The 72,089-nt window shown below is 43.0% G+C and overlaps 1 protein-coding gene across 3 annotated transcripts; it reads left to right on the top strand.

Annotated features, from left to right (window-relative positions):
• The first annotated feature begins 11,996 nt into the window (after positions 1-11,996).
• DCTD (dCMP deaminase) lies at positions 11,997-48,689 on the top strand. 3 transcript variants are annotated; one of them, XM_045017324.1, is made up of 6 exons: positions 11,997-12,138; positions 18,434-18,545; positions 24,593-24,728; positions 40,118-40,234; positions 43,992-44,088; positions 46,662-48,682. In XM_045017324.1, exons 1-6 carry the CDS (start codon positions 12,098-12,100, stop codon positions 46,738-46,740), a joined length of 582 nt encoding a protein of 193 aa, XP_044873259.1. In that variant the 5' UTR covers positions 11,997-12,097; the 3' UTR covers positions 46,741-48,682. The 3 variants fall into 3 exon arrangements, with proteins under 3 accessions (XP_044873259.1, XP_044873260.1, XP_044873258.1); XM_045017325.1 differs by lacking the exon at positions 11,997-12,138 and adding an exon at positions 17,270-17,402 and having other exon boundaries at positions 24,593-24,701; positions 46,662-48,689; XM_045017323.1 differs by lacking the exon at positions 11,997-12,138 and adding an exon at positions 17,277-17,402 and having other exon boundaries at positions 46,662-48,684.
• The last annotated feature ends 23,400 nt before the right edge of the window (positions 48,690-72,089 follow it).

Genomic DNA, 72,089 nt, shown 5'->3' with positions numbered 1-72,089 from the left:
GTGAATGTTTTAAACACCTCGCGCACTCCCGTGCAGTCCATGCTGGGGCTCTTTTACGATTCTCAGGAGACTGCATTGTTAACTGTGCTGATGAGCTGTGCGTGGTCACCTGTGCTGATGAGATCTCCACGCTGGGGAAGCAGGAAATGAATTTCAAAACTTCGCGGGGCTTTTCCTGTCTACCTGGCCAGTGCATCCGAGTTCAGAATGCTGTCCAGAGCGGTCACTGGTGCACTGTGGGATACCGCCCGGAGGCCAATACCGTCGATCAGCGGCCACACTAACCCTAATCCGATATGGTAATACCGATACTAGCGTTACTCCTCTCGTTAGGGAGGAGTACAGAAACCGGTTTAAAGAGCCATTAAAATCGATATAAGGTGCCTCCTAGTGTGGACGGTTGTGGCGTTAAATCGGTTTTACGCTCCTAAAACCGATTTAAACGCCTAGTGTAGACCAGGCTTGAGACACAGAGGCTTGAACATCTGGACAAGAGCTCTACGCAGACTGCATGTTTGGACCTTTGCAGGGATTGAATTTGAAGAATTGTCTGTCAGCTCCTGGAGAGATGGACCAGGATCAAAAAAGGGGTTAGAGAGCTAGAATGTGGCAGGAGGGGAAGCACTGCTAGGCTCTTATGAGATTAGGCTGTCCCTATAGGAGTAAGAAGTATGAAGGTCACTGAATGGTGTTGTTTTGTTTTATGTTCCGCTTACTTGGGTTAAATAAAAGTGTAGTGTTTTCTCAAATCCAGGAGTTTAGAGGCGTCGTCAGTTGGTGGGTTTTGAAGAGATCTGCAGAGGTTTTGAAACAGAGTTTGGAAAAGTAGCCAGGCTCGCTTGATAATTACAGGCAGGTGGTCCTGAGCACGAGATTAGAAGGGTCAAAAGGCTGTTCTAGTGACCCAGAAACACCAGGGTTGAATAAGGTGTGCGTCCAGGAAAGGGCAGGTCATGACAGCTGGCCACACTGTGGAAGCATACTGGGAAGAACTGGGAAGGAGGACTGTGGTCAGTTCTACCTGCAGGTATAAATAGTGATTGAGAGAGAATGGAGTACATTTTAAAAAGATTTAATTAATGTTTGATCGTCCTCCTTCTACCACCCCTCCACAGATGCATTTTGTACCAAAAATGATGACAAAAATATTTGCTTGTGGAAAATGGGATTCCTGTTTAATAGAATTAACACTACTATTTCATTAATCCCAGGGCACTTTTCTCTTAAATTTAATACAATCAATAAAACTAGCATTCCAAGGATGGAATAAAAAGTACCTATTCCAAGAGGTAATGTAAAGATAAAAATAACTGGTTGAATTTTTAAATATAGGCCTACAAAACATTATTGTATTTGAACATGATTGTGAACAAATGAGTTAGATGACATGATGCTCACCATGATTTAGTGGTCATTCTACACCAGGACAAATCATGTCAGTTATTTACAATGGATGTTAATACATGAATGGTAGATTACAAAGTAATGCTGATTAATATTATATTTTTAAAAACTGAAAACATTTAACAAAAAACTTTAAGTCGATAAAGTTTGCATCCTGCAACTACAGTTAGTATATGATTGTAATCATAAACAGTCAGCTACCCCTGAGCAAAATTCTCCCCTCACTTACAGAAGATTAAATAATGTAAAGCTACATTGAAGTTAGGTTACAGAGTTCTTCACAGAACTGAAGAACTTTTTACTGATGATTTTTGCAATGGCTCTTCAAGGAACTTAATGTATAGTCATTCCAGAATGACTTCTAGTCCAGCACCTGTCTCCAAGAATATCCAGTTCTGACTGTTTCAGAAGATGGAGTAAAACCTCTGTAGTGGACCTAAGACATCTATGGGAGAAGTTTCTCCCTAAGCCCTAGCCATTTAGGCCCAGATCCACAAAGTGTTGCAGTGCTCAGCATCACACCATTAGGTGCCTAGAAAATCACTGTGATCCACAAAGCCTGAGCTGGGTATCTAGGCTCCCTATACAACAAATGGAGAGTGAGAGAGAGACGTGTCTTAGGCTCTCCTGTTGAAGCTCTTCTAATGTGGCTAAATAATGAAACAGTGACTGGAGCAGGGACCTTGGACCCTGGGTCTCATATCTACCTGGTGGACAGCCTTACCACCACTCTTGCTAACCAGATCAGGCTCTGCATGCAAGATAAGCGAGCAAACACCTATCTTCCCCAGCTTGTGGATGTGAGATTGGTATCCAGACAGCCAGTTATTATTTTACATACCTCTATTATGGCATTACTTATTTATCTTCTCTCTAAAGTAAATAGTCCTTATCTTTTAAAATCTCCCCTTATCTGGAAGCTTCTATCACCGTTGTTGTCCTTTTTGGGGCTTTTTCCAATTCTACTGTGTACTTTTTGAGCTGGGGTGGCCAAGAAAGGAATGCAGTATTTATGAGGATAACGTTCCATCAGTACTATCAGGATGTCTTGACGTCTCTACGTAAAAGAATAAATGGACACAAATCAGACGTCAAGAATTATAACATTCAAAGACCAGTTGGAGAACACTTCAATCTCCCTGGTCACTCGATTACAGACCTAAAAGTCGCAATATTACAACAAAAAAACTTCAAAAACAGACTCCAACGAGAGACTGCTGAATTGGAATTAATTTGCAAATTGGACACCATTGAATTAGGCTTGAATAAAGACTGGGAGCGGATGGGTCATTACACAAAGTAAAACTATTTCCCCATGTTTATTTCCCTCCCCCCCCCCACTACAGTTTCTCACGCCTTCTTGTCAACTGCTGGAAATGGGCCATTGTGATTACCACTACAAAAAGGTTTTTTTTCTCTCCTGCTGGTAATAGTTCACCTTAACTGATCACTCTCCTTATAGTGTGTATGGTAACACCCATTGTTTCATGTTCTCTGTGTATATATACATATATCTTCCTACTGTATTTTCCACTGCATGCATCCGATGAAGTGGGTTTTAGCCCATGAAAGCTTATGCTCAAATAAATTTGTTAGTTTCTAAGGTGCCACAAGTACTCCTGTTCTTTTTGCGGAAACAGACTAACATGGCTGCTACTCTGAAACAAATGAGTTACAATCTTAAGTTCCAAAAGATGATAGTAGCTACTCTATGTGCAAGCTCTGTATGTCCTTAAGGGCTAACCCAAATTAAGCAGCTTGGGGATCTCTTACTTATGCTCAGAAATATTGCATTCTCTGAATTCTAAGCAGCATAGTGATGATAATTTCTCCTTAATGGGGATTTTTATTCCTTCCCCCCAGCACTCAAGCTGTGATGGGACAAGGGCTTGTGCAGGTGCCCTCTTCACCGATGTGGGGCAAGCAATTAACAGTCTTTTGCCCACGGATGTTGCATAATGGTTTGTCTAGTGTCTATACACCACCTCTTGTGGTAAACTAGTAATTCACACTTGGTAATGCTTCTCTCCTAAGTGTGGGATTTTATAGGTTGAGCAACACTTTTATAGTTACAGAGCAAATACTTAAATATTACCTTATAACATGGGGACAGATATTATAAGAAAGAGTAATACATGCAGCATCCTACAAGCATTTCATAAAGTCTAAACACTAAACACATTCTTATTACTCTAATCTGTTTTAACAATATTAACACACAGGCGAGCCAGACTGGTTTCCAACTATGCATTTATCAGAGTTCAGTGAGGCTCAGGGGCCTTAGCATAACCTGACACCTGGTCTGCCAGCATCACAAATACCTCTTATGGGGTTTCAAAGTAGGAAATACAGAACACCACCCCCTCTATTCTTAAGTGTATCTTAATGCATCTCATTCTTTAGATTCTCCTCAGAAAAAATTGTCATAGGATTGGATGTATGTGCAATTGCCCACTAGAGAGCAGGCTGAGACCAACAAACCCTTTTTACTTGTGTCTTAGCCAATTTTGAACCCAGGTGTTTCAATGTAAATTGTTAGTACATTAAAGCACTGCACCATCTAGCCTCCCTTGTTAGTTTATAAATTGCTATCAAAGTTGATGGATATAACTTGTGAAGCTTAGTGACCCAAGGTGGTAATAATAAAGTATTCCGGAACCTGGATAACATTTTATTCTGTCACTCTGGTTTTCTTGCTCTGGTGACATCAACTAATTTGTACGGGTTTACAGGGAATTTCTATATCCAGCTCTTTAGCCAGAGTCTTGGTTTCCTTACATTGCTCTTACTCTTTTCTGTCAGACTGAATTTCTTTCAGAAAAAAAATATTGCTTGATATTGATTCCAGTGCACTAGATAATTTCAGGTTCTCTCACTGTAGTTCATCTGAAGCACTGCTCAATGTTTTCCAAAGGCTGAAAGCCTTTGTACAAAAGAGCAGTTCTTAAATCCCTTTGAAAGATTCTTAAAATGCATTAAAAAAGACGCTATGCATTGAAACACTTTCCATTGTTATTAAAATTGAACCATATCATAGGGAGTTGTATCAGCAAAACCAGCAAGTTTTCAAAAAAGCCATAAAGCTTTTATGTTTTCTAGACTATTTCTTACTGTGCTTGTATAAAATGTTTAGCTTGTGTGGAGAAAAATATGTATCTGAAAAGACAAATGTACAGTGAAGACCTTTGGAGATTTCCTTGTTAGCTGCCTCTACAGATTCTTCAGGACTGTTGTTGCAACTATAGGGAATTTCTTGGTGGACTTGCTTGTAAATGACTAATGTCACATTTCAACTTCCCTCTGCTTCATCAGTTTTGAAAAATAAATTAATATGTTATGTTATTTTGATTGCTTTATTTTCCCCTGCAGCTCTAAACCAAGGGTAGCCTCAAAGCAAAGATAACTTCTATTAACTTCAACCCTTACAACCCTAATATTCCTCTGTAGTATTGGAGGGATAAGAGCGGAGAATAACCAGCTCAGGCCTCTCCTTCAACACTGCCCATAGACCTACCTCACCTAAGTACTTTTCAAAAGTACCTAAAGTTCCAGCCTGAGGGAAGGCAGCATCCTGCTTACTGCTTTCATGACCCCACCAGCTCCTTAGCACAGAGCTGCTCAGGGCTCCATGCAAGGATTCTCCACCTCTCATTTGCTGCCTCCTGTCTAAAAATGGCCCATCCCTGCTGAATGAATGCTGCTTTCATTTATAAAGATTTTAGAACTGTAATATCATTAACTCAATATCAACACAAACTGGAAAATAAAGAATAACATAATTACAGAGGAAGATACACAACATGGAAAATTTCAGCCCAGATGATTAAAGATTGGCAGTTAGAAGCAACTGAAAATAGGGTCTTACAATACAAAAGTGTGAGGCAATCTTAAGTATGATACCAGCTCCATCTATGATATAAATTAAGCCTACCAGCAGCTACATTTTCTTCTTACATATATAGGGTGAGCAGACGGTTCCTGTTCCCTTGAAGCTAGGGTGTTAAATATATTGCCCATGGACCCAGTCCAGTCCACTGTGCACCTTTGACACATCAGAGCAAATTTCAGCTGTTCCTCTATAGCTAGTTCAAAGAAGCTGAGAGAGACAGAGCACGAGTGGGAGAAACAGAGAAAAGAGCTCAAACCTGATAGGGCACAGGTATTTGAGCTCCCTTACCCTTCTCTTACTGCTAAGCAGACACTGCTCCAAGCATCACAGCCAGAGCTCAAAATGGGGGCTCCTTTCCAGCCTCTTCTGCTATGTCTCTGTCACTACTGCCATCAAGCTTGTAGCGCTGGGCTCAGGGGAGCACTTACCCTGGTGGACCCCTACCACAGTAGGCTCAGGTGAGCACTTACTTCCCACCCCTCTTGCTCCCCCAGTTCCTGCCATCCCAAGAAAACAGCATCCAGGATAAAAATGCCCCAGGTGTGAGAGGACTAGAGACTCAGAGTGGTGGGAAGGGAAGGAGAAGACAAGAGGGTGAAAAGAATCCCAAAGGGGATGGGAAGAATCTCAACGGGAGTAGAGGGGAAGAGATAAAGAACAGAGGAAATCCCAAAGTGTAAGTGGGTGGGTGGGGAGAAAGAAAAATGCCCACATTATTATGGGGGAAGGAAAACATCCGAGGTGGGGCTGGGAAGATGGAAAAGGTGGAAAATTCACAAAGTGTTGGAAGGCAGGAGGAGGGATACTGGTCAAAGGAGGAGTGCATGGAGGGGTAACTTAATGAACAGAGGAAGGGACATTGTATGAGTGTATTTCCTTAAAAAAAAAGAAGAAAGAAAGAAAAGAAATCAATGTTTAACTTTGCTAACTGAAGAGGAGTATTCTGAAGTCATAGAAGACTGCAAAATATGCCTCCTGCCAGTGGTTTTTACTTGGGCCCACAGACTGTAGCTGAAAGGGTAATTCAGCCCTCACCACAGAAATATTTTTGATACCCCTACTTTAAGCCTTCTAGCTCTAAGGCTCACATACAGATATAACACAACTATTTTGTATAGCTTCTTTTATATAGAGAGTTGAGTATCATCAGCGTGATAACTAAGATTAAAGGTAGAGTTAAGATGACTGAAAGGGAGAGGTAGATAGAAAATAGCAGGAGACTAAGAATTAAGCCTTGTGGGACTCCATATAGGAGAAATTTTAGGCTTAGCACAGATGAGGAGCCATCACTGCAAACAGAGGGGTTTGATAGGTATACTAAGAATGAAACTGGCAGGAGAATTGTTTGCAATAGCAATGGAAGCTGTCCCACAGGATGGAATGCTTTTCTGAGGTCAAGGAGAATAAGTAGATAGAAGGAAGTTACATCTGCAGAAAAAGGTCAATAACTATAAAAGGAAAACAGTTCCCCTGATATGTCCAAAGTAAACCCCAAGTTGCTAATGCTCAAGGCTATTGATATGTGCTGGAAGAGATGAGAAAAGGCTATTAAGAATTTTGCCGAGAAAGGCAAGGTTAAAGTTGAAGTGGTGGTAAGAGAGAATGTCATGGTCAGACCTGAAGAAGAGATCTGTGTAAGTTCAAAATCTTATCTCTTTCCCCAACAGAAGCTGGTCCAATAAAAGATATTATCTCACCCACCTTGTCTCTCTAATATCCTGAGCTCAACATGGCGACAACACTGCATGGTTAAGGAAGGGTTTTTAAGAAGTTTATGGACAGTAGCAGATTTTAAAGCATTGGGAACAGGTACCAGACAATGGAAGTAATGTAGGAAAGCAAGGAAAAGAGACAGGAATTAATGATAAAAGAAAAAGAGTCAAGAGAGTAGGTAATTTTCATAAAGGGCTAGATGATGTCAAATGTCCACAAAGAACATGGAAGGGTGTGGAAAGGGAAAAGAAAGCTAAGAAAAGTGTGAGCAGGTATTGCAGGTGGTGGAGATACTGTCATGAAACAGGCAACTGTATTCTGAAAGCAGAAAACAAATCCCTGGAAAATAATTGGGATTAGAGTGTGGTGTGAGTGGATGGAGAAGATAATGTTCTGAAACAGAGGGGGCAAAGATTGCCCGAACCATTGGAAATAAGAATAGAAGATTTACTTTGCAAACCAGTGGTGTAACAGGGTTGGCACCCACCTCTCATGAGTGCCCCCTTCTAGTAACCCCTTTCGGTGGTTTTCAGGCAGGTTTGTCAGTGACACAGCGCTCTGGCCACAGCATGTTAACACTGTCTGCATGTTAACCAGCACAAACCCCTTTAAGGGTATACGGTCCACCGGGACCTATCTCAGTACCCTTCTGGTGGTGTCTCCTTCTAGCCCTCCCTGGGCTGTGGTCTTTAAGCAATCGAGCCCTGGTATGGGGCTGTATCCCCAGAGCTTCCTTCCTGGAGACCCTATCTTCCTGAAGCCCTCCCCAGGCTCAGTCCCTACACAGTTCTAGCAACCAGCCAGGGGCTCCCTCAATGGTTCCTGAGGCCCTGCTGCTCTTCCAGGCAGCCAGGCCTACAGTCCTTTCTTCTCCTGTTCTAAGCAGCAACTGACTGCTGTACTGCGCTGCAGCTCCTTTTATACGGCTGATTGGCTGCTTCCCCTGCAGCCACTCTATCCTGCTTGGAGGACCTCTCCATTGCTCCTTCCCCAGAATGGGTGTGGCAGAACCCTGAGGCCTCTAGCAGGGGCCTTTGGGCCTAGTCCACTCCATCACAAATGAGCATCCTAGTTAAGTGTCTGATGAGAACTTCCAGTTCCTGTGGTGGGCCTGGAGATAGAACCTGTGCTGTTGTCTTTTGAGATACTGGTCTGTGTAACAAGGGAACTTGATGTGCAAGGAATAGTGTGGGTTTTGATGGAGACAAGTTGATTAAAAGCAGAAACTGGTCAGGGCTGTAAATATTTGCTTGCTGATCCAGAGGAAGGATCAGCAAGCAAAGGTTTGAATGAGCAAATTCAGTTGAAGAATCTACTGGTATCAAAGCAATGAGTAGTGAGACAGGGTAATTTTCTGAGGAGCAAGGCAATGGAGAGAGTGTCTAACTGTAACCAGAGTGGTCAGTGTTGATGGGAATGGGCGGCAAGGGATGGATGACTTGATGATTACCAGTTCTGTTCATTCCCTCTGAAGCATCTGGTATTGGTCACTGTTGAAAGACAGGATACTGGGCTACATGAACCTTTGGTCTGACCCAGTATGGCCCATTGGCTCTTCTTATGATGGCATGAGTAAAATAAGAAAATGATGGGGGATGAGAAGAACTATTGTATGTCTATGGATATTCTTAAGTGAGATGATAAACAGGACAAAGCTGTGACGGTCAAAAATGGAAAGTATATTAGAAGAAATATAAAAATATGTTGTCAATATGCTCGTTCAAGTCCCCAGTGAGGGTGAAGTCTGCAAAGGAGACTTCAGAGAGAATCAGGGAGAAGATATTAAAGAGTTTTCTCCTTCCCCCAGGAAGGAAGTTGGATTTAGGAGGCTGATAAACTACAGAGATTTTGAAATTGGAAGACAGAGAATAAGATGTTAAAAAAGAGAAGAGACCTTGGAGGAGAGAGTAGAAAACTTGAATTCAGTGTTGGTCATACCTTCAATACCACCATCTTTACTCAAGCTGTTCAAGGAAGCAACATCCTGGGAACATAAGGAAGCAGTTTATGCAAGCTGGCAGCAGTCTGAGAATGGGGAAGAGATCAAATTTACAAGAAATAAATTAGCAAAACCAGTCCCATATCAATGTAGAGAAACCCAAGAATATGGCAAAAAGTTAACCATATTCCTGGGATTTCTCTACATTGATTCTTTTCCCGAGTAATTGATGAACAGTTGCCAAGTGGTTAAATATTTAGCATATGAGTCTCTTTTGCAACTAACTGGCTTCTCCATTGCAAGGACATCTCAAATGTTTGTAATCCACTTGATAGGTTAAGTGGCTAAATGTAATATTATGTATTGACATCTATACAAATGTGCTTGCAATAGGCATTGCTGAAAACTCTTAAGAAAAAAGAAAAGAAAACTCAGGAGGAACTTCTAACCTCCCTCTTTATATGATAGGTTTTCTGAAATACTTCAGTTTTCTTCACTTTCTCCTCCTCTGGAACAAAAGAGAAATGAATGGTGAAAGAGCTAAAATGTCAGATACATAGGCAACAAAAACAGTGAGTGAAGTACCTGAGAGAGGTTTTGCTTAAACCTGTTTCTTCCAGAGCTCACGCCTACTTTAAAGATAACTTTAAAGTACCATAATCCCGTGACACTATCAAGAAGGACTGAAACTTCTTTTGATAACAATGCCAGAGACATTTCACTATTATGTTTCAAAATATATTTTATTGTAATTTCTTGTCCTAAAATATCAATTTTTATATTAAAACTGCACAAAATAGTCTGAATAGTTATTTTACAAACTATATCTATTTATTTGTTGTTGTTTTTAACATGATCCTGTTTGCAAAGTGAGTGGTCAGATTTTTGGCTGAATTTTATATATTATTCCTTGGCTGGAAAGTGTAGTGGATGTAGACAGAGAGAATTGTCTGCAAAGGTACCTAATCATTTTAGATTATGAAAAATTCACTGGAGGGAGCACTACCACATTCTGGCTAAACAAAAAAAACACTGCAAGAAACAATTGCTTATAATTTTACTGTAATATATTATTTCTTCAGGGCACAGAAGAGAAAAAATAATTTGTTGTGTGTGCGTAGCATAAAGAAATAAACTGTTTTTGAAATGTTAAATATTTATTATGGTTTGTCTTCAGAACCATAAACTTTGCAAATAAGAAAAATAACTAGGAACAAAACCTAATTTAGAATGGATAATTGTAGCATTAATTCTCTGTTTTATACTTAGGGAAGGCACATATATGCATACAGATAACAGAAACTTGTTTAACTGCTAAATTATTCTCTGGAGAATAAGATTGATTAAATAAGTGTTCTTTAACTTTCCATGAACAACCATAATAAGGTCTTTCATTTCACCTTCAGGCTCCTGTCTTCCCTGCAGATAATTATTTAGTTAATTTTCTTTTCCTTTTAATTTTTTTTTTCTGTTTCAGTTAACTATAACTTTGCAAAAACATTTTCTGTACATATGAAATTAACAGAGTTAGAGACATGATTATGTAGTCCTTGCTCAGACATTAAAGTAAATGGAAATTCTGCCTGAGTAAAGGCTATAGGACTGATCTCTTGTATACCTGGCTACTGCACTGACAGACTTTTCAGGTTTACGAATGAACAGGAATACCGTATATATCTGAAATGAAACATCTTCCATCTTGTAGTTCCCTATGCTCAAAAATGATAGTCTGCTGATTCAGAACTCTAAAGAAGCTCTTTACATTTAAGCGATAAGGACCTCTGTTTTGAGCCTACTACTAGTGTCCACTTCAAACACTTAGGGATGGATTTTTGCCAGTCCTTTTGTATACTCTCTACCTCCTCCTCACAGCCCTGTGCAGCAGACAGCCATAAGTGCAATTCTTTCTTGCACTCATTTGAGTGCCACGACTGCAGAGCAAGTGCTGCCAGCTACCCTAACAGGATAGACAGGAAATTAGACCACAGATTGCTGGCAGAGCTGGCCAGCCACAGAAGGGAGCACATAAGTAGCATTATATTATGCACTGGATCTTGAATCTTTACTTGCACTGTATTAGACACTGTATATGTAGATATACTCCAGTTGTCTGAATATCTTTTGAGACAGCCAAAACTTTTGGCTAGGTGGTGGATAAATACAATTCACTTTCTATATGAATTTCATATTCTGGGGACAAAAATGAATTTTAGATAACCTAAATTTTTGATAATTGGGGTTTGAATAAATAATATTTACTTGTAAAACATGTGTGAAATGCACATAGTGTATGTGTCTATGCAAAGACCCAAGAATAAGATGCAATGTGTGGCAGACCCTCAGTGAGGAACACACAAAAATTATTCATGCAAGAAACTTAAAATGCTGTTGGTTTAATTTCCTTCATTTAAACTATAACCCCAGGTTAGAGCCTTGCAAACTCGCGGATATCTGCTTGATATCCGTGGATGCGGTGGATATCTGGGGATCATGTTTGCGGATCACGGGATGCGGATCCCTGCAGGGCTTCATCCATGGTACCTTACTCCTGATGTAAATAATTTCCAGCCCCAGAGGGGAGAGTGGCCCGGTTTGTGTGAAACAGCTGACTCTGGGATTCAAATCCGAGACATCCCAGGGAACGTGGGATGTTTGCAAGCTGCGCATGGGTGTCCAAAGTCTGCCCTCGCCGCTCCCGTGGCTTTTGTGGGGAGCAGAGCTATGGGCACTGGAGGGCAGACAAGATATTTTAATCGTTCGCTACTATGGGGGGGGCGGTGACTTCATATGCGTTCACCCGCAGGGGGCTGCTGGCACTCGGTCCGGGGCAGGGGACCACGCGGACATCCGGTCAGCAGCGGAGGCCCGGGGGCCAGTTCTGCCTTCGCAGCCTCCTGCGCTGAACAGCAGTGAACGGGAGCAGGGGCCGCACGGCCCCACCCCCGTGGGACTACGACTCCCAGCATGCCATGCGGCCCGGGCCGCCTGGCCGAGATGGGGCATGGCATGCTGGGAGCTGAAGTCCCGTGCGCTCCCCTCCCAACCCAGCACAGCGGCCCCGCCCCCTCCTGCTTTGGCGCCAAAGAGCACGGGCACCGCGCGTGTCTGGGGGCAGCAGCGGCGGCGGCGGCGTTGGTGTCGGTGTTCGCGAGATGAACGGGGATCAGCCCAGCCCCTGCGGCCAGCTCAACGGGTACAGCCAGCGGCCGCCCCCGGGCTCCATCCCGGAGCGGGGGGAACCGCCCCGGCCGCGTGTCTCGGGGAGCTGTTGGGGGTCACCCTGGTTCCCGTGGCCTCAGGCGCCCCCACGCCCCGGGGGCGCTCCTGCCCTGCCCTGGCTGAGGCGCGCGCTGTGGTGCAGCCCCTGCCCCGGGGGCGCGGCGCTAATTGCTGCTCTTCCTCGATGCAGAGAGGGAATCCACAGAAGTAGGGTCTTTCCGTGGGGTGCGAGTGAGGGCGGGGCGGGGGCTGAGCCAGCTGCTGGATGCCCCCTGGGCCGGGGGTGGATGGGATGGGAAGGAGGACGATGGGGGGCTGGTATCGTGGCTGGGGCACTGCACAGTACCACGGGCTAATGATGTGAAAGCCCCTTCAAATAACAGCCACCCTGGGCTTTAGGGGTGACACGGCTGTGCTAGAAGGGTTTATAATGTGCCCATTGCCCTGGAGTCTAGATAAGTGCTACTCACTAGCAGGCAGGGGTGGGTTAGCGTCTTAAGCCTCAGGTTCAAATCCTCAGTGGCAGTAGAGCCCTTCCGAATTAAATAAATTGAGTCCAAATGTATTGCCAGTGCGAAATTGTTCCTGAGTTCGCGTTTATTAATGTTCTTTGCCAAATCTGATTTAAAATCTTCCCACATGAGCGGGCTTCTGCTTCTTCCCTTGAGTCTATTCCACAACCTGTTAGATTTTACTTTCTGGAAGCTTTTTCTGTTATTTAGTCCAAATTTCCCCTCTCACTTATATCTGGTTATTCCTGGTTACGTGCTACTTTGTTCCACTAAATAATCTGTCTCTTTGATGTTTACATCCAGATATATCTTTCTGAAAATATCTTTAAAAAGGCCTTTACTCTTCATGGATACTACACTCCTCTTGGCATGTTTCCTGATAGTTGGTATTTATTTGCCCCTGTGCCCTTGGCCAAAATTTCCATGCACAGACCCTTCCTGAAGTGTGCTAATTAATTGCTGCTCCCCAACACAAGATGTGGCAGCAGATCACTGTAGCTATTTGTATGAAAATACTACATAATTTGCAAAGTTTATTGAGATTAAATGTGTAATGTAAAAGTAACTTTACCATCACTGGTTATCTTCTAGACACTCTCTAAAAACTTCAGAACCCATTGAAAAACAGGTATTAATATATCTTGATTATATAATAATTGTTTGCAGTTTTGTTTTTTTAAAATCCCTGCATGCTAAAATGGTTGCACACTATATATGGGGTAGGTTAGGGCAGAATGTATATATAGTCTTGTCCATCTATGCCAGCTGTATTATGGCAACAATTCCAAGTTTCATGCAAAGATTGGAGGATTCTGGGGTTACTTATCACAAGTAATCATTTTGAGAACTGGCACAAACTTGCCACTGTGATTGTATATTGGCTCTCTTGTGGACTTAAGCCCTGGTCCTGTAATTGACTCCCAGCAGGTAGAGCTTTATTGAAGTCATTGGGACTTTGTGAGAATGCCATGCCAGCAGACCATGGAGTCACTTAGAGGAATGGGTCCTGAGTCCTCTACACAGTAAAGCATTTCCCACAATCCTGGAGCTACAGATCCTGATCCAAGAATTGTTCATTCTTTTAGTTAAAGCCAGGGCCGGCTCCAGGCACCAGCTTAGCAAGCAGGTGCTTGGGGCGGCCACTCCGGAGAGGGGCGGCAGGTCCAGGTATTCGGTGGCAATTCGGCGGAGGGTCCCTTACTCCCGGTCTGAGCGAAGGACCTCTGGCTGAATTGCCGCAGATCGCAATCTCTTTTTTCTTTTTGCGCTGCTTGGTGCGGCAAAACCCCTGGAGCCGGCCCTGGTTAAAGCACCCCAGATTCAGTATGCCTCAAAACAGACAGGCATAAAGAATACAAAAATAATTAAATTCCCAAAATGATTCTGTGAATGCAAAATACCGTGTGAATTGTGGAAACATTATTCACTCTTACAGAGTACTCAAGAGGGACTGATTATTGCCAAAAGGCCTGGAAATTGTAAACATAAACAATATTATCTTCTGTAAAGATTTTGATTATAGCCTGTCTTCTATGTGGGGGGTAATGTTCAATTGTAAGGAATACTCTTTATTCTTTGCTGGAAAATAGATATTTATATATATTTAAGTATCACCCCTCAATAACCATATGGGGGAGGGAAGAAAATCTAATTAAAGTAAAGGAATCAACTAATTTTCTTGACTAGAGGCTATAAATAAAACAATTAAGGGTGTGGGGAGGGAAGTTAATAGCCAGAGGTCAAGTCCACATGTTCCTTGTGCCTCCCTGGGAGGTGGAGCATCACCCAAGACTCCAATTCCTGAATAAATATGCAAATCCTGTCAATTGAATATGGCAAACTATTGATGACTGATTTCCAGGGACAGACTTAATGTTATATAAGCCCTAATTCAGATGTGGCTGTAACATGTATATAGGTCAGACAATGAAAATAGAGGAAAAAACTACAAATATGAATAATAAGGCCAGGGACCTAAGGCCCAATATTCCTCAGACAATACTTTACAACTCCATTGACCTCAGTTTACTCTGGTTTGAGAGCAGAGCCAGGGTCATAGTCTATTTCAGGATTCTTCGCTAAATCTTCCATAATTTTTTTAGTGAACTCTTTCCCCCCCCCCCCTTTTTTTTTTTTTTTGCTAAATGCAATTGTTGCATTTTCAGGTGTTCTGGAACTATATGTGTGTTGCCATAACTAACTTGAAGGCTATCTGGACTAAAAAAAAAAAAAAGGCTATTGAGATGCCTTATTCATAAGGTGACTTTTTTTTAAACTGAAGAATAACTTGTGTTCTTCTTAGCCAGGCTGGAGGTGTAATTTGGAAAAAAAAAACATTATTCTTTACATTTCAGTTTCTCTTTATCTCTTGCTGCTTTCAATATATCATTTTGCACATTGTGGCATACACATTGCCAGTAATTCTGTAATTTGTAGAAGAGACATCTCTTTCATCAGGGATCTTTTGAAGAAGTAAGCATGATAGTTGTACATTTTCTACTTTGCTCTCCGCTTTCATTTTGTGGGAATTATCATCCCAATATTTTTATCAGTTAAATTCACAGAGCCTTGGAACACATCACAGTGTTCAGCCTTATTAAGATATGTGGTAGATATCTGATAATTTCCTATGGTAATTTCTAATCATATAGTTCCAGGTTTCACAGATTGGGGGTTAAGAATGGCAACTTGCTAAAATATGCTAACTTTACATGCATCTCCACCAGTTTGTCTGCTCCTCAAGCTCCTTTCTTGTGTGAACTTGACTGCACCCCTAGCTTGGATGCTACTAAATCAGAACAGTAGCATTTTATCCAATTCTGTGCTGGTGTAAATAGGTTCCCATGGTACTGGGAGTGGAGAATCTGGCCAAAGCTGTTATTGTTAGTCATAAGTCTGTCCATAAGTGCCATTAAAAGACAAACAAACCAGAACTGTAGAGCTCTTTCTTTCTGTTGATCTTGTAGTATGTCACTTCTCTAATCCATTCATGCAAAGTTGGTACCTTGGAGGATTTCCAGTCATGTGTTATGTAGAGTTTGGCACACAAGAAGAATAAATGTAATAGCTTGGTCCTTTGTTCTAAGTAAATATGGTTTCCAGGAAATAGTTTAGCAACAGAGATTGCAGGAAAAAATGTTCCTCTTTCCCTCTATTCAATATAGCATTAGCTATTTGGAGGGCTTCTTCCAGAATTTGTATTTGTCATATATTAAACATAATGTGGAGCTATCTCCATCATCAGTGATACATCCCCACAATTTTTACTGTGAATCTTGCTCAATTTGGATTGATTTTAAGGAAGGTAGCTTTTAAAGTCTCTTCCATTTGTGATTTCGTCTCCCCCCCCTTTTTTTTTTGCTGTGTATTTCAATGAGACTCTAGTCTCACTCAAATCTGTTGAAATTAATTCATTCAGATTGTCACAGCTTGACTACCCTGAGGCTGTGATGATGTGTGAGTATTGGGACTTCATGACAGGTTTCCAGTTTCTCCTTTTCTATCACACTGTCATCCTTCACCAAGAATTGTTCCTTCCTTATAGGGCAGTAGGAAAGTCCTCAGGCCAGTGCTGGCAGAATCCTTTACTTGTGCTGCATATTTAGAATAGAGGGGTGACTAATGTTTTGCCTGTCCAGCATTACAAACTTTTCTCTCCCCAGGAATGGAGAGTATGAAAATTTCCCCTATCAGGAGAGAGTCAAATTTCCACATTCACAACCTGTATTTTTAATAGTGGTACTACTAGCTTCTGGACTGCTTCCCCACCCAACTTTTAGAACAAAATAACATAGGAAAGACCCTTGCTGTTAAATCTCCTTCTTAATGTAATTTTGTATGCAGAGGGCTTCTGACTCTGCATTGCTCTGAGGTGTCCTGCTGTCTGATGGGAGGCCACCAGCTGCTGAAAAGTGCCTCTGAGGTCCCCTCTTGCAGAGCATTCTCCATTGTCTTGGAGCTTTTTACTAGAGTGGAGAGTATTTCACAACTTTCTTCTCTTCCTATCTTTCTGATATTTTTAACCGGGGTCTTTAGTAACAGCAACTCCTAGATTAAAAAAGAAAAGAACTTTATTCCTCTATGTTTTTACAGGTTATCTACCATGTTTTATATAGAATACTCTGTGGATGACTGGAGAACTGATGGGATTATGAGATAACAAGTGGTGTTTTCCTTTCCCAACTGCACTTAACACAAAAAGAGTTTATGGTCAGTTTGTAGTTTCAAGCTCTTTTTCTGTTTTGAGGTGTCTGCTTAGCTCAAATATGTTACAGCTGAGAGAAAATATTTTTGTGAGAGATTTCTTGCACCCACTTCTTCAACTGTGGGATATGGAAGTACTCAGTACAGTTCTCCAGTCTTCCCAACACTCCTCAGCAAAAAATAGGGAAGACAAATTTTTATTTATTAAATTAAAAAGGAAGCAGAGGGAAAAAACTACTACCTTTCAAGCTGCCTATATATAGGTAGTAGTTTTTTCCCCCCTGCTTGCTTATATATAAAGGGTGTGGAGAAAGGAGCACAAATTCATTTTGCTCCTTTCAGTTTTTTGCAGCTCACCTTTAAAGGGCCTGTACCTGAGCAAGACTTTTTACTCTTGATTTTTTTAAAACAAATTATTACGTAACTGTTTGGAGATATATTGCAGGAGTCTCCTGCTTGAGATGGAAGAGTTGATAACTTTTGCTGCTATACCTGCTTCAGTGCTTGTATATTGTGGTGAACAGTGAGTAAATGCCTTGATAGATAATAGTCTCTGTGGTGGGGTAGGGTGGATTATGCAGATCAGTTCTCTTTCTGTGTTTTTTGTTGTTGTTGTTTAACCTCAACATAACTCAATGCATGAAACTTTTTTTTTTTCCAGTTCAGGGAAAAGGCTGGAAGGCTCACTTTAAAGCTGGACACATGCTCCCACCATCCTAAATGCATTGTTTAAAGCCCTATTTACCTGTTTATGCTTGATGAGATGTGTTGACTCATATGATAGGGAACAAGATGGGGGAGGCTGGGCGAGACTGGCAGTTTGTAGCTGCTTCTGTGTGTGGCAGGTTTGTTCTGCAGCGGATGCATGATAAGGCCATTTGAACCACTTGTAGCCTGATTGTACACATCAGGAATATTGTAGGTGTTGTAAATTAAGGCAACTCATGGTCGTAGTGGCAGCAAGAGAGAGGTTTAACCACAAAGAGCGATTTCAAACACAAGTCTGCTTAATAATCTTTATTATTGGCCATAACAAATAGCCTGAATCAGATGTTTGCGTTTAGAACAATGGGCATAAGAGATTACATTGCCTGAGTGGAAAGAGTGTCGGTAATACAGGAACAGGGGACATCCTTTTCTGAGAGATATGCAGGTGGTTATCTTTGAGGGATAGACAATACCTGGCATTGAGCTATTCAAAGACTGAATTATTTCATCCAAAGCTGCAATTTATGATCGCCTTTTGGCCTCTTTTGTTTGAAGGGAAGTGTTGCTTATAGGTTCAGGGCAAAACACTGATATGCTTTACCATTAAACTTCTGATGTGAATCCATAACATTCAGGGACAGATTCTGCTGTCGTCTACAATGGTGTAAATCCAGAGTAACTCCACTGGATTTTAGATCCGTGTAACCAGGAACAGAATCTGGTCCCCAGTGTGTTTGGAAAGCAAGCGATAAAAGGGCTTTACTTTATCTCTTTAAAAATAAATAAAAATTAGGAAATGCAAGCTAAAGCCTCTTTACTGACTGCCTGTTCTATTTGATTTTGTAGGTTTGGCAGTGAAATGCTCTGTAAAAAACGGGAAGACTATTTGGAATGGCCTGAATATTTTATGGCAGTAGCCTTCTTATCAGCACAAAGAAGCAAGGATCCAAATTCTCAGGTAAGAAAGCAGCATGCAGGAGTAATGTAATATAGGTTGTATTGCACAGTGTATATCACACCCAGTTTATATACAGTGGATTTTCATTAGAAGTTATTTCAATATAGGGCTACCCAAATTAGAGCGCAGTGGGCGCTTTTGCTACAGGAATTTTGTTCATGGGTTTGGCCTCAGATATAGCTCTGTCATTACTTATGTTACTATGTGAACATAAGAATGGCCATACTGGGTCAGACCAAAAGTCCATCGAGCCCAGTATCCTGTCACCGACGGTGACCAGTGCCAGGTGTCCCAGAGGGAGTGAACCTAACCGGTAATGATCAAGTGATCTCTCTCCTGCCATCCATCTCCATCCTCTGACAAACAGAGGCTAGGGACACTATTCCGTACCCATCCTGGCTAATAGCCATTAATGGACTTAACCTCCATGAATTTATCTAGTTCTCTTTTAAACCCTGTTATAGTCTTAGCTTCACAACCTTCACAGGCAAGGAGTTCCATAGGTTGACTGTGTGAAGAAAAACTTCCTTTTATTTGTTTTAAACCTGCTGCCCATTAATTTCATTTGGTGACCCCTAGTTCTTATATAATGGGAACAAGTAAATAACTTTTCCTTATTCATTTTCTCCACACCACCCATGATTTTATATACCTCAATCATATCCCCCCTTAGTCTCCTTTTTTCCAAGCTGAAAAGTCCTAGCCTCTTTAATCTCTCCTCATCTGGGACCCGTTCCAAACCCCTCTGAACTTTTTCTAATGCCAGTATATCTTTTTTGAGATGAGGAGACCACATCTGTACACAGTATTCAAGATGTGGGCGTACCATGGATTTATATAAGGGCAATAAGGTGTTCTCTGTCTTATTCTCCCTTTAATTATTCCTAGCATCCTGTTTGCTTTTTTGACTGCTGCTGCACACTGTGTGGACGTCTTCAGAGAACTATCCACGATGATTCCAAGATCTTTCCTGATTAGTTGTAGCTAAATTAGCTCCCATCATATTTGTATGTATAGTTCAGGTTATTTTTTCCAATGTGCATTACTTTACATTTATCCACATTAAATTTCATTTGCCATTTTGTTGCCCAATCACTTAGTTTTGTGAGGTCTTTTTGAAGTTCTTCACAGTCTGCTTTGGTCTTAACTATCTTGAACAGTTTAGTATCATCTGTAAACTTTGCCACCTTACTGTTCACTCCTTTCTCCAGATCATTTTTGAATAAATTGAATAGGATTGGTTCTAGGACTAACTCTTGGGGAACACCACTAGTTACCCCTCTCTATTCTGAAAACTGACCATTTATTCCTACCCTTTGTTCCCTGTCTCTTAACTAGTTCTCAGTCCATTAAAGGATCTTCCCTCTTTCCCATGACAACTTAATTTATGTAAGAGCCTTTGGTGAGGGACCTTGTCAAAGGCTTTCTGGAAATCTAAGTACACTATGTCCACTGGATCCCCCTTCTCCACATGTTTGTTTGACCCCTTGAAAGAACTCTAATAGATTAGTAAGACATGATTTTCCTTTACAGAAACCATGTTGACTTTTGCCCAACAATTTGTTTTTCTATGTGTCTGACAATTTTATTTTTTACTATTGTTTCAACTAATTTGCCTGGTACTGACGTTAGACTTACCGATCTGTAATTGCCGGGATCACCTCTAGAGCCCTTTTTAAATATTGGCGTTACATTAGCTACCTTCCAGTCATTGGGTACAGAAGCTGATTTAAAGGACAGGTTACAAACCATAGTTAATAGTTCTTCAGTTTCACATTTGAGTTCTTTCAGAACTCTTAGGTGAATGCCATCTGGTCTCGGTGACTTGTTACTGTTAAATTTATCAATTAATTCCAAAACCTCTTCTTGTGACACTTCAATCTTTGACAGTTCCTCAGATTTGTCACCTACAAAGGACTGCTCAGGTTTGGGAATCTCCCTAACATCTAGGGTGACCAGATGTCCCATTTTTAAGGGACTCTTATATAGGTGCCTATTACCCCCCACCCCCGTCCCAATTTTTTTCACACTTGCTGTCTGGTCACTCTACTAACATCCTCAGCTGTGAAGACTGAAGCAAAGAATTCATTTAGTTTCTCCACAATGACTTTATCATCTCTAAGTGCTCCTTTTTTATCTTGATCGTCCAGGTGCCCCACTGGTTGTTTAGCAGTCTTAAACATTTTGTTGTTACATTTTGAGTTTTTCGCTAACTGTTCTTTAAACTCCTTTTTGGCTTTTCTTATTACATTTTTACACTTAATTTGGCAGTGTTTATGCTCCTTTCTATTTACCTCACTAGGATGTGACTTCTACTTTTTAAAAGATGTCTTTTTATCTCTCACAGCTTCTTTTACATGGTTGTTAAGCCACGGTGGCTCTTTTTTAGTTCTTTTATTGTGTTTCTTAATTTGGGGTATACATATAAGTTGGGCCTCTTTTATGGTGTCTTTGATAAGTGTCCATGCAGCTTGCAGGGATTTCACTCTAGTCACTGTACCTTTTAAATTTCTGTTTAACTAACCCCCTCATTTTTGAATAGTTCCCCTTTCTAAAATTTAAATGCCACAGTGTTGGGCTGCTGAGGTGTTCTTCCCACCACAGGAATGTTAAATGTTGTTATATTATGGTCACTATTTCCAAGTGGTCCTGTTATAGTTACCTCTTGGACCAGATCATGCGTTCCACTCAGGACTAAATCAAGAATTGCCTTTCCCCTTCTGGGTTCCTGTCCCAGCTGCTCGAAGAAGCAGTCATTTAAAGTTATCGAGAAATTTTGTCTCTGCATTTCGTCCCAAGGTGACATGTACCCAGTCAGTATGGGGATAATTGAAATCTCCCACTATTACTGAGTTCTTCATTTTGTTAGCCTCTCTAATCTCCCTTAGCATTTCATCGTCACTATCGCTGTCCTGGTCAGGTGGTCAGTAATAGATCCCTACTCTTATATTCTTATTAGAGCATGAAATTACTATCCATAGAGAGTCTATGGAACATGTGGATTCATTTAAGATTTTTACTTCATTTTGATTCTACATTTTCTTTCACATATAGTGCCACTCTCCTCCCCCCACCCCCCACACGACCTGTTCTGTCCTTCTGATATATTTTGTACTCCGGAATGATTGTGTCCCATTGATTGTCCCCACTCCACCAGGTTTCTGTGATGCCTATTATATCAGTATCCTCCTTTAACACGAGGCACTCTAGTTCACCCATCTTATTATTTAGACTTCTAGCATTTGCGTACAAGCACTTTAAAAACTTGTCATTGTTTATTTCTCTACCCATTTCTGATGTCAGATTATTTTTTATAAAAGCAGCAAAGAGTCTTGTGGCGCCTTATAGACTAACAAACGTTTGGGAACATGAGCTTTCGTGGGTGAATACCCACTTCGTTGGATGCATGCATCCAACGAAGTGGGTATTCACCTACGAAAGCTTATGCTCCCAAACGTTTGTTAGTCTATAAGGTGCCACAAGACTCTTTGCTGCTTTTACAGATCCAGACTAACATGGCTACCCCTCTGATATTCTTTTTTATGTGAATGTTTCTCATCTGATCTGGCCCATACTTTATCCTCTTCCATCTTCTCCTCCTGACTAAAACCTAGAGAATCTCTATCAATAGGCTGTCCTCTAAGAGAAGTCTGTCCGATCCCCATGCTCCTCTGCAGCAATCGGCTTTCCCCCGTCTCTTAACATTAAAAAGATTGCAGAGCATTTTTTAAATTAAGTGCCAAAAGTCTGGACACACTTTGGTTTAGGTGGAGCCCATCCTTTCTGTATAGGCTCCCCCTATCCCAAAAGTTTCCCCAGTTCCTAATAAATGTAAACCCCTCCTCTCTACACCATCGTCTCAGCTGCACATTGAGACTCTGAAGCTCTGCCTGCCTACCTGGCCCTATGCGTGGAACTGGAAGCATTTCTGAGAATGCTACCATAGAGGTTCTGGATTTCAGTCTCTTTCCTAGCAGCCTAAATTTGGCCTAGTACTTGATCATCATGTGGCTGAGGAAGCCGAAGCCCTCCTGTTGATACCATCTACACAGCCATGGATTAACCTCCAGAACTTGTGTCCCTGCCTGGATCCGTACTCTCAAGTGGGAGCATGGATGAGAACACATTAGTCACTGCTGATCTGCTCAGGTCATAACTGGCAGTATCATTAGTGCCCACTTGAATCATCAGTATGTGGTAATGGTCAGAAGAACCTCAGAAACCTTTTTGTATTTCTCTGATGCAATCTCCAGGCAGACAGCACAGCTGGGACATCATGTCAGGTTGGCAGATGGTTTTCCCCCATTCCCCTCAGAAGGGAATCCCTGACAACCAGCATTTTAAGCTGCCGCCTCTTGTCTGTGAGCCTCCCTGCCTGAGGGACAGGTGACATTTCCTCCTCAGCCATTTGAGTCTGGTCCTCACCACCTGTTGCAGGTATTGCATACCAGTTCTTGACCAAGATGGATCAGGGACCTGGGTGGGGATGGAGCACTGTCTGTCTGAGGTGACCAGCAGCCAATCTCTTTCCTGTAGAGTAGCCTGTTCGCCTTCCTATTCTGATGCTACTATAGTCCACTTGCATCCTCTGTCCCAGATGTTTCCACTTGCATCCCATCAATGAAGTCATCGTACTCCCAGATACTAGGCAGAAGAGTCAGCCCCTCCTGCAGCTCTCTTACCTTCTTCCTGGGGGATTCCATCAACAGAGACCTCTCACACTGGGTTGTTCCTGAGCCTGGGTTTTGATAGCAGGCACATGCAAGCCACATATCCAGCAAGTCAAGACTAGGGCTTGGGTGGAAGCCTTCAGGGTCAGGATGCCTGTCTGCCAGGGCTCTCACAGGTGCAGACAGAATAAGAGCTAGCAGTGGTATTGGCAACGTACAGTTTTTCACCCATTGCAAGGTCTTCCTTGTAGGGTATGCACAAGTTAAGGAAAGGAAAGAGGGGGAAAAAATGGGAATAAGTGCCGACAGTTTTGAGATAATTTGACAAGCAAAATTTGATCTTAGATGGCTAGATCATATTTTTTTCCATATCTGATTGAAGTTTCTTCTCCTCCCCTTTGAGGCACTGCAACTTCTTTTACTCTTGGGTTGCATGGGTTTGTTAGTTTGTTTTTGCTCCGCACAGAACTCCTGACTAGTATTCACACCCTTTGCCTTCTTCCGTAGTCCTCCCTGCAACCTGCTGTTAACAGTACAGCTGAGAGAAAAAGGGGGAAGATGGGAGAGTGAAATCCCAACAAAAATACAGGGATGAGAAGATGCCCACTATCCATCACTACTCAGTTACTTGCTGGCTATTGTATCCTAGACCTCCTTACTCTGCTCAAATGTTCTTTTTAGGGCCAAATCCTCAGCTGGTCTTATCTAAGAGCTCATCTGTATTTCTATTACATAGAAATAACTAAATTTGTTTCTAATTTGTACATTTAGTGATTTAGGCTTAATCAAAATGAGACAGTTTTTTATGCCAAAATAAATCCAGCACACAGAGTTGGAGTGATATAATAAAAGGTAAGAATTAAAACAGGTGTCTAGTATTTTGGTGCAAATTTGTGTGTAGACCAGACCTAAATCGCTAGACCTACGTCAATTTATAACAGATTAGGAGCGGACCCTTAGGCTCTCTGTCTGCAATCTTACATGATTAAGGGTTTGCAGGACTGGGCCCTTCAGTTGTAAATTTTATGGATTTTGTCTCTTCTTGTCTGTAAAGTGGCTTGCATACTCCTGTTGCGTATATTAAATAATAGTAGGGCTGTCAATTAATTGCAGTTGAGGCAAATGATTAATGCAAAACAAATTAATTAGATAAAAAAAGTCACAATTAATTGTGGTTTTAATCATATGGTTAAATTTGAAAATGTAGAAAAACATGCAAAACTATTTTATAATTTAAATTGGTATTCTATTAGTTTAACAGTGCAATTAAAACTATGATTAATCATGACTTTTTTTTAAATCATGATTAATTGCAATTATTATTTATTTTAAATCGTGTGACAGCCATAAATGATAGTAAATATCTGTTTTATGTAGGTTGGTGCTTGCATTGTGAATTCAGAAAACAAGATTGTTGGAATTGGATATAATGGGATGCCTAACGGTTGCAGTGATGATTTGCTGCCCTGGACGAGAACAGCACAGAGTAAGCTAGACACAAAATATCCTTACGGTAAGGAACACTTTCTAGGCAAGGCTTCCAATGTGTTGCAAATTAGACTCATTATTTAAATATGAGAGTCCAAATGATGTCCCAGCATGGTAAATATTGATCCATTTCCCCTCAGCATGGCTGACTTTAAGGTATTCAGGTGGTAATACCACCATGAAATCACAGCTCTAGAAATAGTGTTTATTAGCTCTTTCTTTCTGCAGAGCCAGTAAGACAGGCAAACAGTATCATCTTGTATTTTACTACTTCCTAGTAATGCACTGACAGTGGTTTTTTTTAATAAACTTAAGATTCTTAACAATTTTCCACATTGCTTTACTGAGTCAAAATTAGTAAACAAGTTAAGTAAACTTCCATTATTATAGCACATGGTTACAGTAGGTGTAAGTGTTGCTATTTTTCACATGTTAATCTTTACAGTGTTTAATTGCCTCATCAGATACTTCTTTCTCCACTGCGTGTTTTCCCCCCACAGGCTTACAACTTGGGAGAATTTTCAGAAGGGCAGCAAAAAGCACATCCCTGACACAAAGGCCACACCCTGCCAAATTTCAAGGCCCTGGTCTAAGTAAGGGGGCATTCGCGCCCCCCCCCAACTTTGTTGTTTGAAACAGATGAACTATTATGGCTGAAATCCCCTCTCACCACCCAAAAAAATCAGCTTGAGAGGCAGACATGGAAAATTTCAGCCTCAACATTTAAAGTGTGGCAAAGTTATAAGCAGCTGAAAATAGAGAGGTATTGGGCAATCTTGGGCTCATAGTACTGCGTATAATGAAAGCACTACAATAGTAGGACTTAGTTTTGACTACTTTTATCTCTGGCAAGGAGAACTAGTTTTTCCTCTGGCTACTCACCTTGGAAATTATGAAATTGTTGAAGTATAATATGTACTTTTTTTTTTTTTAAAGTGTAGCTGTGCCAGTGCCAATTGCCTTGGATGCAACTAGATATAGTACACCTATTGCTCTATTTATAAGGTCTCAGTCCTGCAAATGAGATTTGTGTGGGGGGACTTCTGCATCTGCACAGAGCCAGTGGCAGGATGGGGACTGCAATGGGGAGGTTTAAGCTTTCAAAGAAAAACTGCCTTTTATTTAATCTTTTGCATACGCTCATTTTAAGAATTTTTTTTTTTTTTTAGCTATCGGTTGCGGCTTAAAGAGATGTGAAAAACATTTGTTTTTTTTTTGTTTTTTTGTAGCAAGTAAGCACCATTAATACTTGATGCTATAGGGTTGTTTTCTCCCCCCCCCCCCATAATATTCTAGTTGAATACACAGCCTGCAAGATGGGGTCATATTTCCAGGACAAGTGAAAGACTATGCTGAACATTTTTTTTTCTCATAATATAAAACATTGGCCTAAAAAGACCTTATTCTTGTCTTTTTATTTCACCATTAATGCTTTTTATTCCCAATTAACTTTCCTACGATAAATGTCATTAAGAGAAACTGCATAAAATACACGTTTTGTAATTCGTAAATCACTTTATTTTCTAAGGCCTGGTCTACACTAGGACTTTAATTCGAATTTAGCAGCGTTAATTCGAACTAACCGCTCAACCGTCCACACCAGGAAGCCATTTAATTCGAACTAGAGGGCTCTTTAGTTCGAATTTGGTACTCCACCCCGGCAGGTGGAGTAACGCTAAATTCGACATGGCTAGTTCGAATTAGGCTAGGTGTGGATGCAAATCGAACTTAGTAGCTCCGGGAGCTATCCCACAGTGCACCACTCTGTTGACGCTCTGGACAGCAGCCCGAGCTTGGATTCTCTGCCCAGCCACACAGGAAATGACCCGCGAAAATTTGAATTCATTTTCCTGTCTGGGCGGTTTGAATCTGACGTTCTGGTTGCACATCGGGGCGAGCTCCGCAGCACCGGCAGCAATGCAGAGCTCTCCAGCAGAGGAGTTCATGTAATCTCTGAATAGAAAGAGGGACCCGGCATAGACTGACCGGGAACTCTTCGATCTGATCGGTGTGTGGGGCGAGGAGTCTGTGCTTTCAGAGCTGCGCTCCAACGAACGGAATGCAAAGACCTACGAGAAGGTCTCCAAAGCCATGATCCAGACAGAGGATACAGCCGTCATGCAACGCAGCGCCGCGTGAAAATCAAGGACCCCAGACAAGCCTACCAAAAAATCAAAGCGGCCAACGGACGCTACGGAGCCTGCCACCACTGCCCCACCAGTGACCATGGACTCTGATGATGGGACAGTGTCGACGGACAGTTCCTCGACGATGTTCACGGACGGGGAAGATGAGGAAGGGTTTGTGGAGGACGAGGCAGGCGATAGCGCTTACAACGCTGGTTTCCCCGACAGCCAGGATCTATTCATCACCGTCACGGAGATCCCCTACCAACCCTCCCCGGCCAGGAACCCGGATCCTGAATCAGGGGTAGGATCTGTCGGTAAGTGCTTTAAACCTGTTAACTTTTATTCTTAATATAACAGGAATCTGAAGTGTGTGAAAAGGAGGTCTCTGTATATATGGTGATAGAACAGAAATCCTCCTGGGAGAATGCCACGAAGCTCTCCTGCCGTTAATCGATAAGCATCAGCAGGAGGTTCCTGGGGAGAGCTGCCTTATTGGGTGCTCCGTGGTAGCACACTTTTCCGCGCGAGGCTTTCACGCGGTATTCAGGGAGCACTGCCTCCCAGAGCACGGCTGCATAGGTCCGTGGTTCGTGCTAGATTTCACGCAGCATGCGCTCTCTATCTCCTTCAGTGCCCGTCCTCACGGTGATCTCGCTCGGAGACTCCTGCATCTAAGTAGGGGAAGAAATGTTACGTTACGCCTGGTCCAAAGTATTTTTAATAAATAAACGGACAGACGGCATAGCACAGACTCAGCACGCAGCTGCGTGACGAGCGTAACGGAAAGCCAAAGAATCAAATGGACGCTCATGGAGGAGGGGGGAACGAGGACGCAAGGTATCCCACAGTTCCTGCTGTCTCCGAAAAGCATTTGCATTCTTGGCTGATCTCCAAATGCTTCTAGGGTCAAACACAGTGTCCGCGGTGGGTCGGGGCATAGCTCGGCAATTTACGCAGCCCCCCGACCCCCAGAAGTTAAAGGGAAAACAATCCTCTGTTGACTCTTTTACATGTCACCGTATCTGTACTGAATGCTGCAGATAGACGCGATGGTGCAGCACTCAACACCAACATCCTTGCTCCCCCCACGCTATGGATGGCTGATGATGAGGATGCATTTCCATCTTTTTGTACCATCAGCCTATTGGCACATGGGGCAGTGCAAAAGGGCTGGTAACCATGACAACCGTACCAACTTGCTTGGGACCGGTCGGTCAAGGCCGCCTGTTGCTAATTTTTCATGGTAGATGGTGCAGTATGGCTGGTAACCGTCCTCATCATTGCAACAGGGGGCTGAGCTCCATCAGCCCCCACCCTTCATTGTAAAGAAAAGATTCAATTGCCCCTGGACTAGCAGAGGGATGAGTGGCTCCCTCCTCCACACCCCTTAATGTCATCTCTGGACTATCATTGCAGCTGGAGGCTTCCTTCCACTCATTTCTCACAAACGACTACCTGTGTCTTGTTCATGCATTCTATATTACTTCATCACACAAGTGGGGGGACAATGGTATTGGAACCCAGGAAGGCTGGGGGAAGAACGGAATGAACAGCTGGGGTTGTTTCAGGAGCACACCCTGTGAATAGCGTTCAGCTCAAAATTTATGCAGGATTGGACAGAGAGCAGCTGTGGTCTCTGGTTGTATGATACAGTGGTTCTCTAGTACACTTGCCCATAATCTAGGCAGGACTGATTCTATTTTTAGATACCCAAAAAGGAGGGATTGACTCGGGGAGTCATTCCCAAATTTTGCTTTTGCGCCCCTGGCTGATCGACCAGGGGCACTTATGACAGCACCAAATGGCGCAGTGCAAAAGGACAGGTAACCATGACCATCTTATTACCGTCTTCTTACCAGTTCATGGTATGGTAGACGGTGCAGTATGCCTGGTAACCATCGCTGCTGTCATGCAAAAGCATAAGCATGCTGCTGTGTAGCGCTGCTGGTCCGCCTCTGTCAGCGGCATCCAGTACACATACGGTGACATATACAAAAGGCAAAATAGGGTCCATTGTTGCCACGCTATGGCGTGTGCCAGGGCATTTCATGGAAAACGTGCTCGAAATGATTGTCTGCCATTGCTTTCCCGGAGGAAGGAATGACTGGCGACATGTACCCAGAATCCACCGCGCAAATGATTTGTGCAACAGCAGGCACAGGGGTCTCAACAAAAAATTCACAGAGACAGCCTAGACTCAGTTAATTGTTCGCAAAAAAGTATCATTGCAAGGAATTAACTAACTGTTTCCCATCTCACAGCTTCCACTGTCTCCAGACCTGCCACAGCATCCACCTCGCAGAGGCTGGCGAAGATTAGGCGGCGAAAGAAAAAGACAAGGGACACGATTTTCGATGAATGTGTGGGCTGCTACGTAGCCGAGGCGGACCAGCAGAGGCAGTGGAGGGAGAAAGTCTCTCTGTACCAGCGCTCACACAGCGAATGGGAGGAGAGGTGGCGTGAGGAACACAAGCAGGCGACTCAAGCAATGCTTGTACTACTGAGGGAGCAAACGGACACGCTCCGGCGACTTGTGTATGTTCTGCAGGACCGCTGCAGGACAGAGCCCCCGGCAGTATCTCTGCAACTGCCCTCCCCCGCCACAAAGTCACATTCCCCCCTCACCTCAAATAACCAGGAGGATGCCCGGCCTGGGCCGTGAATACTGTCACTGCACCCCAGCAGAGTGCTCAAGTAACCAAAAGCTCTCCTACCCTACATTTGCATAAGTCCTTCCCTTCCGGACTCCAACAAGTCCCAATCCCAGTCCCATCCCATAACTGTGTACTTAAGTAATAAAAATACTTTGCTGTTAAGTACTGTTTCCGTCATGTTTCTTCACTGAAGACTGTGTTTGAATGGGGTGCGTGGGGAAGTGCGTTGCTAATTGCATAGGACAGGCACCTTTCGCAGGGTACAGACACGGGGGCCGGATCAGCAGCGGGTAACACACACAGTGCAGTCAGCAGGCACCGTGGTCGGTATGGGAGGTGGTTTCCAGGTTCTGTGTGGGCGGTGGGGATGTGACTTTTTAGCGGGGGAGGGCAGGTACAGATCTTATACAGCGGTCCTTGTCGTGGACCGCTGAGTCACGCAGCAGAGGAATCTGTATCCGTCCTCCTCCGCCACAAGGCCACATAGCCCCCCGCACACAGAATCCCAAAAAGGAGGGATGGCAGGCTCCGTTGAAACAAGCAGTCCGGCAATGCGGACCGCTGTATGAGCAGGAGCCTGTCATTCCTTGAGTTTAGAGGCGGTCTTTACATCAGCGCACACCCTACCCACCGCAGTCTGCGTTCCAGTTTCGACCCTTTAACGAAAAGTCATGAATAAAGAAACCTCTCCTCAGTAACAGTGTGACATGTATTTTATTTTTACACGTGTCTTGGAAGTGGAGGAAACGGGGAGAACGGGGTATTTAACCGAAGGGGAGAGTCAACAGTAACTGGGTAAAGAAACAGGGGCAGGTTCAGCTTCTCTGTAAAGAAACTGAACAGTCACAGGTCACGCTGCTCGCTGGTATTTAAAGAGTTCCTTGTCGCTGTCCCAGGCGCCTGTATAGGGCTTCATGAGCAAGTGCATTAGCGGGCAGGCTGGGTCACCGAGGATCACTATAGGCAAATGCACATCCACAACAGTTATTTCGTGGTACGGGAAGAAACTACCTTCCAGCAGGCGTCTGAGCAGCCCACAGTTCCTGAGAACACACGCATCAGGAACCTTGCCCGGCCATACGACGTTCATGTTGGTAAAACGTCCCCTATGGTCCCCCAGTGCTTGCAGAACCATTGAAAAGTAGCCCAATTTCTCAGCAGCTGAATGTGGAAGAGGTGGACGATAAAGTGCGAGGAGGAGAAAACGGCGAGGATCGCAGCGGGCTCCATGCTTGCAGTGCTGTGGCGTCCACGCTGTCACTGACCAGAAAAGTGCACGAACAGATTGCCCGCAGGCGCTTTCAGGGAGGGAGGGAGTGAGGGCGTGATTGACGGTTCAATGACGACAGTTACCCAAAACCACCCTCGACACATTTTTTCCCCCAGCAGGCATTGGGGGCTCTACCCAGCATTCCAATGGGCAGCGGGGACTGCGGGAACTGTGGGATAGCTTCCCACAGTGCACCGCTTCGAAAGTCGACGCCGGCGCCGTTAATGTGGACTCAGAAGTTCGAATTAGTGTATTTAGTATGGATACACAAATTCGACTTCATAAGGTCGAATCCACAAATTCGAATTAAGTAGATTCGAAATAGTCCTGTAGTGTAGACAAGGCCTTAGGTTTTCTTTTTAATCCTGATAATGCAGCTAACATACCAGGCAAGAATGGAATTTCTCTAGATTAAAACTACTGCTACACTCAAGGAAACCTTTGCAAATGCTTCCAAAACCTCATTAAACTGTCCTGTTTTTCTGCATTTCATTTATTTTTGGTGATCACCACAGTGTTTGTGTGTAAATTAAAACTTTCTCCTTTAATCCTTGCCTGCTTGCTGCTCCTCCTGACTCATTTGTTCATATATGACAAAATCCCAGTGCTTGCTACATTACAATTCATCATTGTGGAAGTGCTTATCTCCATGTCACTAGCACTATACTAAATGAACTGGGTTGTATAGTGGTACAATCTGTACACTGAGAGATGGCTTCTGTTTACACACACACACACACACACACACACACACACACACACACTAGTTCAGCAGCATTGACTGGAAGGAAATGCAGAATATGTACATGAGAAGGATGGTTTTGTGGCTGAGATACAGGATTGGAATTTGGGAGACCTGGCCTGTTCCCAGGTCTACCACATACTTCTTGTGAGACCCTCTTAGTGAAATCCGGGCTCTTTGACATCACTGGCAAAACTGTATTTATGGTGGGGCCAGCGTTTCACCCTGTTTTAATTTAATTTACTCTCTGTAAAATTGGGATAATTTGTAGTTGCTTTACCTGACAGGGGTGGTGTGCAGATAAATATGTTAAAGGTTGCAAGGCACTCAAATACTATAGTGATTGTGGTGGAGCATCATAGTACCTGGATAATGTGTTGTTGTGATTCTTGAAGTTGGACACTGTGAATCTCTTTTCAATATTCACGTTTTTAAACAGACAAACATTTAATGGTTTAATAGGGCCTGGGACAGCAAGCTGTTGAGTGCCCTCCACTCCTCCAGAGGAGGGCGTTCAGTATCCCACAGGGAGGCACTTTGCCCTTTGCTGGTTCAAGCCTTCAGTCTCTTGGGGGAGGGAGAAGAGAGAGAGAGAGAGAGAGCGAGGGTGTGGGTGTGTGGTCTTGAATGGTTGATTTATTAAGAGCTTGCTGAAAGCTGAACCTAAAGCTATATGTTCAGTACAACATGCAGAAGCTTTTTCATAATTAGATCAAACTTTTGCTTTCAATTGGAGTTGAAACTGAATGCCCTCTGGCTTTGTTAGCAAGTCATCAAATCCATAGATTTGTCTGTGTCCTCTCACGTGAAACTTAAAGTACTCAGTTTTTCTCATATCAGCATATGTCTACTAATGCTTGTTGCTTCATTCCCTTGAAGTCCTCTGTCTCCACAGTAATCTAGAAATATTTGTGAGACAGTCTAATTAAAGATTTTGCACAAAAAGACGTGCAAATATAGGAAATCTTTGAGCCATTATATAAAGAATAAATTGAGCAAACCTGAATCTGTAAATATTTGAAAATAGATTTAATAAAATGTGCATGGTATGAAACATAAATATACATTCATTCCACTGTATGTGCTTTGTAAAATGAAAGAAACTGGCTTTGTTCTAAGTATCAGCATTATAATTTTGTTAGGACATGGGCTCTTTGTAAATAACCTCAGATGCTAACCTCTGAAAAATATTTTAAGCAAGTGTTTTAAAATATATATAGTTACAGGTTCATTATTTTCATAGAATCATAGGACTGGAAGGGACCTCATAGTCCAGTCTCCTCCATTCGGGGCAGGACTACGTATTGTCTAGACCAGTGGTCCCCAGCGTGGTGCCCATGGGCGCCATGGTGCCCGCCGGGACATTTATGTGCGCCCGCCTAGTGCTCAGCAGGGGAGAGAAGCCGCAGCCCCGCGCCTGCTGGGGACCGAGAACTCTGGGGCTGTGGGCACCGGTGTTCTCTGTACCTGGCAGACGTGAGGCTGCGGCTTCTCTCCGGCTTCTCCGGGGCTGCAGGCGCTGGTGTTCTCGGTCCCCGGCAGGCGTGGGGCCGCGGCTTAAGCCGGAGACAAACCGCGGCCCCACGCCTGTTGGGGACAGAGAACTCCGGGGCTGCGGGCTTCATTCTATGTTAAAGTAAGAATAATAAATATATTTGGACCAGCAGTTCAACAGTGTTTTACTTTTTTAAAATAAATGAAAACTGTTTATGATATTTATTTTGTAAAAACCCCTTAATTTTTCTTACAGGTAGATAAAAAAGAGCAAATTCACATGGTAAGGTGAAAGAGTAATTGCCGAATAATTTAATTAATTCCTTTTACATGTAAAATTACCCTTTTTATCTTATGGATTCATATATTATGTAATATATTAAATATGATGTTTTTCATATTATTTAATGTACAAATACAAAATAAGCTTTGAAAAATTGTTGGCGCCTGCCACACTCTTCTGAAAACATGAATGTGCTATTGGCCACAAAAAGGTTGAGGACCACTGGTTTAGACCATCCCTGACAGGAATTTGTCTAACCTGCTCATAAAAATTTCCAATGATGGAGATTCTAAAACCTCCGTAGGCATTTTATTCCAGTGCTTAACTACCCTGACAGTTAGGAAGTTTTTCCTAATGTCCAACCTAGACCACCCTTGCTGCAATTTAAGCCTATTGCTTCTTGTCTGATCCTCAGCAGTTAGAGAACCATTTTTATCCCTCCTCCTTGTAACAACCTTTTATGTACTTGAAAACTATGTCCCCCCTCAGCCTTCTTTTCTACAGACTAAACAAGCCCAATTTTTTCAATATTCCTTAGGTCATGTTTTCTAGACCTATAATCATTTTTGTTGCTCTTCGCTGGACTTTCTCTAATTTGTCCACATCTTTCCTGAAATGTGGCACCCTGAACTAGACACAATACTCAACTTAAGGCCTAATCATTGTGGAGTAGAGTTTGATGAATTACTTCTCCTGTCTTGCTTACAACACTCCTACTAATACATCTCAGAATGTTTGTTTGTGGTTGTTTTTTTTTTTTTTTTGCAATGGTGTTATACTGTTGACTCATATTTAGTTTGTGATCCACTATGACCCCCAGATCCCTTTCCACAGTAACAAGCTGACAAGGTAAAACCTGATTTGATGTTAATATTTAAATTTCTATATTGACAACTTTAAGCATTCAAAAATTGTTAGTGAGACCTACCCTCCCCCAATGAATTATTAGGGATTTATTTGCCTTCTGATTTTTCTTTGAACTTCTAGGGTGCACTCAAGTTACATTTTCAAGCTTTTCTACAGTACCAGGAGGGCTAGAAATATACTTTATTTTAATTAAAGCTGAGATTGTCACATATTCACACAACTCCAGGAGCTGGGACTTTCAGGAAACACACCAAATATGACACTTGCTTTAAAACCACAAAAGTTCGCAATATGTTCACATAAGACACATATAAGGATCACATAGTTCATAAACTCTCATACACTGCCCAACTAACCACGTTGTTAATAAAGCAAGCGTTACTATTTAACTCTAAAATGAAAGTTTATAACATAATGCATTTTATGTATTTACAGTACCATCTCTAGTGCATAATATTTCAAAACACTTTAGTGTCTGTTTCAAATGGTAATTGTTAATGCATGGTAACATAGAAAAATCAAACTTTGCACTGGATTTCCTTTGACTGCTACTTACTATGTGAAATTTTATAGTGATCTGTTATCAAACCTCTTGGTCAAGCAAGTAAACATAACAGTATTAATGGTCATATGGTTCTTATTATCAGTGTTTGGGCTAAAAAATTTATTAGGTGGGAAGAGTAGTTTGACATTACAATCCACTGAGGGCATTTTCATGGCAGGATAGAGGATGTGCAGAAAGCAACAGGAATAGTGTGAAGAAGGGCCTCTTTTGTTTGATGTACAGTAGGAAAGACTTTGGGTTAAATATTGGATCATAACACTAGATCAGACATCCAACATGAGACAATGTGATGAAAGGAAGTAGAAATGTGATAAGGTAGGCAATAAGGTACTAGTAAGAAATATATTCATGCTAAAGAGTAGTGAAGTTAGTCCCCCCCCACACACACCTTTTTTTTTTTTTTTTTTTTATTAACTAAAGCATTAATAAAAACTCAACACTGTAGATAAAGTTCCAATGTTGGCTTCCATTCTGAAAAAGTGGCTTGGAGAATATTCTCCAAAGATGTCGTTAGCAGTAGAAATAACCATGTAATGAGAACTTAGCATATTTTCTGACCCTGTTGTCGTGTACAGAGGGAAGGGAGTGGGGGAGAATTTACCCACAGGATATTGTAAAATTGGTAGCTCTAACAGTCTCAGTTTACGAAGAAGTCTTTACAAAGATGCTTGTGGTGATAGCATCAGTGTACCTTTGCAGACAGGGCAATCTGATATTTCGCACTTGGATGCTTGGCTGCTCACAGGTCAATCATACCAGGAAGTGCAAGCAGCAGCTACCTCCACATTACACCTTTTGTCATTCTTTGTGTGATGTGTGTATGGGTTGTGTACAAACACTTACATATGCATTCTGGACAGGGGCGGCTCTAGCAATTTTGCCGCCCCAAGCAGGGCGGCACGCCGGGGGGGTGCTCTGCCGATCGCCGGTCCCGCGGCTCCGGTGGACCTCCTGCAGACGTGCCTGCGGGAGGTCCACCGGAGCCGCCTGCCGCCCTAACAAACTGGTGTGTGCACTGTCTCTTTGGAGGCTGCAAACTTAACTTCTGTGAGTGTCCAGTGAGAGAGAGTGGATGCTACAGGGAGACATCTGGGGAATTGGGGTTCACTGATTGTTACCTGCAAAGCAAGCATTGGCCTGGAAGAATCTAAAAGAGTTTGCTAGTGAATCACACAGACTGGTATGGCTAGGAGCTGACTCACTGTCACTTTTGCTGAGGCTCTGGGGTAACACACTGGCTTACAGTTCTAGGTGTTGTGATCAGAATGTCAGTCACATGACCACTACATGCACATCACCTACGTCTGCATTTATGGTGCCTCCAGGTCTGGTTCAGCACGGCCTTCACTTTGAGCATGGGCTCCTTGAACAGGAAGGTCTCACTTCCATAGGACATGCTGACATCCCTCACCTGGTGGGACTTCAAAGTATTTGAGAGAGTTCTCTTTATTCCTTCACTACCTGCAAAGACACTTATCATAAAGATATCTCTGGAATGGGGAGCACATCTGGATGACCAGACAGCCCAAGGTTCCTGGTTCCCACAGGAATCCAGGCTGTGTATCAACCTGCTTGAGCTTTGGGCAGTCCATGAGGCATTCAAAACATTTCTACTTACTATCTGGTCCACACACATTCAGGTCAAATCAGACAAGATGTCTGTCTATTATATTTATATAGGTGAGACAAGGCAGGTGACATAATAGCATCTATTGGACCAACTTCTGTTGGAAAGTACAGGCTTGTGAGCATCACGGAGCTCTTCAGGTTTCAAGAAGGAAATCGGTGTGTCTGAGCTAAATACAAGTTGGGACAGATTGTTAAGCATAAAGGGTTAACACATGTTGTAGGGGGATCACTTAAAATGAAGTGGGCAATTAAGGGTTAGCAAGCAGTGGGATGTGTCTACAAACTGATGTAATGAGCCATAAAACCATGGTCTCTGAGTCCATGGTTTTTAGTGTCCAGCAGAGTTATGAATTTAAGTTACCAGGCTCACTTGTTATGCAGGGTTTATGCAGCTTTCCTTTTGAGGATGAGTACTGAGAGGTCAGATACGAAGTGATTGTTTGCCCACGGGTGATAGTGTTTTTTTGTCTCTTATCATTTTCCTGTGTGGGTTCATTCAAGAGCATAGTGATTATCTGATTTCAGTTGTTGAGGCATTTGATACATTGGATGATGTACACCACATGCTGTCATAGGCATCTGTAGAACCCATGAATTTTGAAACGTATGTTGGGAAGGTGGGTATTGATCATTGTAGTAGCGGAGATATGTATGCAGGTTTTGCATCTGTTTGTTCTGGTAGGGTCTGGTGCTGGTTTGAGTTTGTGTTCTGTCTGTGGGGACCTTGCCTCTGAAGAAGATCTTGGTGAGGTGGGGGAAATTTTAGAAGGCCATGTGTGGAGGCATGCTCAGTCTTTACCCATTCCACTACTGCAAGGTTCCTGAAGGATATCATAAGGACATTCCTTCCAGTTCTAAACCAGTCCCTACATGGCATCTGAACCTTGTCCTCTCTGTAGAGCCCTGTGCGGATACAAAAATGTGGATCCGCAGCCGATCCACATCCTCAAGAATCAGCTTGCATCCAACCTGGGATCCGCACTCCGTCTTGGGAGGAGCGTCTGTGTACATGCGTGTGTACTGTATATAGGATCTCAAAGGTGGGGAAGCAGCTGTCTGCACTTCCCCACCTTTGAGATCCTATATTCTCTCTCCCCTGTATACGGAGAAAGGGGCAGTCATAGGTCAAGACAGGGAGCAAAATCCCCTGTGCTCCTATCCTGGTGGTTTAGCAGCCAAGCAATTTAGGAAACCTCTGCTGATATCATTGCCATATCACATCAGTTGTAGAGGGAGACAGCCACTTCTGCTAAGTAAGTATGCAGAGAGGGAATATAGGATCTGGAAGGTGGGGAAGCAGCCTTCTAGGCTTTGAGCTGCAGACAGCTGCTTTCCCACCTTTGAGAACCTATAAAGCAGATATTTGCAGATTTGTAGGGTTCTACCTCTCTGTGCTTATAAGATCACCATTTGAGCCTTTGGCCTCCTGTTCTCTTCTTCACCTATTCATGAATGTTGCCTTCCTGGCAGCCAATTACCTCCACTAGTAGAGGAGGTGAGAGCTTGGGGCCTTTGTGGTGGACCTGACATGCACAGTTTTTTCACAAAGGACAAAGTGTTTTTGCACCTTCATCTCAAATTCATCCCTAAGGTGTTTTCTGAATTTCACATTAACCAGACTGTTCACCTTCTAGTGTCTTAATCGAAGCCTTACCATGGCATGGAGGCAAGGGTGCTGGAACCATTGTAGAAGCGGGCGGGGGGGAGGGCACTGGTGCCAGAACTAGGGGCCTGGGGACCATGCCCCCCACTTTTTAACATGGGTGTAGTTGGGGGGACAGGCAGCATTACCCCTCCAAACTGCAAGCCTCAGGCAAGTGCAAAGCAGCGCTGGCAGGGGCTGCGCTTTGCAGCAGCATTGTCTCCCCTCACTCCCCATACTGCAAGCCTTGGCAGGCATGTAGTGGTGGGCCACCTGCCCAAAACTTGCAGTTTCGGGGATGGGGAAATGCCATCCCTGTCCCCCAAAACTATGCCCATGTTAAAGTGTCAATATCACTTTTCACACCTCCAGGTGGGGGATTGAGGGAAGGGCAGAAGGAGAGTATGGGCGGCCTTCCAGTGAGTGAGTGGGGGCAGGGGAGGCGAGTCTAAGCCAAGGTGGCGGGGCTCAGGTTAACAGCCATGGGGGTGGGTGGTCCAGCTGTCCCTTTTATTTTCCCCCCCCCCCCTTGGATGTACACAACCCTTCTGCACCAGCCCCAATCACCCAGGGCTGACAGCTGGAACCCTTTTTTAAAAAAGGGGAAAAACACAGCTCACACCTCCCAGTAGTTTGAGAACCAGCACCGTGAAATTGATAAGATAGACAACAGCCAATGTACAGAATGCAGTGTCTAAACAGACATTAGTTGCCCTAACCACACCACCATAAACCCTATGCCTCTGGTGGAGATGGAGTTATGTCAATATAGTGAGGCAGTTACATCAGTGGGACAAGGCTGTAGTGTGTACACTGACATAATTAAGTCGACTTAAGATGTTTTACGTCAATCTAACTGTGTAGTATAGACCAGGCCTGAGATTCTTGGCCTGGCATAAATACACGCCTCGTTGTAGCTGTACGCTATCCAGTGTAATTTGTAATGTCAAAATGGCTGAGAACTTAAATACTGGACAGTAACAGACTGCAGAACCCAGAGATGGTTCAGCCTGGTGACATTCTAAACAAAAAGATCTCTCAACCCTGCTTATGGCTGTTTCCATCACTTCACATGGACTCTACAGACATAACAGGCTTCAGACCTATAGAGTGGCATTTCTGGAATTCTATCTATATAATACGTTGGTGATCTCGGTCCTTTTCCTAGTCATCAGGTATCCGAATCACAAAATCCACTATTGTTCTTGATATTACTTAGCCGGGGGTACTCTGCTAGAACTGCCATCTACTTCATCTATCCAGTATTTTATATTGCACACATCACTGCACTGCACTGCCCTGCCCAGGGGCCTTAAATGATTGAATGTCCAGGGAGACTGAAATATACTCCAGTTTGCAAGACATTAAATACCCTCTTGATGTGTCCAGTATGAGAATTTAGACCTATAGATGTGGTCTGTTCTTAAGAGCTGAGACATGCTGGTGGAATGGTACAGTGAAGCTGCTGCCTTTGCTATATCTGTGCTTTAGAGAAATAGAGGACTTTGTTTTTTTCATTCAAGAAAGCTGGCATCTTTTCATGATCAGTATACTCACTTAACATTAAAGATAAGGACATTCTTATGGTTATGAGTGTCTCTTGTGTATTCGCAGGGTGAGAGAATCATGCAGCAAAGCTGAGCAGTTCTGACACCCTGAGGACAGAACTGCTCGGTTTTACTTCATGATTCTCCTGCTCTTAAGAGTGCACATAGCACTTGTGTAGCCATAAGAATGTTTCTGTCTGTGCATGTAAACAATAAATGAGCTGTTTTATATTGGCAATTAGACACTCTAGAGAGTTGTGAAGCTGTGAGATATTGCTATACTTAGGATGGTTGAAGACCAAGTAGTTTCAGCCCTAGAGCTTCGTTGCCTACTATAGGTGCTAGGAAATGGCAATGCTAATGTGCTTAATGATTTCATTCCTAATCAGCAGTCTGGTCAGAACAATTGACCTTCATTAATCTTGGTATTTCTAGTTTAATTTTTTTTCTTTTCCCTCTATAATGAACAAGTCAGGTTATTTGACTTTGAAAGAATGCAAGCAGCTACCTCTTAACACTTAGTTAATTTTAGATTGACTCATTTTAATGAACAGTATTATGAATATTTTTCTTCTACTTTTTTTAAATCCAGTGTGCCATGCTGAATTGAATGCCATTATGAACAAAAACTCAGCTGATGTGAAAGGTTGCAGTATGTATGTTGCCTTGTTTCCATGCAATGAATGTGCAAAGCTCATCATCCAGGCAGGTAAGGAGCAACGATGCCAGCTTGATTTGTCGGAGTTGCAGCACTGCTTGCTCATCAGTACCTTATAACAGATTTATTTGATTTTAATTTGCTGTTGTTTAGATCTAAATTAATTGCACTATCAACTTCATAAGATACTTCTTGTGTTTTTGCATTTGAGTGGTGCCAAGTTTTTCCAGTGCTAATTGCATCCTCTGTGATTCTTAGCGTGTTTTTAATTTAGGTTTACAACTTCTTAGACCAGGCGCTGACAAAGAACAGTACAGGCATTGCATATCATTACTGTCAGTTTACTGTGCTCTGACACACAGAATAGAGTGTGGGGAAAAGAAATAAACTTCTGCCTGACACAATGTCTGTTGGGAGTATATACATGAAATTTTAATTTGAATGTAATACATGGTAGATATTTTAAGATTTTAAAATATCTTTGCTCATAAATGTCATAAGACTTCTATGATCCTACTTTAATTATATCTTTCATTACAATTGTTATAAATCTACACCACTGCAGCAAGTGTGCTGGCCTGAATGTCCCCCCTCCCTTTTTTTTTTTTTTTTTTTTCAGATTATTAGGTGTAACTGCAGTAGACTGTGGTTCCATAAAACTCCCTGCCTAAATTCCTAAAACTCTGAGTTAGCAAAATGTGTGTTTATAAAGGGGTTATCTCTTGAGAGAGCAGAAGGTGAAAGTTAATGGGGAGACATTTACAGGGTATAGGGATTCCGGGACTGACTGAACTATATTCAGACCTCATGTAGTGAAATCTCCTCAAATTCTGGGAGAATGTAAAATATGGATGAAGATACCCAAGGTAGAACCCTTCGTCCTGCATTTGGTCCACCTTCCTATACATACCCAGAAAGGCTAGGGAATGTTGGTGTTCGGGATGCTAGAAGATATACCTTTTGGTGTATTAGAACTTGAGTATGATATAATGTAAGCTTAAGCCAAAATCCTGATCTTTTCCCTGTACAAACAAAAGACTGGTATCAGGCCATAAGAGTGAGTGAAGCTGTTATCCAAAATGTGAATGGAGAGGCTAGGATGGAAATGGGGGGTATAATTTCCACCTATTTGTGACAATAGGGACAGGCTCTTAAGGTGAAGCTACATGTGCAGCATCTGTGAACAAGTGTATAAAGTGAAGGACCTCTATCCATTTCTGCATGGTAGATGACAGTCACACAGGTCCACATGTAAATTCTCTGAAGTCTGACTCTGTGACTAGGGAAGCTAGCTCACTGCCTACCCTTACCAAGGAAACTGAGCTGAGCATTGCTGTAGCCAAGATCAGAAGTAGAAGTGGGTGAAACTAAGTCACAAGTGAAAGGTGCTGTATATCCAAACTTCACTGAGAGAAGGGACACTGAGACTGGTAAAGAATGCTGCTAACCCTATGGTACCCACCAGAGCAGGAGGGAGGGGAAAAGACATTTGTTCCTTCATCAATAACTGCATAATGATTTATAAAAATGTAAATGGACCTGAGGCAGATGGGAGGAAGCGCTGGTTGCCTCACTCCAACATGTAGGGGGGAAAAGAGGGACTCCACAGCCATCATAGAGTGCAAACCCCAGGGGCAAGGATGCAGTCCACTGCCTCTCCTCACCATGGAATCCAAGGTATCACCCAATGGGGCTAGTACTCCTGGCACACGTGGGGGCAGGGCAGAGAATGGAATTTGGCTCTGGGGAAAAATTTGTGGGTTCTCCCTGGGGAGAAGTGAACACCCCATATACCGGTGGCACTAAGTGTCTGTGTGGATCCTGCTGCCATGCACTAAAAGTCCCCTAATGCGATTTAATCTATCCTGCTTTGAAACAGGAGTAGATTGGAGTGCAATAAGGAACTTTTTAGTGCACGGCAGTAAGGTCCTCAGATACTTAGTGCATGGCAGGCTTAGTGTGGAGTAGCCAGGCTTTCTGCAAACTGAGTGTTCATATAGACAAAGTCCTGCATATGACCAGGTCAGTGAGGGAAAGTTATTCTATATTGGGTAATAAGACTTCTTCCTTGAAGCATTAATCTGCTTTATGTTGGGGCTATTAGAAAAACGAACAAGGAAGTAAATTCAATGGCTTCCCAAATAAGTGCATCTAGATATATTCTAGAAAGACAAGAGGACCCAAATTTTAGTTTCAGAGATCCTATAACTTGTGTCCCATATGCTGTGAATGTTGTTTGGTGATACTGGGATCTACCAGATAAAAGGACTTCAGTTAAAAAGTCTGATTCCTATGGAGGTGGGGGTACACCTCTACCTCGATATAACGTGACCCGATATAACACGAATTCGGATATAACGCAGTAAAGCAGTGCTCTGGGGGGGGCAGGGCTGCGCACTCCGGTGGATCAAAGCAAGTTCAATATAACACGGTTTCACCTATAACGCGGTAAGATTTTATGGCTCCCGAGGACAGCGTTAAATCGAGGTAGAGGTGTACTTGTAAGAAGCTGCCTTGGGGCAGGCTGATACACAGAGACAGACTCTGGGGAGGAGTCTAAAGGAATTGGGCCTTTCCAGATCTAGGGAATGGTAAGCATTAAGGAAAGGCAAGCATAGCATTTAGGTTGGCTAATTGTTTTTAAGATGCATTTTTTTTTTCCTGTAGTGCTTTTTCTTCTAAATAAATGATGCTCTGCTTTGGTCGTTGATTACCACTGTCATTGTCCTGGAGGAAAAAAGAACTGCAGGGTGTTAGACCTCTCAGGTGATCATGGTTGACACAGAAGTCTGCACTCCAATACTTGGTTTGAGAGCAGGAGAATCACATGGTTCCATTCTGAGACCTCGGGGTTGAGGGGCACACAGAGAGACCAGGAGAGGGGAGGAGTAAACGTGACATTGATGATCAGGATTCTAGAAGAACCAAATTAATCCACAGTTAATGCATTCTGAACTTTACAGGGATTGTAACAGGGGTGAGAAAGAACTAGTGTTGTTTGGAATCCAAACCAAGATGTACTCATTTGTGACACCAAAATAAGATTCCACTCAGATTTGTAGCTCTTCACAATATGGTTGTTCATTTTCTTTGTGTGCTTTGATCAGTAGTTAAATAGTTAAGTGTTAATAGTTATCATAATTAGGGAGGCATTTTAACAGAGAAAATGTGGTAGCCATTAAAAAATTTGTAATCACTCCTGGTTCTGCCTCTTCATTTCTCCTCTGACATATTTAAGACAAGAGTAGTTAATTAAGAGCTGGGGCACAGTCAGTTACCCATATGTAGGACATGTATTTGAAAAATAGGGAATTTTTGAAAGGGGGCTGGAGACTTGAGATTTTAAGTTGCTGCCTAGCTTAATTGTGATGAGTCATATTGGTTTGTACAAAGACTAAGTGAAAAATTTTCATCAAAATTGTTCTTGATGGAAAACTGAGTTTTCAACTAAATGAAAATTTTCACAGAAAGTGCATGCTTTCCATGGAAAACTTCAGCTCTTCATTTAAAAAACAAAAACAAAAAGCCACCCATATACTTTTGAGGTTTTGGCTGAAAGTTCTGTTTTTCAGGGAAAATTTCAACTTTTTATTTTCACCAAAAATTTTCCATGGGGAGGCTATTTTCTGAACAGCTCTATTTTGTACTGCTCCATTCTTAAGGTATAGTTTATAATACATTTTTAATGTGATGTGGCACCTAGAGTGTATGGATAGGTGCTCTTTTTAGCCTTGTATACATCTAAATTTTCCCCTACCATATTTATTTCTGCTTGTAATTGTAGCATGTCTTTTCGTAATATTTCTAGGTATAAAAGAAGTTATTTTTATGTCTGACAAATATCATGATAGCCCTGAAATGACAGCTGCCCGGCGCCTGTTTGATTTAGCTGGAATTATATACAGGTAAGACAGAGCCTTGACTGGTGGTGGTGGTGGTGGTGGTTGACTTTTAAATGTGAAAATGAAGAAATTGCTGTATCAGGGAAGACAACCTTTAGGCAAAAGCTTTATTTTCTCCTTATGTTATGTAACTTGTGTGGTACAGTTAATTCTCTTACAAAAACTCCCATGCAGATTTAGTACCAGTCAATTCAGCACCTTTGATAGTCTGGTCTCTGGAGAACAGCAGCAGGTGCTGTCCAATCTCGTGGGATTTGGGAGTGACCTATCTTCTCACCCCAGTGTTCATTCAGTCCTTGGCCTTTCTCCTGAGACTGCCATTAAGATTTACCAATTGGGGTGGTGGTTTCTGGTGTGTGTACTCATAGGAGCTGGACTGAAACCACCAATTCATTTTATGTAGACCATGGAGCCCTGTTGGAAGGGTAATAACCTTCTGTCACAACCAGTCTGAGCTGGAGTTAAATCAGCTTGTGATGGGGCAGGACTCACCACGTCAGCACCTCCTGCTGGCCATGCTGGGAATTAACTCTTGGTTGCCAGTGGACCTTTCTTTAGTAGTGTCTCACCACCATCACTTCAGCTCCACCTCTAAGACGCACGTCACTCCCCAGACCGTGGCATCCTCTTTGGGGCATGGCCCTCGGGCTGTGCCCCACTACACTTTCTCCCTCCGGGGGAATTGGCTGTCTGTAGTCCATCCACTTTCCGCTGTAGCCTACTGTAGCCTTTGGTCTAGCCCCTCACCTCAAGGGGTAAACTGCAGTCCGTTTACTGGCCACCCCCTCTGTGACAGGTGGTGGTGTGTGTGGGGGGGTCTGGGCCCACTCACTACTCCAGGCCCCAACCCAGGGACCCTTTAGCCAGTGGCCTCGTGCTGCCACTCCTCCAACTCCCACTGCCTATTTCCCTGGGCCACTTCTCCATAGCTCTAGTACCTGCCCGGCCCTTTGTATCAGGGGCCTCAGTCTGGCAGTCCTCAGGCTGGAGCTCCCTATTGCTCCCCTGACCCTGCCCAGCACTGCTCTATCTAAGGTACGCCTCTAAGGCAGCCAGTCCTTCTCTCTTGCACTTCAGGGAGAGATTGCCCCTGCTCTGTTGAGCAGCCCTTCTTATATGGCCCTCCCTGGCCCTGATTCGCTGCTACAACAAACCTGCTGCTGCTTGGCTCTCTACATGCCCTCTTCCCATTGGTAGGGTTTTATGCAGCCTCCCTGAGGACTGCTTTAACCCTCCATCTACCTGTGTGGGGCAGTCACCCCACCACATACCCTATGTGGCTAAGAGGTTCTTGTATAATCATTTATCAGTCCCTATCACCCTCTGGTCTTCCTCAGTCTGCTTTCTTAAAGGAAAAGAATAAAACCTGGAATATCTGTCCTGAACTAATGAGAATCTGAATGATCTGTTAAGAGTAGATTTTTTAAGAGTAGTGACAGAGAGATCTCAAGACAATCTGTTTGACAGCTAGTTTGATACCAGTAACGTGCTATGGGTGAAACTAATTCTGCAATCATGGAGAGACTTTAAAATTCCAAAAAGTTTTTTACAGTATTAATATAAAACCTTCTCAAATGTTACAAATACAGCAATTCTGACAGAGAAAATTTTAGGATGGAAAGCTACCTGCTGGGCTAAGAAACACCCATGAACCAGTACAGCAGTATTTGAAATTCACTTTTAAAGTCCGTGTATTTTCTGCCACTTAAAGCTACTTGGCTAAGTAAGGCATAAATCATTCCGTTACAAGTGAAATCTTACCACAGTTTCCCCATGATGAGTGTTGTTACTTGCTTTTCAGACTGCTGGTCTGGACAAACTGGGCATCATAATCCTTCAAGGTTTCTGTAGTCAACAACATATCCTTTACTGTGTTTACTTTCACCTCTTGTATTGATTATTAAGGATACAGGTTGTACTTAATGAATCTCTGGAACTGAATTGTGGAGCCTAATAAAACACTAAATTCACACAATTTGCATAATCCTTTGTTTATTCGTAGATTGTAAATTATATATTCAGTCCCCAAATACCTCCCTTGCTAATTGCAGTAGCAGATGCTCTAATGGTGTAAAAGGATGTATTTTGTGGCAACATTAATTTTACAATTCTCAAGTTATAATTTTTAAATGATTCCTTCTTAGCCAGTTTAGTTATTTCTTGTATGATGCATAATACAATCTATTCCCTTTGCTCAAAAACTATTGAAGTAAACTTTTAAAGTTTGCTGTGAAAACTTGGCAGAAAAGGAAGAGATCAAATTTTGCAGAAAAACTGGTAACATGATGCCACCTCCTGCAGCTAAGTTGTTAGAAATCCTTTGACTCCTGGGTAAATTATGAACTCCAATAGCTGAAGAACATACAGACTAAACAACCCCATGTGTCTTTTTGTCTTAGTCTTTCTTGTCTGGGTTTCTCTCTGTATGGTGCACTATAATTGGCTCCTATAGAGATAAAATGTTAAGTGAATCCAAGGAAATTTTTTTTCTTCAAAAAATTTAGTTGGAGCCAAAGCAAACAAAACATTTAACTACTCACTGGCTAATATCTATCCATATTTTTTCTTATTTTCAGGAAATTCAAACCAAAGTGCAATAAGATCATCATTGACTTTGATTCAATTAACGGCAGACCAAGTCAAAAGCCTCTGTGAGTTAACAGCTCATTAAATCTCTAGAAGATTGTGATTATCCTTTTCTGAGAAGCTGCTAATGCCTTTCATCTTGAAGTTACACAACTTTTTAATAGCCACTACAGCTAAAGTAGACATCTGAAGAATGTAAGGCCTGAAATTTTTCTCTGTCAGCCTTGTCATACAGAATCTACATCTAAACTTTTGGTTGCTGCATTTTTTTTTTTCAAGCCTGCTTTAAAATCTAGAACTATATAGAGGAAACATAGTACAGCATATGTACTACAAGAAAATGGTTTTGATTTTTACTATGTCCATCATGTGCTCTATTAAGTGGAGTCAGAATCAATGTAGACAGTCTAACAGCAGTATTTATTGTAGGCGATAGCATGCTGGAAAACCTCACTTACATTTCATGTGGATTAGCTATTTAGTTCCCTGCGTCCAATAAGGACAGATCCATATATGTAAGAGGAGATGTCCATGCAAATATTGATATTCAATCTACAGTAGCACTAGAATATTCTTGTTAAACAGTTACAACAATTAGTTTAAAATATTGTGGTGTCAAACTATACTGTTGCAATGTACCGGTACTTTTATTTGCAGATCTGATAGTGATTTTACTTTTAATTGCTGTCTTACCTTGTAATATATGGTGTGTGTGTTTTTTAGTTATGTTTGGAGAATTTTCTGTGTTGGATTCGGTTTAGAGAGACTTTGAATTCTTTTCCCCAAGACACCTTGAACTTAATGGGGGCTAAGTGAATAAATCATTGGACTTTCACCTATGAGATCTTATTTGGAGTTGATTTTCTTGCCTAAAAGGAAGTTAGTTTATTGGTCTAAGTTTCTACTAGACAATCCAACACAGTTCAATCTCAGAATTAACCTGTAAAATAACTGAATCATTTCTTGTCCTCAGAGAGAAACAAGAGATATTCAGCCCATGTTGAGGTTGTCTATGCCAAAAGTAGTAATTGTGGTTTTAGCTCGTTTCTTAATGCTGGCACAGTGCCTTCATTTTCACAAATGTTGTCTAAAATAATATCCTTTTTAATTTTATTTTGAGGTTTGGGAATAGATTTGAATGCCTTTTCTTTAATTTGATTTTTTTTAAATTAAATATGCCTAATGGCTTTGTTTAGAAGATGTTTTTATCCCAGAGGTAATCATATTTTTTTTTAAATATGGTTATATTTCAGTATGCTTTTATTTTTTCTGTAAAGGCTTTCTGTTCCATATTTTGGGACATTATGTAATTTGGCTTCCTACCAGTACTATTAAAGTATTATTAAAATCTGCTATGCTAAAGTAGACTCATTATTATATTACAGCATGTGCTAGACTCCAGAGTGTTGCTGTTTTTGCAATCACATGCAAAGAATATTTTGTACATTTGTGATGTCATTACATAAAGTGTAATGTTCAAAAACTACTTAGCCCCTAAAGGGACGTTATGGTGTAATGGTAAGATGTCAGTCATTTGTGACCTTCCCCTTACTCCCTCCAACTTCCATAATTGTTTCCCAACTGAAATTTGGTCTGAAGTCTAGGTTGTTGTTTTTTATGTGCTAATTTTGAGGTGGATTGGACTGACTATTTGAGAATCTAAAATTTACTTTCTAATTTTCCTACCCCCACCTCAATTCTCAAAAGTCTTGTACTAGGAAGCTCCATGTTTATTTCAGTATGTCTGTAAGAGATGTAATGTAAAGGGCTATGTCAAATTATCCTGGGTTGATAATTGGGGGGGGGGATTCTTGTAGCTACTGCAACAATGAATTTTTGGATGTTAAAATGCAATTATTGCAAATATCACTAGGAGTTCTCTATATCTCATGAACAAATTTATTGTTGTGCAGGGTCTGGATCATGTCAGACAGAAAAGACATAATACTGACAAAATTATCTTAAAAATAAAAAAAAGTTGAGCTCCATTTCAGAGTGAATAAATAGTCTGAAGAATGACTTTTCTCTTGCACGTCTTTTACAGTATCTGCTGTTACACCAGTTCATCCCTCCATTTTAAAAACAGAACATTTTGACATCAAGAAATTCTTAGTCTAGGAATAGATTAGTTTTTCATAGTCAAAACATTTGAATCTGCATCACCATGTAATACGATGGGAAGTTCTTGGGACCTCTGCAGGAGAATAGGCCTCTTCTGCTGAGTCACTATAATGTAAGATGTTAGAACCCTGTATAAAGCTTGCAGAGTAATTTCAGCTTATTCATGTTGACAGGTAGGTCCTATGAGCTCCAAGCCAGCTCCATATATAAAAAGGGATAGAAAGAGCAAAAGGCAGATTGGAAGGATGCTACAAAAGCCAAGCTGAAGAGAGCTTAGTCTGAGAAGTTAATGTGCTGTTTAACAGTAAAGGCAAACCCCAAAGAGGCATTTAGACCATACCAAGTTTGTTTTGTATCCTATTTGGAGTAGGATGGATACTTGCCTGCAGTCCTTTAATCCAGAAGGAAATACATTTGTAAACACAACATGAAATGTCTCCTTTGACTTCCAAATAAAGAATAGTTGTGCTAATTATAAACCATATGCTCCTGAGGGAATTCTGCGCAGGTGCAGAATTCATGCACCCTGCAGATTTTTTTGTTTCCCCACAGAATAATAGATTCTGACAAGGGTCATGTGCCCCTCCCTGGCAGCAGTCCTGAATGGGCACATGGTTTTGGGCATCGGGAGCAGCCGGGAAAGATGTAAATTGCCACCTTAGAGGAGGCGGGGGGTGGCAGGTGGTGCTGGGAGTGCATGTGAGAGTCTGTCCCTCTTGCTTGCTATTGCAGTGTTCCTGACGTGGAGCGGCAGGGCCCTGGGGTATTCCTGGGGCAGGCCCAGCCCTTGCGCTGTGTCAGGGTCAGGTGCAGCCTTGCCAAAAAGTCCATGTCCTGGGGTGGGGGAGGCTGCAGAGTGATCCCCCACCTCTGGGGGAAGGAGCCCCAGTGCACACCCCTTGCCCCTGTTGCTGCACCCATTCTGTAGAGAGGCGTGAAGCTGACCCAAGCAGCTGTGGGGAAGCCACAGGGAGCTTTGGCTAGGGGCACCCAAGCAGCTGTGGGGAAGCCACAGGGAGCTTTGGCTAGGGGCTAGGGAGTCTGCTCACGGCCCCAGCCGCAGGCGGAGCTCTTACCTGCAGCATCATGCAGGCAGGTCCCCTCTTCCAGGAGCCAGGGTTCTCCGGCTGTGCAGGGGCGGCTCCAGGCACCAGCATGCCAAGCGCGTGCCTGGGGCGGCAAGCCAGGGGGGCAGCTCTGCCGGTCGCCGCAAGGGCGGCAGGCAGGTTGCCTTCGGCGGCATGCCTGTGGAGGGTCCGCTGGTCCCGCAGCTTCGGCGAACATCCTGCAGGCGTGCTACCGAATCCGCGGGACCGGGGACCTCCCGCAGGCAAGCTGCCGAAGGCAGCCTGCCTGCCGTGCTTGGAGCGGCAAAATACCTAGAGCCGCCTCTGCGACTGTGGCTCCTATAGTCAGTTTCCTCCATTGCACTAGGGCCTCTGAGGGTGGGGCAGGAAAGGAAGTGGTCAGTCAGGATGGGAGGGGGGAGTACAGGGGTCCCGGGGGTGGTGGTGGGAGCATAGGGTACCCTATGGTAGGGGTGCCTAAGAAGGGGGGGTGAGTACGGGGGCCGGAGTGGTGGTGGTAGCTCTGGAGGAAGCAGAGGGGCCCCAGTGGTGGTGAAAGGGGTGGGGTGGGGGGGTTGGAGCCTGGGGGGAGCCAGTGAGGTGGGAAAAGGGAGTTAATCTCCAGGGGAAAGGTGAGGTGAGGGCATAGGGCTGTACACTGAGGGGGCAGTGAGTCCCTGGGGCAACGATCCTGAGTGAGGGGAAGCTGAAGAAGGGGGGAATAGGAGCAGCTAAGGGGGCCTTTGGGTCTGTTTGCTCTCAGAGAAGCAGGGAGCAGCCATCTTCTCCCTGGGAAGAGACTGGGGACAGACCCCACTAAGCTAATGCATTCTCTCAACTGACTAATCTGCTCTCTGCCTTTCTGCCCATCTCTTCTACTTTAGGGGAATTTATACCTTGATCCTGCAGTCCGGATCCATGTGAACAGAGGTTTCTTTAACATTCTACTCCTGGGGTAATCTCTTTTGTTGTTGCTGTCTGTATTGTTACAGACATACTTGCTGACAGGTATTTTGAAATAAATTACCAAAATAATTGAAACTGGCATGATTATATTGTTGTTTTGACAAATAACATGCAGAATTTTAAAACATTGTGCACAGAATGTTTAATTTTTTGGTGCAGAATTCCCCCAGGAGTAAACTGCATTTCTTCTACCAATGCTCCAGAGGTGGTGTACTTCACATGTTAGTATATTGAAAAAAACCCTAGCAGTCATTCATACTCTCTGTAAGGAAACTTTGTAGAGTCAAAGTTTCACTTTCAAAACCTTTCAGTACTAAGTATATAGTTCTCAAGAGCTGTGGAGTTAAGAACGCTGCATAGTGGTATTGGAAGGATCCTACATGTAAAGTTCTGTTACCTACAAATCTTCTTACAATGAATCATAAAGGGTTAAATATTTCAGGCCATGCAAGCTACTAGAAACTCTGGGTAAGATGCTCATCCCTGCTGCAGCCCCTTTACTCAAGGAAAAAGTACCGTAAAGGGGCCCTACTTCTGGCTGGGGGATAATTCCCAATGGAAACATGGCAGAAGACTGCTATAAGGCTGCATTCCAAAGACCTCCAGGTATAGGGAGCATAGGTGGGAACAGTGCTGCAACCCAGGGAAAGTGCAGTGGCTTAGACATGCCCCCAGGGCCATCTGCAGTATGCCAGGGGCCACTCCAACTCCCAGAGTAGTCTAGGATTGGAGGGCAGAGGTGCAAAGGTGGCTTAAAGTTCTCTCTCTCCTACGGATTGGAGAGCAGAGGTGCAAAGGTGGCTTAAAGTTCTCTCTGTCCTACATAACAAGTTTTGCTCTAATGTTGATAGATCCTTTGTTTGGATTGTTGTGAGATAGAATGGCTGTGATCTGAACCAGTGGAAACTATGTACTTTCTTAAAAGCAGCCTCTTTATTCCAGGTGCAGCACATTAGCGGTAATATTCCAACAAGGCATAATCCATAGCAGAATTTTCCACCTTCAAAGTGCTGTATAAAACTTAATTCTCACAATAATCCTGTGAGTAAGAAAGTATTATCCCTGTTGGGGAACTGAGTTACATAAAGTGACCTAAATTTAAGCCAGAGAACAAGTCATTGGAAGATGTGAAATCGGAGTTCTTGATTCTTGGTCCAAGCATCTGTAGAACTGTGAGGTTGTTACATGAAATGTGAATAAAGGAAAGTTTTCAACTTTACAGTGGGTAATTATTACAACAGGTGTAACATTTCACAGCTGAGGAGGATCACACATTTCTCTTCCAGAAGACAGTGAATCCTTTGAGTGTTTTCTTTCTCCAGTCTCATTGCTCCTTTTTTACACAAGCCCTAGCTTTAGTCAGACTGCACTTTAGAACCCCACACTTGATCATTTTATTTGTTTACTTTTCCATTTGCACCTGTCTCATGCTTTCAGTGCATATTATGCCAAAAAAAAAAAATACAACTTGTTAGATACCTTCCTGACCACAAGCAAGACTGATTGTGACCTGCCTCCTCTTACTACCGAGTCCCTCTGGAAAAACCTGGTGCCACAGGTAAGTCCTAATAGTATGTCCTGTAATGAAGTCCTGTAGTGTATCATGAAGATTTCCAAATCTAGGCTAATGAAGCCAAAATAGCAAGCAAGTTCCAAAGCCAGGGACTCTCCCTTCTGCCAGCCCCTCCCTATCTAAGCCACGGAACTGTTACTTCAAGCACCTTAGCTCAGGGATGGCCAGACTTACTGACCCTCCATGCTGCATATGGCAATCTTCAGAAGTTCACGAGCTTGGGCTAGGGGCTTATAGCCGGCAGGGTTTGGCGGTCTTGGGGCTTCAGCAGGAGCAGGGCTGAAGTCCTGAGCCCCAGCAGGTGCCTCTGGTGGGTTGGAGCCCCGAGACAACCCCCACCTCCCTGCTGGGCCCCTAACCCCACCACCCTGCCACAGGGAAGAACCCCTGAGCTCCCCTAAATGGTCTGGTAGGTGGAGAATGGGGAGTGTGGGGGGCTCCATGAGCTGCACTGTAACTGTAAAAGAGCCACAGTTTGGCCACCCCTGCCTTAGCTAATTGTAACTTCAGCAGTATTGGCTGGAAAGTGAAGTAGTCATTCAAGTGAATAGGATTCAATGTATTTTGGGCACATAGGTTAAAACTACCTTATATTTAATCCTGCCCCACTTAAGTTTTCATTCTAGATACTGCCCTGACATGCATATTGTGAAACTGGAAAAAAAAATCTAAGAAACCATCAATATCCTATTCTAAAAGTCTCAAGAAAGAGGAGGGTGGTGGTTTTTCATAGTATGGCTTGTTGTACAGCAGTAATAATCTTCATAGAAGTAGCTTTGGTTGTGCAATAATGTCACTTAATTGCTTTGTATACTAGAAAGACTTCATAAACACACTTGAAAGAGGTACTGTGGCCAAATGAGATTGCTGTTGGCACCAAAATGACCAGGAAAAGGTTGGAAAGGCCTATTTTAGAGGCTCCTCAGGTACCATGCTCAGAATGAATGCTCTAACCCTGTGACAGCAGCTAATCAACTGCATCTTGCCAAAGGTTCTAAGGTGACGAGAACAGGCCAGAAAAGAAGAGCTGTAGTGTGCGGTCGTGTCTCTTTTTTAAGGGGAATGAGACCAGGTGCAGAGTCTCTATCTCAGGCCTGCACAACTCATAAAGCGGCGAGGGCCATATTACTCCAAAGAAAACAGCTGAAGGCCAAACCCCACCCCAGCACCACCCAGCCCCCTGAAACACACCACCCTCCCAGTGCCGCTCAGCCCCCCCCGAAGCACAACACGCCCCCAGCACCACCCAGCCCCCTGAAATACTCTCCCCCCCCCCCCCAGCACCACCCACCCCGTGGAAACAAACCCTCCTTCCCCAGCACTGCCCCACCGAAACAGCGGTATTGAACCTTGGTAATATGTTATAGCGGGCCCCTAAGGTAGTATAATTAAGGTAAAAGAAAAATGTCTTTTTGCTAGAAGTAGAATAAGATCTTCCCCCAACTGCGTAATTGATTGCCCTGTTGAATGAATGAGGAAAGTGTGGAAGGCAGCACCTCCAGACAGCTGCAACCCTTGGAGAGGGGGATGAGAGCCAGACCAGATCAGGAGAACAGGTCAGCCACTGACTCCTCGTTCGCCTCCTCAGCCCCCCACCCCCCTGGCTCGCCTATGCAGCTACCGACACTACCTACTGACACGACACTACCGCCCGCTCGCCTCCTCAGCCCCCCCAGCTCGCCTCCTCACCCCCCGCCACTGGCCACCTGCCTCTTCAGCCCCTCTTCTCCCTCACCCGCCGCTTGCCTACTCACCCCCCGTGGGCCGCACAGTGAGCCCACCTACTCACCCCTGCGGGCTGGACAGTGAGCCCACGTGGGCCGCATGTTGTGCAGGCCTGCTCTATCTGATTACCAGTAAACAGCAGGTTAATTCCCTACTTGATCTCACGCTGGTGTACAGGGTGGGGACTGAGGACTGAAGCAGACACCCAGAATACAGGAAATTAGGGGGAAAAACCCATCTGTTTGGCAAGCAAGCAGAGGTCTCTGAAGAGGCAGAGTGCTGTACTCAATTGCTAGAAGGCTGTTTTGTTAACCCAGGTGGGTTCTTCTGTTTTCTTCTGTTATGGGTACCCATAATAAGACTCAAGAATAAAGCCTGGAAGATTATCACAGCTGGTGAGGACTTTCTAGCTTGCTACTGTCTCTTTCCATCATCTTACAGGTAGGAACAGGGTTCTACACAATTGATGTCTTATTTTTCTTTCTTGGGGTGATGATCCAGAAGGTTTATTTTACAGGTGCCTATTCTGGTGGGTTTCTAGAATTCCACTCCCTTTGAAAGCCAGGTGTAATTATGAGCTTAATGCAAATCTCCCCCCTGCAAACTCTGAATGGAGGTAAAACCTGTTTTTGGTCAAGTATTTTTCTCTCCAAATCTGTTCTAAGATCTCACACTCGCTCACTAAAAGGTGGGTGTCAGTGGGGCATGAGGAAGATAGATTCTCATTGCCATAGTAACCCCAGTTATGGTTTAAATTTAATATATCCTTTTGTAAAAGCGGAGTGTTTTTTTTCACTCCTCAAGCTCAGGGGAATTGGGGAGAAGGTTGTGAGAGGAGCTGGTGGTGAATTGTCTATGTATTACAATTTTATTCAGAGAAGCAATATCGCCTTGGCATTTGCAGCTATGTTGTTAAATGGTGGTGAAGGCTTTAATGAAGCATATGGTTAATCAAAATATGTAAAAATGAAATTTTTATTTTTGCTGTGGTAGGAGCTTAATCATAGCAGCTTAGTTCCTAAGGGTACTGATCTGCGGGAGGAGTGGAATTATGCTGTCCAGAAATGTTTTGAAGATGTCAGTGTTCCAGTTAATAGGGGGTATACTTTGAACTGGTTGCCTTGAGGGGAAGTATTCCAGAAGGAAGAAGTCTTGAGAAGCTTTGTGCCTTTAAGGCATGACTAGATAATTGTGGCATAATGGGACTATATCTGAGAGCAGTGTTGCTGTCTGTCATCACCAATAAGTAACAATAAGGGCACCAACTTTCTATGAACAGCAGTGGGGCAGCCCTAAAAAGGAAAACACAAGCAAGAGAGCAATTTAATTATGCTGCCTTTTTTTGTGCTTGTGCTAGATTTTTCAGGGGAAACGCAAGAGTGGGGATGTGAATGGACATCTGCCAAATATTTTGTGTATGCTTAAGGACTCATAGAAAATCTGGTCTCAGTCAGTGTATTCCCATTGTCTACTCCCCACAAAAGTGAGACACAAGACAATCGAAATGGGATACCTGCAGCTGCTTCCTAGTTGTTTGTGTAGTTTACTCTATGCAGCTCTTTGTACCTTAGTTAGAATAAAACAAAGTCCTAAACAGAACAAGAATAATGTGCCCAATCAGTAGAATATGGATAATAAAAAGAGATGACCAAATATTGCTTCCTGGGATATCTTACTCATGGTCGTCCCACCCCACCCCGCTTTTTAAGACCATGTGTATTCCATTAGCTTCATCTAAGGATTCAAAAGGTCTCAACACACCAAAGGAAGAGAGAGAGTATATTCAAGACACCACTTACCCAACAAGACTAGGACACATGTTTTAGCTGGTTTCAGTCATAACTCAGGTAGCTCTTCTGTCAGCTTGTGTGAAAGCCTTTGTATAGCATGGTCTTTTCCCTGAAATATTTAATCAGCTGTTACCACTAATCAGCAGACTGTTGGCTACCCAGTACTGATTAAGATTACAATTGTAATTCTGTTGTGTTTACACTATGGCATTTTAATAACAGTACAAGAAATAAAGAACCTAATAACGATGAACTTATGTAATGTTTTATGGGGTGGTTTTCATATTTCTTGGAAAAACTGTCAAATGTGACTAGAGAGAACTCCATAGTCAGAATCCAGGGTTAATCCACATATTTCCTTTTTAAAAAGACGGAATTTAGACGGTTGCGTTTGGATAATAGCATATTATAGTATTGGCTTTTACTACATAATCAGCTGTTGGCCAAGAATTGGAATGCCAGTGTGGGGAAGACTGAGTTTCTACTATAAATTCTGAAAATCTGGCTTTATGGCTTTGTCCTTTCTGGTCTTTAAATCACATCTGACTGATAATGGGATATGATTCTTCAATTTTTACAGAAAGATTACTGGAATCTGTGGTGGCTCTTGTAAGGCTTAAAGCTGAACAAAAGAATGGTTTTTGTGTGTTGATTATAAAAAGTATATAATAGGATGTTCTATACTGCAATTATTCATTTTTGTCCAGTCTCCTGCCTTTGACAGTAGTGTGTAGCATACTGCTCAGTAGAAGACAAATCCCAGCCTTCCTCCATAATAAGTTAGATCCCTGTAAACCACAGTGAATAAGCACCTTAAAACAGAGAGAGTGTGCAATATTTTATGCCCTAATTCAGGACAGCACTTAAGTATGTGCTTAAGTTTGATTGAAGTCAATGGGACTTAAGTAAATGCTTAAAATTAAGCAGTGTTCAAGTGCATTCCTGAATTGGGGCCTATACAGAGATGGAAGCTAAATTCCTTCCTGACTCCAAGAGATACTGGGTATGACAAGAATGATAATAACCACCTTCGCTCCAAAGCAGTGATGCTTTAGCAATATTGTAACATGTTCTGATTCAAGGCCCTGTCCACACGCTGGGGCTAAGAGTATTTCCTAAACTGGCTCTAAAAAATAGCTCAGGCTAACATAGTTAAGGCATTGTTTACCTATCCAATAAGGGAAAAAGCCACAGCCATTTTAGCTCATGATCTTGCCCCATGTGTAGATTCTCAGAAAAGTCAGAGGGACAGTGTGCAGCATCGAGACCTTACCAGTGTAGTGGGTTTTATTTTGTTTAATCTTTAAACTAGCATCCTAGTCTAGAAGAGTTTTTTTTGTTTTGTTTTTTTAAACCCAAAACACTACCATTTAAAGATGAGGCATAGCGATCTCAATTGGCCTGGCAAATTTAACTTGTTTTAGCCCAGTGTAGAAAAGACAGACCTATCCCAATGAATAAGATACCATCCTACTCATTAATGGGAGTTAGAATAGAGGACACTGAGACACAAATGTGTCTTTGCATTTTTCCTTATATTAAAGCAAAATTGCAGTCATGTATTTCTGTGTTTTAGACCTTTCAGTCTTGGTGCTTATAAACATATAAACCTGCTAGTCCCCCACCCCCATCCCTCCAAGGCTTTACTGATACCTGTCAAAATGGTCCTGTCTAAGGTGCATGTTTGTACATATGTACTACCGACACCTCCCTTTTCCTCACTCAGTGGCTATATGGACTAGGAATGTAGGCAGTTTGGCTAGTTATGTTCTGATGTGAGCAGCAAGCGTTGTAAATCATGTCAACCTATATGGGTTGTCTGTTCCAATTTTGGGAAAAAAAACTTGGAAAGCTGCAGCAGAACCTAGTGTCTGGAAAGGAAGCCTCTAAAAATAGCCAAGAGCTGTATTTAAGGAAAGCAGATTGAGACTTTATTTGGAGGAACATTCTCAGACTTCAAGAAGTTCAAAGCTTTAACAAATAAATACAGTTTATATCTACCCTAAAGATAAAGTTAAGGGTACTAAGGAATAGAGGAAAGGAGAGGAACTACTGAAAGCTATACACAGAACCTAAATTTGGGTTTTCAAATTCATCTAGGAGGAGATTATAATATTACACCACATTCCTTAGCCTTCTTGTGGCCTAGAGCTGCAAACTATCAGTAGCACAACATGCTCCTACTTGTGGGACCTGAGCATGATATTCACACCGAGTCTTCCATGCCATGAGTGAGGGTGTGGAAACTAAGTCTCTCTCCCTTCTGGCTGTTTTAGAAGAAGTGTCAAACCCTTCTCAGCTAGTGAATCTCATCATAGTGCAGAAGCCTGCAAGCTATACCTAGGTTCTGTTATGGCTACCCTTTGCCATGGTATTGAGCACTGTGAGGGAGGAGTAAAAGCAAGGGGGAGGGAATGATGCTGGGCTTAATGAGCCTTTTCATTGATGGCAGACAAATGTTTCTTCAGTTACCAAGTGTAATTGAAGAGATATTTCAGCGTAATGTGCACAAGTTTAATCGTAGTTAATGTAGAATTTGCTGGTGCTGCCTATGGGTGAAAAACACAGTCCTGAAACTAAGTCTTAAGTCACAGAATCCTGATTTGGGAGTAATGACTGAGGGAAAGATTGTTTCTTGAATGCTTAAAATAAGTTAAAATGTTTGTAAAAGTGTAACTTTGTATGGGTTCATTATTATATATTACTTATCTAACACTGTAGCTCTACACATGCTTTGCAAAATGATCAGACCAGAAGAGCTTGCATGCTAGAACACAAACACAGGGAAAGAGTGGGGGATTTGAAGGAGGGGGTGATTAGCAGACAGAAGTGGGAGGCTCTTCAACTACACAGAGCAATATGGAAGAAGCTCAGAGAATTAATCTGAGAGGACTGGAAGGAGCATAGTGAAGGAGATGTTTATAGTGCCCCCGATTTTAATGTCTTCACTGTGTCCATTTAGTAGTTGGGAAGTCAGTGTAGCCTAGTTGTTAGAATACCAGCCTAGAACTCTGAAGACTGGGGTTCTCTTCCCCACTCTGCTTCTGACTGGTCAAGTTTCTTGACCTCTACACCTGCTTTCTTGTCTGTAAAATAGGGATCCTTCCCCACCTTTGAGATCTTGTCGTGAAAGAGGCTGTAGAAGTAGGTTGGTTTCATAGTTATGAGAGTCAGCGGGATACCCAAAGTTCCACTGTATCCATTCAGGCTTGTCTAGGAACATCATCAAGGTTCCTCTATGCTCTGAGGCTGTGGTTCCTCCTGCCTGCTCTACTAGTGAGGTCAGAATAGTTATAGCCAGAGGCAGGTGGAAGCAACCTGGGTAGAATGTTTTGAGCAACCCACAAAACACCAAATAAGTACTAACGGGGATATATCCCTTGTGCAGCGTCTGAGAGATCTTATGCAGGATATATTTGGAAATACCTAACATTTGAACAACCAAGTAAATCCCATCCCCACAAAAGTTTGCTTGTTAGAAATGGAATCAAGGCTAAGCTTCTTCCTCAGAAGAGCTGGGTGGTAAAAGCATTCAGACTGGTGCTGAGCTGAAGTCTATAAGAGGTAGGGAAATAGCCATCCCCTTCTAGCTATGTGCATACATTGCATAAATCACTCAGGTATTAATGTGCCAAGTACAAACATTTTAACTTTAGCATCATCCTAAACATATTCTTTCCCCCTTCCTCACTGGAGAAGTTGTATTCTGTCTCTCTTCCTGCTAGGCTATTTACCTGAGAGCAAGAGAGCTTTTCTTAAAGAGAAATAATTGAATACATTTTAAAAGATAGAACCACCATTTAAGACTCTAAATTAACAAGCTATAAGGATAGGCTTAAAAACAACAAATTAATACTCTTTGGAAGGTAACAAAAATAAACAACCTTTTAAGACCAAGTTCTATTCTTGAGGAGTGGAAGATGTTTCAAAGACCATGGGCAGTGTAAGCATTGAATCTTAGATGACTGGAGGCTGTGAGGGGAGGAGGATGGGGTAAATAATGTGTGGGGGAGGGATCAATTGGCCAGGTAAGGCTTTGTTTACACCAATGATCTCCAACCTTTTTATGCACAAAATCACCTTTTGAATTTAAGTGCAACCCAGGATCTGCCCTGCCTCTTCCCCAAGGCCCCACATTGCTCACTCCATCCCCCTTTTTTTCCCCCACCCTCACTTTCACCAGGCTGGGGCAGGGGTTTGGGGTTTGGGAGGGGGCTCTGGGCTGAGCCTAGGGCAGAGGGTTGGGGTGCAAGAGGGGGCTCCATGCTGGGGCAGAGTGTTGGGGTGCAGGAGGGGGTATGGAGTGCTGGCTCTGGGAGGGGGCTCAGGGTTGGGGGTTGAGGTGCGGGAGGGGTTCAGGCTCCCGCTGGGCAGCACTTACCTCGGGTGGCTCCTAGGGCTAAGGCAGGCTCCCTACTTGCCCCGGCCCCATGCCACTCCTGGAAGCAGCCAGCATGCCCCTGGGGAGGGGGAAGGAGGAAGGGGGCTCCGCACACTGCTCCTGCCTGCAAGCACCATCCATTGGCCACAGTTCCCCATTCCCAGCCAATGGGAGCTGCAGGGGCGGTGCTTGCAGGCAGGAGTAGCACATGGAGACCCCTGTCCTCCCCCCAGGAGCTGCAGGGGCATGCTGGCCGCTTCTGGGAGCTGCGTGGCACCAGGACAGGCAGGAAATCTGCCTTAGCCCCACTGTGCCACCAGACTTTTAGCAGCTGGAGATCGTGATCGACTGTCAGAGGCGATCGACCAGTCAATCATGATCTACTGGTTAGTGACCACTGGTTTACACAGTTGCCCAAAAGCACAGCTGAAGAATAAAGAAGTTAGTTGATCTGTTTGTCTCCCTTATTCCCCCTCCTCTAGTCATGTGTGTAACAGTTCAGTACAACTACACATGTATTTCCCCTCAGTTCATCCAGCCAGGGGACCCACTGTCAGGCTCCTACTTCCCCTTGCCATCACCTCACTTGGTTGGAGACATGTATTTTTCTCTCTTCTAATTGGGGTATCTCTAGGCTGCCTTCACTGTTATTCCCAGCACAGACAGGCTGCCCAAGGACTCCTGCTTGCTTTCTCTTCAGCGATGGTTAGTAGGAGTAATTGCTATGGTTATAAGTTACCTCAGTTCTTCCTATGCAGCCTACTTTATTCTTAAACACTCTACAGAGAAAACATATTAATGTGTGTGCAGATTCTTTTATTGATTTTAATAAGTTCCCAGAACTCATCCCAACTCTCACATGAATTTTGGCAAGAGAAGTCCTTCAAACTCCATGTGATGGGGAGTTCACCTCACACCAGCCCTGGAAGGGTTAACGTAGCCAAAGAGAGGCCAATTAGCCAAAGGCTACACCTGGAGGGGAGCTAGGCTGCACTGAGGCTTAATTGGGGATGAAGTTCACCTGGGTAAAAACAGGCAGGGCTTCTGTAAAGCCAGTGAGCTAGCAATAGAGAAGGGGAAGAGGGCTGCAGAGAGGAAGCCTGGAGCCATGCTCCCTGATACAAAGGGGGGAGAGTAGGAGCCTGTAATAGGAGTGCAGGAAATAGTCTAGGGAAGGAACTGCAAAGTCTGAGAGTGTATAGACCTGTACTGCTGGTTTGAGGATACCTGGACTGGAACCTGGGGGAATGGACTCAGGTTCCCCTAAGAGCTACTGTAGGAGTGGCACAATCAGTGCAGTGAATGTGGAGACTGCCTGAGACTTTGTAGAAAGAGCTGCTGCTGAGACTCCAGAAGGGGAGTATGATTGTGACTTGGCTGGAGATCTAGGCCATGAAGCTCATAACTACTGAGAGAAGGGCTGCAGAATGAGTAACTGAAGCAACTGGGCTGACTGACTGAAGGACAGAGCATGGACAGTGGTGAGCTAACTCCCTAGGTGAGCCACAATGCAGTGCTGCCAAGCAGTGAGTAGAGTACCCTGTTACACCCTACCTAAGTGGGATTCCTTGAGGTTAAAAGTTCATCAAAGCTTTAGCTCAGAAAAGGCCCCCATTCTTATGAGATCTCAGTGAGCCTGGTCCTTCCAACCCTACTAGGGTTGCCAACTTTCTAATTACACAAAACTGAACACCCTAGCCTTGCGGCTTCCCTGAGGCCCTGCCCCCCACTCACTACATCCCCCCTTCCTCAGTGGCTTGCTCTCCCCACCCTCACTTACTTTCACTGGGCTGGGGCTTGGGGTGTGGGAGGGAGTGAAGGCTCTGGCTGGGGGTGCGGGCCCTGGGATGGGGCTGGGGATTTGCGGTGCAGGTGGGGGCTCCAGGCTGGGGGGTGGGGCTGAGAAATTTGGAATGTGGGAAGGGGCTCTGGGCTGGGGCAGGGGGTTGGGGTGTGGAGAAGTGAGGGCTCTGGGCTGGGGGGAGGAACTCGAGGCTGAGGCAGGGGGTTGGGGTGTGGGCTTACCTTGCACAGCTCCCAGTCAGCGGGGCTAAGGTAGGCCGCTTGCCTGTCCTGAAACAGAGTTGCACACACCCCAGAAACAGCTAGTAGGCAGGGGGCAGGAGACTCTGTGTGCTGCTCTCACCCACAGGCACCGCCTCCCCAGCTCCCATTAGCTGGTTCCTGGCCAATGAGAGAGCGGAGCCGGTGCTTGGGGCAGCACATGGAGTCTCATGGCCTCGTTCGGATCCTAGGTGGGGGAGGCCCTGTTGGCCACTTCCAGGGCACAGCGTGGTGCCAGTGTAGTGCTGCAGCACCGCCAACTGGACCTTTAATGGCCCGGTTGGCAGTGCTGACCAGAGGCTCGAGAGTCCCTTTTCGACTGGGTGTTCCGGTCGAAAACCAGACACCTGGTCACCCTAAACCCTACCCTAACGATTGGGGCCCTCTGGGGCCTGGGGTTCTGTCAGTTTGCTGGATCAGGAAGAAGGCCCTAAGCCTGTTTATAACCAGGCTATTTATCCAAAAAACCCTTTCTGTATCTGTTGGTCCCTGGAGAATCCAGTTTGAATTGGTATATGCAAACCTCTTCAGGGGACTTCAAAGGATTGGTAAGAGGAAGTGCATTATCATCCCCCTCCCTAGTGGAGAAGGTACATACAATGCCACAATAACACAATTGCATTTTTAAGACCATGTACCCACCAAAGGTATTAACCCTAATTTAATAATTTTTCCTGAATTAAGTTAAACATCATCTAAATTCCATAAGGATTGTTCAGGATATTGTCAGCCTGTCACATTATGTATGCAACATCTCACACACTTGGAATCCATAGAAATTGTCTCTAAGTGGTAGGAGCTGATGAACTGTTGAGAAATAAAGATCCTGTTTTCATACAAAGATCCTCAGTTAGAAAGAGGCGAGGGAAAAGAAACGTGATTGATAAATAGAACTGTTTCTTGTTGATAGTGTATTTCAAAATGCTCCTTGAGGCAGCAGTAGCTTTTTTATAATCCTGCACTTAACGCACAAACTATGTTATAAAAGTTTTAGGTCAATAAGCTATGATGAAGAAAGTAACGTTTAAAATAGTGCACGCTGTTCTGGAGATGAAATATTCAAGGCTCTCCGTATGTAATTTATTGGTGAGAATACAGTTTGTTCACTTTATGTAAAGTTACCATACTCTTTTTGAACACTAGACTGTAGAGGAGAGGTGAGTTGTTTGTCAAAGATTGGACGTAGGCAATATGTGTAGTCTTTAGTGCCATATTGTTTCTAAGCCTTCCATCCCTACCAAGTCAGTAAATACACTGCAGTCTTAAATCTCTCTCTCTCTCTCTGGCCTTAATGTGAAAAGGGGGATTGTACTCACAACTGAGACAAGTGTCAGTTACGTACAACAGAGTAATTCCCATTAACTTCAGTGTTGATTTAAATGCACAGCCCTGATTAACTGGCTATACTAGTACTATAACCCCTCCCATGCCCAACATGTCAGTAGTTTGCATCTTCTACAAAGTAGAAGCCGCTTTCTGGACTAGTTGAAAGACCTAATGTCAGCACAGATCATGCATGTAAGCTCATTACCCACCAGCAAGAGGAGAAACTGCTTGCTCAGCAAAATATTTTATCAAACTAAATAGAGAATTAGCTTTCTGAGCCATCATTGTGCTAAGTTAAGTCATCTCCCTCTGCACATCAGAGGTGAATGTATTTCCCAGTTACTGAATAAATCTGAATTGATATGGGCAGGTACAATACTTGCTATTTGACCTTTTGCTAGCACATTTTAATGCAGAGTTTAAAGCATCACCCTCTACTGAACTGAGATATTTCAGTTTTCATGTCTGCTCAGGCAAGACTGAAGATTCATTGCTCCAAATGGGCTTCCTGTCTGATATTTCTGGCTTATACGTTATCAGTGTAACCCTGAGTGGAAGCATAGTTTGCTCCAGCTTCTCTTGCAGATGGCAAATTCCCACTGTATATTTACAAGTTCCATCTCTAGACAAAGGGCAGTATCTGGCACACATTTTATTCCATGCACAGTACATTTCTTTTATAACTTTCTTCATTGTCACTGTTTTGGAAAGCTGGAGAACCTTTTCCACTGCTACCTTCTAACTACCCTTGTAGTGCATAATCCCCCTGATAATGTGTGTGTGATCCAAGCTGTCAATTACATTTATGGCTAGACCCTACTGAGAGTGGTATTTCTCTCATTAGAATAAATTAATAACCAGTCTCAACTGGAAAAAAAACTTAAAAAATAATGGGAAGGTGGACAAGACAACAAATGGCTGTGATTAGCGAGAGACCCATTGGATGCTCAACCACCAGCTCACAACATGGAAAAGAAGACTCAGGCTATGTCTACGCTATGGACCTTACAGTGGCACAGCTGTGCCACTGAAAGGTCTCCAATGTAGCCGCTCTTTGCTGGCAGGAGAGTTTCTCCTGCCGACATAACACTGTCCACACCAGCACTTTTGTCGGCTAAACTTATGTCACTCTCCCCCATCCTCACTTACTCCTTCCCCATCCATTACTGACAAAAGCGGAATTGTAAACAAAGCCTCAGTGACTTTCTCCTCCAAAAACACAGGCATTGCTTGAAGTAAAGGAGAATTGCCACTAGCTATTGGAACTTTTATCCACTCCATAGGCCAGGTCTACTTTAGGGGAGTTTTCTGGGAACAAGAATTGTCCCACCTAATCAGGTGTGCTAAGCATACTAATGACCCATCTAGTCAAGTGTCCTGTTTCCAGTGGTGGGCAGCTTCAGGTGAAGGTGTAATAACTATGTAATAACATCAGAAAAGTTTTTCCATAACTGCAGGCAGCTAGTGATTGGTTTACATCTTGAAGCAAGGTTGAGTTTCTCAAGGATCTGTATGAGGTTCAGTCTTATTTAGCCTGCTCATTAATTATCTGTAAGAAAGAGTAAATAGAAGGTTAATGAAATTCACGATGATACTAAAACGAAAGGAGTTGTGACCATTGCTGGGGGTGGGGGGAATACAAAGGGATCTAGAAAGAATAAAGTTATGGTAAAGAAATAGGAAAGTGGGATTATTTTGGGAGGGGGAACAAACTAATACATCTGAGGAAAAGTACTGGTAATCTGAAACCCAGAGATCCTTTGGGATTGAAAAATTGGGAAAACAGTAATGAGGATAGAAAGTGTGAGAGACATTTCCAATGACAAGGCCAAAAGTCATAGTATGCAATCCTGGAGTTGTCATCTTCCTATATGCCTCTGGTGATTCTGTTGAATCCAGTTCTGGCTGCTTCCGTACGAGACAGAAATTGTTATAGGCCATTTAGAGAGAAAAAAGCATAAAAAATGGTTAGGAGGCTAGAGACCTTATGAGGAAAAAGTTAAAACTGTAACTGGTGTAAACAACGATGAAGCAGAGACATAGAATAGGGTTGCCAATTCTGGATTCAACAGAATCACCACAGGCGTATAGGTTTCATCACATGACCTATTTATTTGAAAAATAATCTTTAATTCCTGGAGACTCCAGGATGATCCTGGAGGGTCGGCAACCCTAACAGAATTGCCAAAAAGTATTCAGAGATGAGGAGAGGAACTATTTGGTTCAGAGGGTTATAGCTAGGTAGGGAACAATTAGAATGAATATCAGGAAAACTACCTGAGTGAGAGAGTCTCTATGGTGGCCACCTCCATTATTTTTATTTAAAATTAAACTGGTTTTTTTTTAAATGTAGTGTTAGGCAGCAACCCCATATTAATAAAGAGATGGTCTGGATGACCCAATGTATGTCAGTTTTCTCCATCTTTAAAGTCTGATTTATCAGAAGCAGCAAAGAATCCTGTGGCACCTTATAGACTAACAGACGTTTTGCAGCATGAGCTTTCGTGGGTGAATACCCACTTCTTCGGATGCAAGGCTTGCAAAACGTCTGTTAGTCTATAAGGTGCCACAGGATTCTTTGCTGCTTCTACAGAACCAGACTAACACGGCTACCCCTCTGATACTTGATTTATCAGAGTGCAACATGCTTAAAATTAACAAACATTTGAGGTTTTTCTCCTTGTGTCTAACAGAGAGCAGTGGTACCAATAGATACCTACAGACTGGTACAATATTTGCCTAAGCAACTGTATAATTTTGGTTAGGTTTGCAGAGGTATTTGCATAAAATATCTTGTTTCATACAGCGATGCCTTGTCACTGCCACAGTTAATGTTCTCAGTGTTTCCACTGTAGTCCCTTATTTTCAAGGGTTTGTAATTCTGCTGTATTAAAAATTTACTTCTGGCTGAAGTTAGGCACTTTTAAGTGTGAGCCCAGAACTGAACAACTGTATGTTTAAAATATCCTTTTCAACTCTTTCTAAAATATAGTTCTAGGACTGCTGCTAGGGTTTACACTTGCAAATCTCTGACCTGTGTTAAAATGCAGTTTTGTGAGTCTCACGGCATGGTGCTGCATCATGACGTGATGATGAAAAATGTCTCAAGGGAGCATCTTGGAGGTCAGAGCTTTGGTGCATTTTAACTGTTTTATAAAATACTCAAATCACTTTTCAATAGCATTGCTGAGTATGTCAAGTAAATAATGAATTTCCAATATACGTTTCATATAGATTTGGAGCATGCTGGCATTCATGCTTGGCAGCAACCTTTGTATCCTTGATGGTAAATGTTAGGATAATGTACCAAAGACAAGTACTTAAAGAGGGATTAACAGGCCCATTAATGCTTAGCAGGTAATCTACATTCTTAAAAGCTCTGTACACATTTACATAAAACAGCTATGACATTGTACCACTTCCGTCATCTGCCTCTCTAACTCCTCCCTAGTCTTGTATGTACACACCTCACCACAATGGCTCTGCAGGTGGCGGTACAGTTTCTGGCAGAGTTCCCCAGTGTTTTTTGGCCTACTCTACCAGTCAGAGCTTCCCATTCAGTGTTTCTGGCACCAGTCCATGATGGATCTTAGACTGCTCCCAATTCCAGCCTCATAAAATGGTTTTGGAGCTGGTCAAACTCAATTGTGAGTTGAATCTTTCACAAATGATATGGGGTGGCTAGTGGCAATACCCATAGCTTTGGACTACAGTATATGTCTAGGACCCAGGGTCCCAGAGCCTGGGCTTCAGCCAGAGCCCAGAAGTCTACACTACCCTATGCTGCCGGTCTACAATAAAACAGTCCCGCAGCCCGAACCACACAGAGCCTGAGTCAGCCAGCATGGGCCAGCCACAGGTGTCTAATTGCAGTGTAGACATGCCTAATAAGAAAAGAAAAAGCTACGCCTGATGTGCTGTCATTCGTTTAGCCTCTTATGCATCTAAACAGCAGTGTTGCAAAGTCAAAGGGGCAGAAACAAAAGGATTTAAGGGCCACATATCTTCCTTGGCTTTGAGTTTCTGAGAGGACTTTGTGAATGCTCCAGCAGGAGTTGGAAACCTTAGGAAAACTCTTTGTAATTCTAAATTCCCAGTGGAACCTGGGTTGCTAGGCACGTGCTCAGATTGCCCAAAGCTGCTCTTATTTTAAGTTGAGGACGTGGCAGTGAAAGCCGTGTAGCCTGCAATATCCATAAGGTATATGCTGCTATGCACTCACCTATGATTAACCTTACTTGGCCATTAAATGTCACAGTTGCTGCGTACACATGGAGCTGAAAGAATATACATTTGTCAGTAAAAAGGTGAGCGAATGAAAGAAGTTGTGAAATGACATTTTTTCAGAAGGGTTGTCATATCTCAAGCTCAGAGGAAAATTGCTTTCTGTAAATCTTGGCCCAACTGAACAAAACACGCATTTCTTTCCAGTTGGGAAGCCATTCTCATCGACATAATGAAGGCATTGTAAGCTGTGACTTTTGCAAACTCTGATAGAACCAATCTGCAATCTTGACAGATATGATCTTTTCCTGGGTGCACTGTTCATTTACAGCACCAAGAGACCTCAATTAATTTATGAGTGAGGACAGCAGACTGTGAACTCTTCAGCTCAGCCTAGGTGGAGATATCCCTGTCTGAATTTATGTTCTGGTAATTTAAAAAAGATTTATATTAAGCTTTTCTTTCATTTTGAGAGTAGATTAAAATTCTAATGGAAACCATTTGTATGCATTTGTTGAATTGAATAATATTTATTACTGTGTGAAAAGGGGGGAAAGAGAAACCGAAATGCTGCAAAACTTTGCCAACAATAAAGTTAGTGAGGCAGGAGAAAGTAAGAAGCAAAAGCTCACCGAGAAAGGAAACACTTTGGTGAGTCTGCAGAAATCTTACTGCTTTACTGAAGTGTCATGAAAGGTAAGAAACTGGTATTTTTTTTAAACATATAAAATAAGAGGCTACTGCAGTGAGTGCTTCTTCTCTCTTCTCCCCTCCTCCCCCCCATCTCCTTAACCCCAGCCATTGAAATCTCCAGTGCTTGAGGTGACAGGCCTTGGATTTGCATATCAAGAGCAGATTGTTTACCATTCAAACCCTCCCTTCTGGAATTCATTCCCTACTCTGTCTGACAGAGTCAGAGTTTCCTGCACTTCAGGATGAGTTGCAAAGCTTTTGTATTTACTTGGTGGGATTTGCAAAAGCACATACATGCCTTAGGAGCACAAGTCTCACTGAAAGTCTTGTGCTTTAAAGTCAGTGGGACTTGCACTCATAAGGGCTGGCCTACACACCAGTTTTTGTACCAGTATAACTACTTTGGATAGAGGTGTGATATATAACAGCTGAAATAGTTAGATCAGTACAACCCCTAGTGTGAATGCAATTATACTGGCCTAGAGATGCTTTATACTGGCATAGCTTCGCTTTCCTATATAGGAATAAACTGTATTGGTATAACTGCATCCACACTAGGAAGGTTGTATTGCTTTAATTATTCCAGTGTAGTTAAAGCAGTACACCTTTTGTGTATAGACGAGGCATGAGGTGCACTTAAAATTCCAACCCTTGGACTTTTCCTGAGAAACCAGCCTGAGGGCTGGGAGTTATTTGTGTTGGCTCCATTGGTGAACTGTATGTGTCTTTATAGTTCATAGTGCACGCCCATAGATGGCACATTTGGACTGGAAGCTCTTTCGGGCTAGGACCTTGTCTCCATACCTAAATGTAAAGAACTTGGCAAACTATTGGTGTTGTACAAATACATGTATATAAACTAAAACAAATAATCAGGATAGGGATTGGCCTGCAGCCCTAATTAAAGCATTGATTTATTACAAGTACCCAAAGGAAGAAATATGAGAAGGTGGGTAACACTGCAGAAACAGGGTACCTGCAGGCGGTGGGAAGGGGTGGGGGAACAGACCATCAACTGGAATGACTTGAGGACATTTAAAGCCATGGATTACATTGTTCTTTAAAGTATGTATTCTTCTTTTGAAACGGGGAGGTTACTAGAGGCAAAAATAAAATAAAAACAGGAAATTCATCCAGACCTTTAATTATTTACAGATTTCTTAAGGCACTTTCCACGTCAAACACGTTAATTTTATTTAACATATTTATCAGTCTCTTTCATCATTTGAAGTAGTGTATGCACAGCTTGAAATAGCACATAGAAAAGTAATTAGACTTATTTGACATCCTAGAAACTCAAGGCCAGTCAGAAACAGCAGATAAACTTTCTCAGCCTTCAAGGGCTGATCAGACTGCATTTAGGGCCAGCTTTTTATGTCTTACTCATGCTAAGTAATATCTTACTTGGTGAGTAATCCGTTTGAGGGTTTTCTTGATAATTCATTGATCTCAACACGAGTAAGAGTGACAGATTATAAAACAATAGGAACCAGATTAATGAAGGGATATTTTAAAGATCATTAATGTGTAGATGATTTTGGTCAAACATTTTTAAATGGGTATATGTTTTAAATTGTATCTGTATTTTAGGCACTTAAATAAAGTTGTCTGATTCTTCAGAATGCCCTCTGTTGAGAGGAGGAGGGATCAAGCCCAAACTCAGGGTCTGATTCTGATGCCCTTAGTTCATGAGCAGCCCCCCTGATCTCATTGAGACCGTGCAAGTGCTCATCATGACTAGGGTGGCAGAATCCAGACCTTGATGAATTACCAGCCAGCAAAATTGTCAAGGCTTTTCTTTTCTAGGCTGGCCTGTGACAAGAGCTTGCATAAATAATCATCCTCTCATTGTACAACTCTCCGGAGCGTAAATTTTTTTCCTGCTGTTTTTATCTCCACTCTTACGTTTCACTGAACTGTACAATAAATTCCCTTTTTTTGTAATACAATGCATTTCTCTCTCCCAGCTCTCCCCCATTCTTCGGTTGCCTTTAGGAATCTCATTTGATAAAGGCCTCGCTAATGGAAATGCAAATTTCCTACCTGTCACAGAACACTTTCTGATAGCAGTGGCACAGCAGAGTCAGAATGCCAATTCCTCCCAGGCATGAGTATTTTGTAACTTCACTGAAGCCAGTGAAGGTTGTGCCTGCTAACACCTGGGCTAAGTTTGACCCAGGGTGTGCTAGCATCATGGAGAGGGACCAAGTTCTAGGAAATGTTCAGGAGACAGATTAGTTTATTAAACTGTGGGATATAATACAAAACTGATTAGATTTAAAGCCTTATTAGACATTGATTTATTCAAGCTACTCATCCGTTTCCTGTTTAGTAATTTCATTTTACTTTAATAGACAGCCAACTTCTCTCTTCATTTGTTGGTGACGCATTAGTGAGTCTGGCTCTGATGGTGTCCTATCTAATCTTATCTATCTAGGGTTGCATGAAACCATGTCCATAAAACCATAGAAGGCACTTGCCTATGTAGTTTAGCAGATTAAACAATGTCTCTTGCCTTTACAGTCCCAATTTAAGCAAGGGAATGACCTTTTGGTGGTTTAAAATGGAATTGCCTGAAGTCCTCAAGTAATCCTGGGGCAGTGCATATAGAATTGGGCAGCTGTGTTTGGGAAATGCTTAGACTGCCACCGGAGGGGAAAAAAATAACCTTTGGTTGGTAGAAAAGGCAATTTCCTCTCATTTCGGCTGTGGAAGCTTTGGAAAGTTGCACTTGTTCTGCTTTCCCTTTTCTTTGGAAAACCTAAGGTATTGCATGTGAAGGGCTTTTCTTCTGCATATTCTAAATGTTTCTTTTTCCAAGGGGCCATAAGCGTGTTTGTGTTTAAGGCAGAGGTTCTTAAACTTCATTGCACCGCGACCCCCTGCTGACAACAAAAGTTACGTGACCCCAGGAGGGGGGACTGAAGCCTGAGCCCTGGTGGGGGGTGGAGGCCAAGCTCAAAGGTTCAGCCCTGGGCAAGGGGCCTGTAACCTGAGCCCCACCACCTGGGGCTGGAGCTGAAACCTGAACCCCATTGCCCATGGCTGAAGCCCTTGGGCTTTGGCCCCAGGTGGTGGGCTTGGGTTTCAGCTTTGGTACTGGGCAGTGGAGCTCTGGCTTCAGCCCCGGGCCCCAGCAAGTCTAATGCCAGCCCTAGTGACCCCATTAAAATGGGTAGGGACTCACTTTGGGGTCCTGACCCACAGTTTGAGAACTGCTGGTCTAAGGCAATACAATGGGTGAAATCCTGGCTGCGTTGAAGCCAATGGCAGAAAAATGACATGAAGCCTGAGTGAAAACACTGACTTCAATGGGTCTAGGGCTTGATCCATAGTTTTTGCAAGTCAAAAGTGTGCAAGTCAATAGTGACAGTATTTTTAAATGTACAAATCACATCCATGCCAGCCACTCCTAAAGCACACGCTAGCATGTAGGAATGAGAAGTAAAATAAAGGCTGATTTGTATCTTATGGCTCTTCTTCCCCTT

This window comes from Mauremys mutica, chromosome 5 (assembly GCF_020497125.1).
Source record: "Mauremys mutica isolate MM-2020 ecotype Southern chromosome 5, ASM2049712v1, whole genome shotgun sequence".
Lineage (NCBI taxonomy): Eukaryota > Metazoa > Chordata > Testudines > Geoemydidae > Mauremys > Mauremys mutica.
This window is presented reverse-complemented; position numbering and strand designations above follow the sequence as displayed.

Coding starts and splice junctions, on each gene's coding strand:
- DCTD (XM_045017323.1), top strand. CDS start 17,341: ATGGAAGAGTTGATAACTTTTGCTGCTATACCTGCTTCAGTGCTTGTA. Junction 18,546..24,592: donor GCAAGGATCCAAATTCTCAG/GTAAGAAAGCAG, acceptor TGTTTTATGTAG/GTTGGTGCTTGCATTGTGAA. Junction 44,089..46,661: donor TTAGCTGGAATTATATACAG/GTAAGACAGAGC, acceptor TCTTATTTTCAG/GAAATTCAAACCAAAGTGCA.